Here is a 61,316-nt window from a genome sequence, read left to right as displayed (position 1 = left end):
ATTATCATATACAGGAGAGATATTGTGACCTGCCGGTGACTGCTGTTTCAATTCTTGTGGTGGATTTAGCGCTAATCCGGCGGATTAGCAGCTCGCCGGCGTTACGAGTTCATTAAGATCGGGAGCTGTACTTGAAGTGAATGAATTGGGAAAAGGGGAAATTGCAGCAGGCACCAATTCCCTAACTTCCTAAAGTTATAACGTTTATTGTATGATATAACCTCTTTTATCATTCATAACTTTCAACTATAAACTACAATTGAAGAGACACCCATCGAAGCTTGACTCAGCGTGGGAAGATCAGACAGCTGGAGATGCAGCCTCCTTCCTATATATTTCTATGAATATTCATGAGTTCCCACAATTAAGTTCCCTTTCGAATGGTCAGTTATTGTCCAGGAATTGATATGTCATCGTCATCTGGTTTAGTAGAGCATCCTCCCCCTAGGGAGTTGGGCTAATGATCAGCATAGCATTGCACGCAAGCACATTCCCATACAGCACACCTGAGTTCCAACTAACCACCCTCAACTTATTATTTAGAATCTATAGTACAACATCATCATCATGAACATCAAGGGTTGGACAGTCCAATTAGAACGAGGAATTGCAACCCCCGGGGTGATGATATCATGTCGAGCGTTTTATTGATCAAGTTACGCATCCGTAATACGAATCGAAATATATAATTGCTCTTTTCAAGTGTCTGTCATGTATCAAATGAGTCTCGTCTGGCATTTGCATCTTTGCCCTGACTGTTCCCACGTTTCGGGATGCGATCGGGAATGGGCAGAACTATGGGATCAGGATCGTTGGCCAGCAAATCGCACCAGACTTGCGGGATCTTGCTTAACATTATTAAGTAGCCTGCGTACTCGTGCAATGTCTTTCTTTCGAATTCCACTGATCCTCCGGCAGAGAAAGCTTGATCTAGCAGCAGCCTTTTGCCAGGCAGCACTTCTGGGATCCGTGATCTCTGATCTGTGATCTATGCTCTGTAATCTGCTTAAGCGGCACGCGATTAGGATTGGGTCCTCCGGACTTGGCTGGGCCCGACGCTCGCGGACTCGGGAGATCAGAGGCACTGGCCACTTGAGTCCATGAATCCAATTCCAAGCCAAGCCGATCAGAGCCCAGACGATCCGATCCGAGCTCAGGCGGAGGGCTCTCAAAAGGCAACCCTAAGCTGGCTTACCAGAGGGAGTAGTCTGAACTACTAAGATATGTCTATATATATATTACTATATCTCCTATTTCAATTCAACTTTAGCCGGTTTATTGTTAATTTAGATCTACGTTTTCGAGTTTTAATTGAATTGAATTTTATTTATAGTTTAGGCATATTTTAATCTTTATACATAAAGTTAAGATAGCTGAAGCTCACATACCCTTGCAGCTTGAAATTGTCCAACGAGTCGAATCCTAAATTGATTACAACTAAGCCCAAAATCCATTAATTTCAATGCGGAAAACTTCTCTGTGCTAGTTTTTATTAGGTTCATAAATCTGCATACTCAATTTAAATTTAAAAATTATTTTACAATTTTTTAAATTTTTTTTGATAATTCTAACGATGTAACCGCTTATAAAATTTTGAAAAAATTGACTAAAAATTTTGTTTTGGTAAGACATGGCTAGATAGACTCGGCAGATCACACTGATCAAGTATATATGTATATGGTTTATAGGGTCGGAAATGACTGCTTCACTATATTTGGAACTTATAACTAAAATTATAATACCCTGCAAGGGTATAAAAATAAATGTTATAAATAATTTTAGACTTTGCAAAAAAAGTTGTATATTGATATATTAGTATATTTTTATATATAGCTTTTTAGAATTTATTAACAGCTTTTTGAACGTAATAATTAATGAATTTATTACAGTACTAAGCTGAGATTAATACCTGTCTGCGAATAAGTTGTTAAATTAAAAGCAAAATCATTTGAGATTTTTTTATTATTTGATTATGAATACAATAGTTTAACTATACACAATGTGAATCAATTTATGCAAATACATAAATATTTAGAAAGTGTAACGAACAATATATAAACTTTATAATATTATTTGATAAGAAAATTATGTAAAAGCAAATAAAACAACATAATTTGTAAAATGTATAAAATACTTTAAAACTTGCTGAAATATAAGAATATTCTAAATATATAAGTAATAATTTTGTAAAATATAAGGTGAATTTAGTTAGGAAAAAAACATTTTTATGAAAAATAAGGAAATAAGGAAAACATTCAGCGTTCTTTAAAAATAAATTAATTTTTAACGGACATATATTTCCATAATGAGAAAATGTTCAATGCAGAGCTAAATATTAGTAATTATTATTATAGGTAGTTACAGAATTAGGGAAGTTGGTATTAAGTTAAAATAAGTTAAGTCAAAATTTATAAATATTTTTAATTGGAAGAAAATTAATAGGCAACCTAAAAACTATATAAGGATTATGTATCATAATTTGTATCTTCTAAGGAATAGCTTTAGTTTAGTTTCAGAACGAAACGATTGATTCTTTTAAATAAATGATTGGGTTGCTTCAATAAGTGAATAAAATCATATTTTTATGTGTTACAACTATGTTTATTCAATCAATTAATATTTGTTTTATATTTATTATTAAAGAGTCCCTTTGTTCTTCATATGATTGCATCATAAAAACCTAATTATTGAATGAAAAACAATCAATAGTGCGCATTCAACCCCTGCTCGCTCGCTGCCTCGTCAATCGCCACTCGAAAAGGACTCTGGCAGGATAACTAGGAGCGAACCCACAGGTACTTCACACAAATCACAAAGCGGCAATAATGGCAGCGCCATAAAGGACCGGCCATGAAGGATGGTATATGGATAAGGATGTCCCCGCCGCTGTGTCTTCATTAACAACTGTCGCAGGACTCTCGCCTGGAGAACCAGAGAGCCATAGAAGAGAGGGTAGCTAGGGCAATAGAGAGAGAGAGAGAGAGAGAGAGCAGGTAGCGAGTCCTGCGGAAAAAGGCCATAAAACCCAGGGAGTTGAGAATGAGCGGCGGCTGCTGCATCCTTGCTCAATGAATTTTTCGCAATGGCAGCCCGCCAGGATCGAAGGATTCTCCCGAGAGCAACCCAGCAGGCAGAGAGTTAGCAACCCCTGGGCCCAAAAATTCGACCAATGAACGAGGACTTCCTCTACCTAAGGGTGATCGACTGCTCGATGAATGGATTCGCTTGCAAGGACTATTAAAACCCGCCGGTGTTGAGAGCAGACAACACAAACCGTCGTGATCTCAGCGAGTCCACATCGGAGCAATCAAGGATATATCCATATCAAATATTTCAAAGACCAAACAATATTCGCAAGAATCTCATACGAGTGCCTAGTGCCAAGTGCCAACAAAAAGTGCAAATCAAATCGAAAGGAAAAACCTCGTGTTAATCCCCAAAAGTATAAAAAAAAATCGCCAAAATTACGCCCCACATCGGTATGCAGTCGTCGGAGGGTTCGCCAGACATGATGGATCAGAAATACAACAGCGTGCGCCTGTCGCCAGCGGCATCGAGTAAGTATACCTAAAAAATAAATAATATAATAAAAAATAATAAAAGAAATTTAAATAAAAAAGCCTTGGAATGTTGTCGGAATCCTCAAAAGTCTTTATTTTGTTTTATAAAAAATACAAACTAAATAAATCTTATTACAAATCAAAACCAAGCTTTTAAAAATCTATAAAATTCTACCCATATTTTTAAAACTCTTACTAATAATTATATTTATTATTTTTACCATTTTAGGTCGCATCCTTTACCATGTTCCCTGCAAGGTATGCCGGGATCACAGTTCCGGCAAGCATTACGGCATTTATGCCTGCGACGGCTGTGCCGGTTTCTTCAAGAGAAGCATTCGCCGCTCGAGGCAATATGTTTGCAAATCCCAAAAGCAGGGACTCTGTGTGGTGGACAAAACCCATCGGAATCAGTGCCGTGCCTGCCGTCTGAGGAAGTGCTTCGAAGTGGGCATGAACAAGGATGCGGTGCAGCATGAACGGGGTCCCAGGAACTCCACACTCCGACGCCACATGGCCATGTACAAGGACGCAATGATGGGTGCCGGCGAAATGCCGCAGATTCCCGCTGAAATCCTGATGAACACGGCTGCTTTGACCGGATTCCCGGGAGTGCCCATGCCCATGCCCGGCCTGCCTCAGCGTCCTCATCATCCTGCCATGAGCGGTGCCTTCCAGCCTCCTCCTTCTGCTGCTGCTGCAGCTGCCGCCGCTGCTGCTGTGTTGGATTTATCCGTGCCCCGAGTGCCACATCATCCGGGTCACCATCAGGGTCATCATGGTTTCTTTTCACCCACGGCGGCATACATGAATGCCTTGGCCACCAGGGCACTGCCACCAACGCCTCCTCTAATGGCCGCGGAGCACATCAAGGAGACGGCCGCCGAGCATTTGTTTAAGAATGTAAACTGGATCAAGAGTGTGCGCGCCTTCACGGAACTGCCCATGCCCGATCAGCTTCTGCTGCTGGAGGAGTCCTGGAAGGAGTTCTTTATCCTGGCCATGGCCCAGTACCTCATGCCCATGAACTTTGCCCAGCTGCTGTTCGTTTACGAGTCGGAGAACGCCAATCGTGAGATTATGGGCATGGTGACACGCGAAGTGCATGCTTTCCAGGATGTGCTCAATCAGTTGTGCCACCTCAATATCGACAGCACGGAATACGAGTGCTTGAGGGCCATTTCCCTGTTCCGTAAGTCGCCGCCGGCGGCTAGCTCCACGGAGGATCTGGCCAACAGCTCAATCCTTACGGGCAGCGGTAGTCCCAACTCCTCGGCCTCGGCGGAATCGAAGGGTCTGCTGGAGTCCTCGAAGGTGGCGGCCATGCACAACGATGCCCGCAGTGCCCTGCACAACTACATCCAGAGGACGCATCCTGCACAGCCCATGCGATTCCAAACCCTGCTGGGTGTTGTCCAGCTGATGCACAAGATCTCCAGCTTCACCATCGAGGAGCTGTTCTTCCGGAAGACCATTGGCGATATAACCATTGTGCGCCTCATCTCGGACATGTACAGCCAGCGCAAGATCTGAGGAGAGTCCTTTGTATCCTGATCAGATACGATCCGCACTCGAAGTGCCTTCCTAGTGCTGGGAACTGTGATAATCTCGGAAGAAGCGCTTTGCACCACTTTCCAGGACATCTCCAGGAGTCGAGCCTTAAAAAACAAAACACAAACATAAGCCACACTCACCTCATTACCTTACCCTAAAAAATTGGATTTGCATTCGCAAAAGTTTCAACTTTGCCTGTTAGAGACATGAAACGTAGCCTAGTTTCTTGTACAGTTATAAACAATTTAGTTTTAAGTACACATCATTAGCTATAAGTTGTGAAAAATTTATATTTTCAAAATAAACCTAAAGGTTTTCAAAATGAATTTATACTGGTATTTACTTGGGTTTAATGGGAAAACTAATTTATTTTTAGATGGTGGAAAATGAACTTGAAGATCTCGATTTTGAATTTTAGAACTTTTCATATTTTCAGATGCTTAGAAAACATTTACATTTTACGTAAATTAAATTTCCCTTAAAGATTTTATATATTTAACTTACAAAAATACAGCTTAAAGATTTTGAAATTTTCTTTACTTGATTTGTACTTGAATATTTATTATGTTGTAATTGTAAAACCCAAGAAAGAATCTTTTCATACAAAAAATTAATGCTTTAAAAATAACAAAACCCTTTCTTGATTCTTTACCCAGCCTCTAATTTATTTAGAATTACGTCTTCCATTCGGAAAGTGTTATGCCAAACATGGAATCATGAGATTACACACAGAATTATCATACTTTTTTATGGCCATTTCGTGGTGCTTTTTATTATATCTTTGGAGACGTCAAAAGCAACCGCATTGCGCCAACCCAGTTAATCGAATATAAATAATGCAAATACAAGAACAAAAGACCAAGGATACGAGAAGGACCGTGAACAAAAAAATTAGCATAGTTTTTCCGCCTGAGCAAACCAAAGTCGGGATTAATTTGGGAACCTTGACGGCTCTGGATATATGTAAGGTTTGCAATGGCCGCCGTTGTCGCTGGCTCTCTGCGAAAAGTTAAAAAGCAAAAATTCACTTTTGTGACTTTGGATCGAGGTGGATTGCTGGAGCGGATCGGAATCATCGGAGCTGCTATCCCCGGAGGACAATGGCCATGAATCCTTTCACAATAGCCAGCGCAGCCGGACGAAAATGAAAATGAAAATGAGTTTTTCGCCCGGCGAAGGCTGAACAAACAAAACTCAAGGAGAAGAGCACAAATACACACAGAACAGAACCGAACAGTTGCCAAATTGTTCAAATTGCGTTGGCCAAAGCAAACACAGAGATGAGTATATATTCCACTGACACACATCCGATACAGAGTGAAGGAAACCTACCCTAAGTTTTCTCCAAACTCCGAGTCCTGAGTCCGATCCAACCACGGCAGAGCACATCCTGCGGGGATTGAGATTGGGAATTAAGCATGCTTCGTTGGTGCTGCCATTTCGACTTTGGCAAGGACCTCTGGGTGCCGTGTCCTGGATGCTGTTGAACCCGGGGTAACAACAGTTCCTCTTCTATACTCTACGATATTTCCATTTCGCTCCCTCCGCGCCGTTGAGCCCTTTTAAGTCCTAATGGCCCTTTATTATCTGCCTTTAGACTTTTAATAGACTCAGGCACCAGGAACAGCAGAAACAGCAGCATCACCAGCAGTCCTTTTTCCATGTGTGTTGGCCTAATCCTCATCATTCTGTCATCAGTGACGTTTTTCTGCACATTGTTCTTCCGGCATTGTTTGGGTCTTAATTTGCAGTTTTCCCCTGGTATTTTTTTTTTGCACTCTCTTCGAGCAAAGGATTTTCACATTTTTTTCACTTTTTGATTTCTATAATGTCCCCCTTCTGACGAGAGGCTATGTCTTTATCCTAGCGTTATCTTGGACATCGACTTTGGTGGGTACTTGGTACATTGGCAATCTTCTTACAAACTGGTTTTAAAGTTTGACACAAAATAAAGCTTTTTTAGGGTTTTTTATATAAGTTTTTTGTGAAGCTAATACTTTTTTAAACATTTGTCATAAACAAGGGATTAAAGAATCTTAAAGTTATGTTTTATATAAAGAAGAGATCAAGCCATAAAACTTCACCAGTTTGAATATAATTATAATAGTTTTATTTTAGATCTTAAATATTATTAAATTGCATATTTAATACACTTTAATACCCTAAGTAGCTTATTTATTTTCAGGAATATTTTTAATTAAATTAATTTAATTTTGAAATTTAAAATTCATAACAAGACTATGTACTTTGACTTACTTCTCTGCCTTTTCCATATTAATCTGAGCTTCTCTCCTGGGTAAGTACTTTGATCTCATTCTTAAAATGTGTCCAAAGAATCCTGGATTTTAGCTAGGACTAAAACTTAAACCAGAAGACTCCTAGTGGGACTAACTTGTGCCCCAGATGAACTTCATTAAATCTGGGAGCTTTATTCTCTCGAGAAAGGGTCTAAAAAGGGCGCGGTCCTGAAGCGAATCTCAAGTGGCTAGATTTCTGGGGAAAATCGGGATTCGGGTTGGGAACAAGTGAGGGAAGCTGGCGGATTTCGGGTGACGCATTTAATTCATAGATTTTCACCGATTAAGTAATCCGCAGAAGGGCTCAATGAATCGGCCGATTAGCGCTGTTCGCGTAAGCGGGTACGTCCCAGGATTCGTTTAGGACAGGTGTGCCAACAGGTTAGAGGGTTTCCATGTCTTTCGCAAGCTTAGCCCACAGGACACCCATGGCTTACTCTCTCCCTCTCTCAATCTCTCTGTGCCGCTCTGATCCTTATCCAGGCGCAATTACCTAGAGAAACAAAAATATGAGTATGCAAATAGATTTTAATGGGCAGGATTACCCTTTTGCTAAATGCCCAAATCGCAGGCCCGAGGATCTGCCTCTGCCGCTGTTGTTTTCAAATGTAATGAGAATGTCTCTAAGCCAAAATATTAAACATCCGTTTGAGCCCGTTCGCCCAGAGCTAGCATATTTTGCCAAATCCGGCTTCCGATTGTCCCCGATTGTTGTACCTGGAGTCAGGACGACGATCCAGCGGTCTAGCGATCCAGCGATCCTGCGATGGTCCTGCGGCCAGCAAAAGTCAAAGCGGCAGCCCCGGCGGCGGCGATGTTTTTGTAAATTGAGTAGCTCGATTTATCGCCAGATCAATTTTTGACCAGTGTATATATGTATATATCTGCCGCCCAGATAAGCAGGATGCCTGCCTTATAATTGTTCCTGTGTGGCTTATACACCGGCATGTAAGCCAGGACCAAGACCAGAACCTGGTCTGAGCTTTGCTTAGTGCCCCTAAGTTCCGCTTAACTTACTTTAGTGGGCAAATGGCAAATTTTTCGTCAGAAAATTCCACGGAATTCATTGTATTTGCATACACACCAACGGCGGCATTGTCTTTGACGCTTAGCCGCATAATTTGAGAATAGAGGAATATATAGTTATATATATCCATGTATTTAAGCAAACAATATTGTATACTTATAGCCCATTGTGTATGGTTGAGACTTTATGTCTCGGTGGTAAAAAGGGGAAAAGGATAATATAGCAATTTGTAAATTGAGGGAAACAGGAATAACTTTAATTTCAGCCATAATTATAGATCTTTAATATTAATGACCTTCTGATTTCTCAAAATTCCTTTCTGTTTGAACATCTTCTCTCAAAAGGAATTAATGTAACACCCTGATTTGATTTTTATTGTTTGGGTGAAGCTTTATGGGAACTATTATAAAAAAACGTGCGATTCCTAAACCTCATTAAGGGACACTTGAGACTAAGCAGCTGCCAGAGGAGTCTCATGGCTTTCTTAGGCGATCAGGATCGATCAGAATCATTACTACTATCCAAAGCGATTAGGGCGAGGACATCGCGTTGCAGGATCAGCGAAGCGTGGTCCTCGTACCATTATGTCTCTCCTTTTTTTAAAGGCCCCTAAGTACTTGATGCCCCGAGTCTAAGTCCCTGCAAATCTGTGCACATCCTTTTGATTGTTGCCATCGGAGGACGGGACAATAGGCAAGGAACGGCGATGAGTGGACCTCCTGGAGGTGAGAAAAATATTAAGGGCAAATCCGCTGAGCCGTCGAGTCGCCGAACAATGTCCTTCAAGGATCTCGAGAGCAACTTGCGTTTAACCTCAAGAAAGTTGCGATTGCCCGCATTATTCGCCGGATCGAGGGATTGAGTGATCCCTTTGTCCCAGAGAGTTCACTGGAAAGTGCGCGCTGGCATCGAATATATTGACAGCCTAGCAAGTGTTATACGATCTGCGACAGTTTTCCAGGACTCAGGCTCAAGGACTTGCAATCAAAAGCTGGACCACCGGGATGGCAGCTTCTTGTGAGTTCTCTTAGTTAACAATAAAAAATATACAATTAAAATAGGGGTCGTTGTCTGAGAAAGATTCCTTGTTCTGAGGAGCATTTTCTTTGGCGGTTTTATTAATTTAATGTGTCTTTGTAACCTTTAAACTTTAAACTTATTTTAGAAATGTATAAAAAATAGAGCTAGTCGCCTGAGAAAGTTTCCTTGATTGGAGGGAGGATCTCCTTTGCAGCGGGAAACGTTCTCATCCTGCCAAGTCGGAAGTGGTGGAAGCTGCATCTGCGGATTTTCGCCTCCGGGCGGAATCATTGCGCAGTCTGCTAATTGAATTTGTTGCCTTTATATTTGATGTTTTCTTTTTTTTATAATTTTGTCTTTAGCATAACAAAGCGTACCGCTGGATGGCCTCAGGGCCCTAGCAAACCGATTGCGTAGATAGTTTCTGGTCACCGGGGTTGGACTGGGATCTTCCTGGGAAAATGGCGGCCAACTGGCCAACTTTAAAGGCGTTGCATATCATTTAATTAAGCTGTCACACGAAGTCTCCCGCACAGAGAAAAATTATTAAGACTTAAATAGAAATAATAAATTAACAAAACACACAAAATTTGTGGTGATTTATCAATTTTTAACATCACATATTTAATATATAAAATGTCTTATATTAATTGAGGTTTTTTACATTAACTAACATTAAGTTAACTATTAAAATATAATAAATATTAAACCATAATTAAATTTCTTGCAAGTTCTAGATGTCCATTAATAAATAGCTTTATTTCTTTGTGTGCACTCTCCACCACTTTGGTTGGAAAAGTTCAAAACTTTTCAACTTCCGGTCAAAAAAGCAGGTGGCCAAATGCCGGACATCAGGTGCATCCCTGAATGAAGCCATTATTAAGGGGTCACGCGATGGACATTTTCATATCCTGGGAACACTCTGCTTTTCAACTTCGAAGTTGACCCGCAGCGGTGAAAAGTGAAATGTGAAAAGCGAAAAGCCGTCGCGTCATCATCGGTGATGGGAGGCCATATGTCATCGTAATAAGGATCGATCAACCCTGAACTTGCTACTTAACTAACGGTAGCAGCAGGAATGCACCAAAAATAAGGATATATATTAATTTAGTAATATAAACCTTAAATATAATAATTAACCTAAAACAATTGAAAGGATAAGTATATTTCATACTTATATAAAATTAAGAGTTCGACGTAAAGTATGAATAACATTTTAAGAAATATATATAGGCTTTCAAAAAATAGATAAATCTTCTCATGTTTAGTATAAATGATTAATGTTTGTTCAGGAAATCTATTAAATATGTTATATGCATCACAACAAGACTGTTACAAATTTCAAGAGCTTGTTTTCTGGTTTATAAAAAACTCATTTCCCAGTGCAACGCAGGGCATTGCAACCCTGCACTGGCATTCCGCAACAGTTCGATGAGAGCTCGGCAAATATATTTAAGGAACAGGACGAGGGGCCTGCTGCAAAGGACTCGCCACTTGAGAAATGTAACAAATCGACTTTGACAAAAGCTCACGACCTCAAAATCCCGACCTCAAAAACTCGACCTGGGAAATTGCGAATTCAGAAATCGAAACTGTCGCTTTCGGTTCGCGTTTTGGGTTTGATTTGAATCTGGGTTGCACTTGGAAACTGCCTGAAGTGGCCACTTAACACTCGAAATAGGGAACGGGCTTGCAGCTACACCTCATTACTTATTACTCCCAGGATATGCGCGCAGGATATGAGCGCAGGATGTGGAGCGCCCTAAAACAAAAGGGGTAGTTAGCAAATTCAATTCTCCAGACCGAAACTGTTGCAGTTCGAATCGTGGCTGTATTGGCAAACCAATTTTCGAGGGCTTTTGTTTCGCTGAACGACGCGAGTAAGCCACAAAGGATCAACAATGCTCGAGAATTATTTTGTAGAGCCAGCAAGCGAGGCACTCCAGTTATTTTTTTTCTATATTTTTTGTGGAGTGTTGGAATCGCCGGGCGATTGTATATTCATTTTCCACCAAGCCAACTACTTGGTCAAACAAAAAATTTCGTTACAAATAAAGGAAAGAGGCTAGCTGGGAGGACCGAAACTTTGAATACCCTAGGGAGGATAATTCATTAAAAAACGTAATTAAATTGTGCAGCTTTCCCAGGATGCAAATAAATATAACGAGTCCTATTAAAAATAAGGTCAATTTAAAAATAGGTTTATAAAAAAGAGTACAGAATTAGTTCCAAAAGAAATATTGAAATGATCCATAGACAAACCCTTATATATTTTATGAACATAAGTTCACATAAAATGCCATAAAAATCGCCCCAAAAAAGCTTGTTATAACCACTAATTGAAATTTTTGGACAAAAACAAACCAATCAGATATATTTATTGCTTGAATTTGTCAGACTTTTTTTTTTGACAATATTATCAAGACCACCGATAAGGGTTAGGCCCTTAAGTACGAAGGCGACAATGATTGAGTGGCCGCCGAAATATTGAACACTTTTTGTCGCCAGCTGTCAACAGCAACAAAATCAACTTCAATTTCGCTTTCAATCTACTGATTTTTTCGCTTTTTATCGAAGCCATTTTGTCCAATAAAAGGGATTTAGCCACTAATCCGAAAATGGGACAACTATGTCCCGGTATCTGCGGCTGCCTAACGAGTCTGCCGCCCAATTGGTGTCGATAAAAAAAGAAAAAAATATAATATAAAGAACCCGGGTAAAAAAAAATCTCAAATGAGACACAAAACGAAGGGCGCGTGATTTCTGACATCGCAATTGACAATGTCGGGGTAAAGGACTAAAAAGGACGACCAGCTGCTGCTGCGAGGGAGATGCCGCAACGCTCTACCAATTTGCTCTGCCGCAGCAGATTAGAGGCGCGAACCAGCAGCGATGGCACATCGTCACAACTTAAGCGCTTACATGGGAACTAATTTCTGAAGGACCCTCGAACACTTCATAAAGAACTATATTATATATATTTGCATCGCTCTGCGGCAAACGACAACCCGCTGCGGGGATTAGCACTAACGCAAACATGGCGACAGTCAAGCCCAAAAAATAAATATCTGACGGATATGTCGGCCTGCCACTGACTCGCAGTGGCTTGTCAGCTTCACTGGGGACAGTGGTTAGAGTAGGTTTTTTTAATATTTAAATATTTAAACAAATAATTAAAGGTTTCTAAATAGAGGTAGACATAAAGAAACCTTTTTAAATTCAATAAGTAGAGAGAGTAAAATATAACTAATTATTATTAATAAAGAAATCCACTGACATTCACTGATCCCCATTTTTACTATCGTCTAAAAAAGAAAATATAATACAACAACTTTTAATAAATATTTATTAACTATTTTTTAATACATAAAAATGCTATAAATTTATTAAATTTTAAAGGAGAAATGTTTTTTAAATGTGAATTTATTCTATTATCCTTTGTTTCGACCTACTGTGCTTGGGGTGAATGGTATTTGAGGCCTAGAATTCCGCACGTGCTGCTTTGGACTGAGCAGCTTAACAAAAAAATGTCCTTTACTGGACTATGTTTACCGTTCGGATCACACTTGAGGAGCGCTGACAAAACGGTTAAGTAAAGCCCACGTAGCGAAAGCGCCGGTCCATGACATATTCCCGAGGTCCTATATGGAAAAAGGAGAAAAGGACACACGCGGGCGAGGACTGGCAATTATAATGTGACAATGTCACGTGAACGCGGCTGCATCCTGATGTCCTACATCACAAGGGTCGGTCATATCCATTTTGCCATACAAATATAATGAAGAGCAAGGATACGTTTGTTATATATATTTTCCAAAATAAATTCTATAAAATGGATTCGAACAAGATCTAATCTAATCTAATACATATTGATATTTTTGTATGAACACTATTTTGATAGATCAAAGTTTAAAAATCTCACAACTAAGCCAAAAAATCATTAATTTTGATTAAGAAAGCTCTCCCATGCTAGTTTTTGTTAGGTTTATAAATCTGCATACTCCATACAAAATTTAAGAACATGAGAATTTTTGACAATTTTAACGATGTAACTCCTTATAAAATTTTGAAAAAATTGAAAATTTTGTTTTTCTCCCTAAGATGTCTAGTTCGATTCGGCTGTTGATACTGATCAAGAATTATATAATTTATAGGGTCGGAAATGACTTCTTCACAGTGTTACAAGCTTCTAACTGAAATTATAATAATAGCGGAATCCCCAGCTCACAAAAACTGTATAGAAGTAAAACGAAAAAACCAAATTTATATGATAGTTTTTTCCGAGTCCTGTGAACAGCAGGAGAAATTTGGAGGGTGTCGAAGGACTCACTACTGCCGGATCAACTTTTTGTGCGTTGGCTCGTTCAATTTTAATGAGAGTCTCAGCCGGGATGAGCAATGAACTACCGCCGCGGAGTGCAACTGTTTCAACTGGTTGTGAGACTAGTTCTCCTAGGGGTGGTTCCTACCCCTCGTCCAAGGACCTGGTCCTACTCCCTCTCTCCCCGAACTCGAACTCATTTGCACCCCGCGATTTGTTTTGCTGCTATGTAAATTGTCACATTATTGTCATAATTCTCCGGCCCTGGGAAATGGAAAAGCCATCAGCGGGAAAACGCCTATGACATAATTTGTGCTTTGTTGTGGTTAATTGTCATACTCACATTTACGGGGCGTGAGATTAACGAGGACCTGGGGGAGGTCGGAACAGGAATGGAGGATAATGCTCTGAAGTGGTGCAGGACACTCTGTAGCTACCGGTCGATTTAGCCCACAAACTTTGGCTTAAAACTTGTGAAAATTGAAAGGGGATTTGGTTTAAACATAGAAAATTAACAGGTTTATATATTCACTAAGTATTAAATAAGTAGACTTTAAGTAAAACAGGGCTTTAGAGTAAGATTAAGAAAATTTTAACTATATATATACTATTGATAATTAATAATAATTATAATTACTCTTATTAAATTAGTTTAGTAATATAGTAATTTATAGTCAGAAGCTTAAAAAGCAGTGAAGGATTAATGTTCGACCCTATTAATAATATATATTATTGATCACCATTAACAGCAGAGTCTATTTATTGTAGCTATGTTCGAAAGAAAAATAATTTTTCAAATTTTTTTCAAAATTCAAAATTTCAAAATTTTATAAGGGACTTCGTTAAAATTGTCAAAATTTGACGAAAAATTGAATATTTTATATTAAAAAACCTAGTATGTAGATTTGTTAATCCTTTAAAAACTAGCACATAAATGTATTCATAATTGAAATTAGCTCAGTTACGACATCTGAAAAACTTTGATATATCCACAAATTTAGCATATAAAAAATATAAATTTAAGTTACGTATGTAGTATTCATGTACTTTAGGTTTGTTGGTAAACAAAGGCTAAGAAGCTAATGAATGGACAAAGTCATATATATTTTGTTTTGTAATTAAAATATTAATTAATAAAGATTAAAACATTTGTGAAAAAGGAAGCACATCATAAAAATTGCCAAAAATTGGTTATGTTTAATTGCACATTCTAACTTCTAATATGGCTAAATGCAATTTATACAAACTTCGGTTTTGTGAAGTTTGCTTCATTTCTTTTTTTAATAATTTATATTCTTAAAATATCGGATACTTTTCCTTTTATATAATTATAAAATGAAACCCCTTATTATAGGAACAGACTTCCATTACAGAAAGAATAATAAATGGGAAAACATAAGAAATGTATCTAAAGCAAAAAAGAGTACTCAGTTCAAACTCTCATCAAAAGATAATCCCCTGAAACGCAATGAATTTCCAGATATTGTAGATAGAAAAAACATATAACTTTCCCAAGAAAATAATCAGAGTTTTACAAGTAGCAAGGAGCACCTTTCACAACATTCGCCACTATCGATGACGAACATCTTGAGGAACCGTCCGAGCCAATTAACTCGACGCCAATGATCCGTGAAATCGCGCAACGCAGAAGCCGCTGCCGAAGGATTCGGATCCAAATCCAAATCCCAATGCCGCTCCAGATCCCGAGCCAGGAGAACACCGATCATCTGGGCCGATTCTTCGCCTTGGTCTGTGCTCGTCAGCCAGAATAATTGAAACCAATTAGCTTGGTAAAAACCTTTTAATTGTGCGCTCAATGCCCGGGCATAGGTAAATATTTTCATAGGCCGTCAGGACAATGCAAGGATGTGAGAACATGGCAATGACCAAAATAATCCTAGGCACAGCATATCCTTGCTCCTTGTAATGCATTTTACCAGCGAAAACGGTGAATAGAAATTGCCAAATAATTGCCAAGAAAAGAAGCCATGGACAAAGGCAGCGGCAAAGAAAAGGAATCAAGACAAAAAATCAACCGCATGCATTGTCCGTTGAAGAAAGAAACTGAAATCCTGGTCTTCTCCGTGGTCCTGTCTTCTTTTTTTATTTTCATTTTTGGCAACTGTTCCAATGTTCAACTGTCGATGGCTGTCAAAACTCGTGTGGGTTGTATTTATGTATTATTGCAGCACAGGAAATATTAACGGAATACTCTGATCTCGTCTCCATTCCTGTTGATTTATTTACTTTTTGATTTTCAGCATCTTGGCAGCAGTTAATTGGCCTGTTGTTGTGTCAGTCAGGCTAAGGATCAGCCTTAAAAATAAACAAATTAACTGAAAAATTACTGAGGACTTACCTACAGACTCCGAATTGCGACAGTTTAATGTAATCAGGAAATGATTAGTTATGGGAATTCCCCTTCGAACAGGCCTAGATTTTTTTGTTAGAGCTAATTAAAATCCCAAATTCCGCAGCTATAATTACCAAAATATTTGAAATGCTATGGGTTTCCAAATTTGTTGCTAATTCTACTTTAAATGAAACGAATGAGCTGAAGTTTTGTGATTGGCATATCATTACCGCATGCCGATTTCAGTTTCAAGCTGGGCAGTGTACACTTGGCAAAAGGTTTTTAGTTAAAGACATTTAAAGCTGAAGAAATAAAAGTTTTTGATGGGAAATCATATATAAATCAATAAAAATTATCCACAACTTTAAGATATTTAAAACTAACACGACTGAACCAAAAAGTGATCTTTAAACAAGATCATCTTTACAAAATTATAGAAAACCCAGTCAAAACTATTTATAAATATTTAATGTCCGTCATCGTTTCGTTTGAATTAACAATCACTTCTGTTTTTCCCTAGTGTTCAACTTGATATTGTTTTGAAACTAAGCCATCAAAAGTGGTAACAAAAAGTGCGGCAAGAGCAACAAACGGTAGGCTAATTAAGCACTTTGAGCCGCCGCCGCAGACGTGGCCAACATCTAATCACCTGTGAAAAAAAAACAAGGAGAAACACTCGAGTTGGTTTGGAGTTGAGTGGAGGCGAGGTCTAAATATCAAATCGATTACAAGTGAGCCCGTCAAGTGGACGTATTTCTTATTTATTTTGTACAGATATTTCCGTCGATAATAATATAATGCCATGTCATGAGAGCGGAACTTGGGACTCGGCTTGGATTTTGGTTAGCTGTTTACTCGATATTTGTTATTTGAGACCGTAGTGTTTGTGTTTATTGGCTGTCAAATTCTTGCACTTTGACGTCTGACATTGTCGCACAATTAACCGGAATTCAGTTTATTCGGAACTCGGAATTCAATGCCCATTCGCAGGGGGATTGTTCAGATTTGTCCGGTGCAATTAATCGTTCACTTGTTTGCATGTCACACCGAAATCCGATCCATAACTGGAACTATAACTGAAACTGCGGCGACATTGAAAACGCAATTATGCATGGAAATCAAAATTGGTTAATAGCATTTTGTCAGCGCTGGTAATTAATGTGTAATGTGCGTTAAATCATGAATCATTTTCGCCAATGAATAGATGTCAACATGGCTTTAATTGTCTCATTTGTGAGTGACCTTCTTGCCTTGAATGATTAGATCACGTAGACTTAAGCAATTAAAAATAAACCTCTTGATGATATTTAAATTATTGCAGATTTTTCTTGGTCTTCGGATAAGTGTTGCTGTTACTCCTGCTGGTAGTAGACAAGTTCTCGTGATCTTGGACACTCTCCCTACAATCAGCAAATTTGAGTCCGAATCTCTTGGGTTCAATGCACTGATATTCCTTCGAGAAGGTCAACAATTTGGGTGGCTGCTAAACAACTTTCGAAAACTGAAAAAACTGCAAATGCAACCACTAACTGGACAGTGGCATGCCACACAGTCCAAGGACAAGGGCAGATAATTCGCACAAAAAATTACTGGAAGATTTAAATAATTGCCTACAATGTTTGCAGTTCTAGAAGATGTTTAAAAATGGTTTAGATAAATAATTATTTGATTTAAAAATACAATGTAAGGTAATTCTTTTTATTTATATTATTATTAGCAATAAATGTATCCCTATCCCTAGAAAGAAAGAGATATAAAAAGGTTGAATGAAAATAAGTAAGGAAGCTTATTTTGGGTACCCAAAATTTCTATACCCTTGCAGTGAAAATAGATCATAACTAAGCCAAAAATGAATTAATTTACAACCGGAAAGCTTTTCTATACTAAGTATTATTAGGTTAACAAATCTGCATACCTAATTTAAAATTAAAAAAAATTTAAATTTTTATCATTTTCCGATAAGTTTAATGGTGTAACCCCTTATAAAATTTTGAAAAAATTTTCAATTTTTTTTTTTAAGACAATGCTAGATAGATTCTCCATTTGTTGCTGATCAAGAATATATATGATTTATAGGGTCGGAAATTATAAATTAGAATACCCTCCAAGGCTATATAAATGATTAGTAAAGTCGATTCATGGGCTTTATATTTAATTTATCTTTTGAATAATCTTAAGACGAACCTAATAAATCTCTTTTTAGTTAATAAATCCTTCCCTCAGTGCACAATTTTCCACTCCCATATCCACCTTAACCGACGCCTGACGTCACTCTGCATTCGATTTGCATATTCGCAAACACAAATACACTCGCACCATGTCCCCCAATGCGGAAGTTTGCGAATGCAGTGCGAAAACCGCTACGCATGCGCGAAAAACAAGTTTTTCCTTCCTCCTTATCCCGCTCCCCCCAAAAGTCACCACGCACACGCACACGGAGGCAGCGGCCCCAATGACCTTGATATTGCCCCCAGGGCAAGTGTGTGAGTGTGTGCGTGTGCGTGTGGGGAAACTGGAAACTGGTCCAGTGGCACCATAAACCACGTTGGTTATGCGATCCGATTCAATCCGACAAGCGATTTCTGGGCAAGGCTAAGCCGGCGGAAAAGTCAAACGACAGTGAGTGTAAGCGAGACCTTGGCCAAGGAAAATGCCAGGGAAATGAACCAGGGAAATGCGATGTAAAATTTCAGCAGATGCGCAATTAGTGGGCACTTACACGGCAGTTAGGAGTTCATCTCAGGTTTCATGTTCATTGGAAAGCCAGATACTGAATCGGATTTGGATCGGTGGGATTTATGCACAGGGAAAAATAAATCCTTAAAGTGGAAATTATAGTTTTAAAATTTAATTTTTAAAAATAGAGAAATCTGCATTCGTTTTCTAGTTTAAAACCTTTTAATGTGAACTGAGGTTTTCATTGGAAATAGAATTATAAATCCAAAAAATAACATCAGAAATGTATACCTTTGTATCATATACTTCGTTTATGCTATTTTTATTAAGGTAAATATATGTTTTAAAGTATTATTAAAGTATTCCTAGTTGTAAGTTATCTATAAAAGTGTAATATATTTCCCTCAGTGCCTCGTTGCCTTCTCTGACTGACTTTTGACGAGTCTGCCGGGTCAGCTATGTGTATCTAGATGGATGAGCTATCAAATCACCATCTCAGACTCTGCATTTTGCTATCCTTTCCACCGGGAATAATGGATCGTATTTCCCAACAAGTTTAGCGAGTTTCAGTTTTGACTTCTACTGGCAATAGAAATGGCTGTGAATGTGGAAATGGAAATGGAGATGGCGATGTAGATGATAATGTGGCGATAAGCATTTAGCATTAAATTTTTGTTAACCTTCCGCGCGGCGAAGTTGACTCGGATTCTCGATTTCAGAGAATGCTCGACTGCATCTTGAATTACAAATAATCGCAATTGTCTGTGAGCCTTATTATTCGACAGTGGTGGTAGTTTCGTGACCTGGGTCTCTTTGGAATCTGACTCAGAGCGGCAACGGCAGCAGCTGAAATAATTGAGAGACAACGCGGAATTATGGCTGTTCCTGTTGGCTCTGGAAATGGCCTGCTTTGCATTGATCATCCCCACCCATCCGCCTCAGAAACTAACCCTCATTATCTGCTCGCCGATTGCGATTAACTCGGCCAAAGTGAAAGCCCGACAAATAGAAGGCTGACTGAATGGGCCTAGGGCCATCCTGCTTGCACAGGGGGATGCGGGGCGATCAAAATAGAAATAACAACAAAATCAACCTCCTGAAAGGACTCCCTCCACAGGACATACTATTCCTGGGTGGCGGTATCGTCGCATCAGGCAAACGCCTCGAAATCGAAATGGAAATCAAAAAGGCAGCAGCCAGAGAGGCCACACGAAAGAAGGAAACTTATAGAGTACAGTGAAGACTGGAAAAATGGAAATTGGTGAAGGGATCAATTTAAGAAAGATTGTAGAAGAAAGCGTAAGATTTGAATAAAATTTAGAATATTTCTGACAGCCATTTTCTGTAAAACATTCACTATCACACTTTCTTTCAGCAAATAAAGACTTCAAGTACCTTAAACTTTAAAATACTTTTATCGGTTCCAAATAATTATAGTTATATAGAAATACTTTCTGCACTTTTATTTGAAAATATATGTAAATTAAGAGCACTTAGTAATTTTCCCACATATTGTATTTTATACCTCAAAAATTAGTTTATAAATTTATTTTAAATTCAAAGATAGGATGGAAGTTGAAGAACAATAAAACAAATTTCATATTATTTATACCACATTTAGTGTTTTCATTCTTATTTTAAATTCTTTTCTGGTAAAAAATATATATTAAAATCATAAAGCAGAGGCAAGGCTTCCTCTTGATTGAGTCCTCACTGTAGATGGTGAGTTTCAACCCTCCTTTTCAACACCCTCAAGCTAATCCTGCCATGCTCAACTTCACCTTGGGTCCTTGCTGCTTTTGCTTCCCTGCAGCAGTACACTCATATAGCTGTACATATATATATATATATCTGGCTATAGCTGATGTTCTTGTTGTTGTTTGTCAACTGATTTAATTTCCTCCTCCCTTATCCTTCGTCCTGCGTGCTGAGTTCCCAGCTCCTTGCACGCTTCCCGCTGCGAGAGGGCGTTCTCTGTTTTTGGCCACACAAACAAACCGACGGATGATGATGGCTATTATGCTGATGATGATGATGATGCTGTTCGTGATGGCGACTTGCAAAAGGGCAAATAGCGGTGTTAATGAGAGTGTTGCTACTCGAGAACATCGACCACATGCGGCTCTTTTGAGCCGAAGAGTGTGCCGTGTGGAAATCGCTCATTAATATATGAAAAACCGATTTGCATACTTAAATGGTTGGTGTGGAGGCTAGAAAAATAAAGGAAACAAATTAGTTAAGTTCTAATACTTAACAATGTTTAATTTATTTGCAAAAGAAGTAACATTATCATGCACGTGACACCATCTTTGGCATGCAGATCCGTTTCAGATCATAAATTAAGCACAAAGTTCTCTGTAAACATTATGACATAAAAAGGGGGAAACCGAAGGGGGCTCGGGCCGTGTAGCATGTGGGTGGCAGCCAACTGTTGGCCATAAACAAGCCCAAAACAATGCCAGACATTTCAAACACAATAAATAATTGAAGCCAGCGCGGAGTCAACAAGTCAAACACATTGCTGCAACAGGCCAGGGCAACTCCGGTGATTGTTGCCAAGCGCTTTTGGCCACACCACACAAAGTCCGATCTAGATATAAATCAACTTGCCCATGCACATGCCGAATGCAAATGCAAAATCCAAGAGCCAAGAGCCGAGACCCAAAACAGAAACTGTTTGTTTAGCAAACTGCCAAGAAAAAACTTAACAACGCTCATTTGGTGAATTTCCCAAGCCCTCGTTGATCAGAGGGCGGTCCAGTTATCCATCAAAATCGACAGTTTTCCAAAAGGCTCATCACACTGGAAAAATATTAGGAAATTAAGCAATACAAACACAGTTTTCCATGGGTCTGAAAAACTAAAACATATATATATAATTAATAACTAGGTAGTTACTTGTTAAGTAAATTGTTAATAATGAAATCATTTCCATTTATAATGTAATGCCTTTCGTGCTGCTATTATTTATAAAACTAATTTAAAAGTATACAAGACAGGTATTTAAATTATTATTTCAATGACTAAGTATTAATATTTAAACTCTAATTTTTAAAACGTGCCAAGCGCATTGTGTTTCTTTTTGAATTTATTTCTAAATCACAGATTTTCCCTACCAAATTGTGTCAATTAATTGTAAATATTTACCAACACATTATCGGTACGCCTTTAAATATATTAAAAACACCAAAGACCACTATGTTTTCCCTTAACATTGTTATATTTTTTTTTCAACAAGCAAATTAAACGATTGCCATAAAAATTGCATCATTCGGCTGAGAGGCGCGCAGCAGAACCAATTGATAATTCCAGGTTTTCGCCACAGAGATGAGGAGCTGGAAAACTTTTAAGATAATTAAAAAATAGTTTCGTCTTGGGCTTGGGTGCATTATGCATACATATCTATATATACAGATATATTGTACGAATATAGAGTCCATGTAGAAAGCAAAAGTTGGCGCTCCAAGCGAAAGAGATCGAAACTGGTAAAACGACTTGGTACCAATACCGATGCCTGGTCTAAAGTTGACTTATTGGAGCACTTAGCTCGATTCTTGTTATTGTTACCGCTGTTACCACTGTTACTGCTGTTACCGCGTTAATGGTACGAGTAACCAACACAGTTACACGGCTCGAGTGCCTAGGCGGAGCCGATCGGCGGCCCAAGGTTCCCGCTTCGACTATAAAAAGCTTGGGCGGCGCCGTTGCGGAAGGCAGTTAACTCCACAAATCCGTTGCCGTCGGTCCTCGATCCGCTCCCCAGTTAACCCACTGACCAGTAGTCGTCCATCTTGTGAGCGTAAAGGCGCGTGTGAATCCCCCGCTTCGATCTAAACGAGAGAGAGAGAGAAAGAGAATTAAATCAAGTGCAGTTTACGCTTAACAAGGACATTCCAAATTTATTGCAGCAAAAATGTTCAGATTTGTGAGTTGTGTTCTAGAAGCAAGAAAAATATTTTTAAATATTAATTCGGAAAGAGATTTGGCAATTTATTGATAAAAGAATTAATTAGTTATTTCGTGTGCTGATTAAATGGTGTTGTATTCAACTTTTAATGCATTTTGTCTTAAAAAATATTAGTAAACATTTTATAAAATTATTTACTATGATTTCCCAGTTCCAAAAGAAATGTAAAATATATTTCCTAATGTAATTTATTTAAATTATAAATTAAACTATCAAAAACAGCAGTTTTCTTTGCTCAAAATGATTATTTTGAAATTCCATGTATTATCTGAAAACTAAATAGGATATGTATTGGCTGCCTAGAATTTTTATTGTTGTGTGTGGCTCTTAGAATTATTTTCCATTCGATTTCCTTATAAAGAAATAACAAACTGGGAATTTATTTCCAGCTTGCACTTACCACCTTGGTGGCATTAGCCTCCAGCCAGCATTATCACCAGGACCCCAAGACGGCGGCCATTATCAGTGAGCAGCGTTACCTCTCCGGAGATGGCAAGTTTGGAGCTGCCTACGAGCAGGAGGATGGCATTAACTTCAAGGAGGAGACGGATGCCGATGGTACACGTCATGGTAGCTACAGCTATGTGGATCCCTCGGGCCAGAGGCGCACCATCTCGTACACGGCGGGCAAGAATGGGTAGGTGGAACTGATCCTTATATATTGGCTTAAATTTTAACATTAATTGGTTACTCCCCTTTCCAGCTTCCAAGCCTCCGGTGATCACCTGCCTCAGGCACCTCCTGCCCCACCACAGCCCGTGCCCACGGCTGGCTACCAGCCACAACAGCAGTATCAGCCGCAGCAGTACCAGGCTCCGGCTCCCCAGGCTCAGCCCGCTTTCCGCAGCAATGATTATGGCGATGATGGCTCCTACGATCCCCGGTACAATGATCCCTCGTTCGGACAGAACCAGCAGACCTACCAGCAGCCCGCCCCGCAGCCACAGTACCGCCCAGCTCCCCAGCCCGCCTACAATCCCCAGCCCGTTGCCCCGCAGCCTCAGTACCAGCCGCAGTATCAGCAGCCCCAGCAGCAGCCGCAGCAGGCGTACTATCCCACGACCACGCCCAATCCTCATCGCTTCTCGCCACCTGGAAAGCTTTCCCTGAACCGCACGCCCGACGGCTTCACCTACTCCTTCAACAAGGTCTAGGATCGTCTAGGATTTTCCTTCCACTCAGACACGATACATCTTTTTCATTAGGGACCTTTCTTATCCTTCTTCTCCAATTTCCTTTCTTTCTACACACCAGAAAATATTGCCAGAAATTATGGGAAAATATTACAGATATCAAAGTAATGTGACTAAGATCAATTTGAGATTATTTTAGTATCAAATTGATATTTTTTCACATCATTTTAGATATATTTATTGGCTCAGTATTTTCTCTGTGTGTATAACTTGTGCTTGACTCCATCAAAACTCTTGTGTGATATGTTTAAGAGCAAATTGTAACTATATAACGTACTTCCTATATGCGTACTGTTTGTAATTTATAATCCTACACAGAGAAAATGATATGGCATCATCCCTGGCTTGGTGTTGCTAATTAAAAAAAAATTTTAAACATTATTTGTTTACTTTCAAAAATGTTGGTGGACGAAAGTTCATTCAAAAAATATCCTTCGGATGGATTTTGTAATATAATGCCGATTTCCCCCACTTTAATTATAATGCTTGACGAAGTGAAGCGAATAAACTTCGAAGATGTTGAATCAATTTTTAAATTTTAATTGATAAAATGTTTAAATCTGGGCCCTGGGACGTTTAAGCAATTTGTAAAATAGATGAACTTTGTAAGTAAGATCAATATACAATATTGAACACCAAGTTCGTGTCCTCAAGTCTTTTGATTTCTAAGAGGATTAAAATTTAATTCAACCAGACTTATCAGTCAATGCAATTTCCAGTTGCTTTGATTAATGATTAATTAATTTATAGCAGAATTTAAATTTCCCTCCGAGTCTTAATTTAATTTCTAACAGATTTATCTAAACACCTCGAAGCGGTGAACGCCCAGTTAGTGCTGCATCCCCACCCCGACTTCCCCGTGGAACTCCAACTGCAACATTACACAACCAACTTTCGTACATGCAAAACGGGTTCCAGCCTTAGTGTATTTTTTTTCCTTTAGTTTTTCATTTCTGGCTCGGTTTCTGTTACGATTCTATGCGACCAACAAGGAAAGACCTCAAACTGGTTTCGCCCATTTGACAGTAATCTTGGCCAATTGTGCAAAATTCCAATGAAAATGAAATCAACTTGGCGCCCGTCCCAGGCATGGATGTGGGTGTGAGCGGTATGTGTCTCTGTGTGTGTGTGTTTGTGTGTGTGTGTGTGTGTGTGTGTGTGTGTGGCCTGAGCCGGAAAACCATGTGTAATCGCAGTTCCAGGCGGGGGAGTGGTGCCGCAAATCAATTCCTAATGCCACTAGACCGCTAGTCGATTCGTCAGGCTCCAATTGGGGCGACTTAAGGCGGCTTAATTACATCCAAATATTTTGCTCAATTTTACGCCCCATCGAACCAAAACAATGCCAGCTCCCCCGCTCTCTTGGAATCTAAGTAGAATTCAATTATTATTCAATTGCAAGTTATTGCAAGTAATAATTATGTTAATCATAATTTATCATCATATCAATCTTATTTGTAGATAGTTTTTTAAATAAATAATATACATATTATAAAGTATGTTAATAATTTTAAGAGCAAAAATCGAAATATTAATCTCTTTTTTTAGGGTTTTTTAAATTATATATATATTTATTTTCCAATTTTGTCAAGCTAACTCATAATATATATTTTAATTATAAGTTTTTCAAGCATTGTTGTCTTTCAATAATGTTAGTTGATTAAGTATATCACAGTGTAAAAAATTAAGGGGAATTTCTTAAGGAATCTAATAAAACTGGGCCAATCCTATTTACAAATACTTCTTTGTACACTTTTGGATTAATTTCTGTCGTATAAATTAACAAAAATTATTCTTAAATAATAAGGGACATAATGGTAACCTTTTGTTAACAAATGAATAAATACCTTATATTATCTTATATTATATTATATTATTTATGATACAGATACATAAATTATCCCTTAACTTATATATACATATATCCCTTCAGGCACAGGTACAATATTTTCCTTCCCTGTACTTTCCACATCCACCGCCGGCTGGCATTCTTTTTTCACCGTCAGCAACAATAGCAACAATAACTATAACAATGGCTAACAATAATTGCTAACAATATTAGCAACACTTTTCAGAGCTCCACTTGGCTTTCAAGGTCAGTTTTGTTGTGGACTGAGCTCGGGTCCGGCTCAGCTTGGCTTTCTGCGCGGCTCTGGCTATGGCTTCTGTTGAAATTGCTCAGTCAATTAAGAAAATCAATTCGGTTTTGTTTCTCGCTTATTGTTTTTCTACCTTTATTTTTTATACAGAGTTTTTTTACTCTTTTCTCTTCACGTGCCCCTTTTTGCACCCACTTTTGCGGCAAATCGCAATCGATTCCATTTGGATCGAATGGTTGGGCTTGCTCAATGACGGATTTTCGTTTTGCGATCGGGTTTTGCGAAAGAGGTAAAAGTCTAAAAGTCTAGAATTTTTACCTGAACTCAAATCGGAACAGGTGTCACGGGTGTGTTTCTCAAAGTGCTCTTTGGGCGGCTATTTTTATTGGAATGATTAATGCAAGTTCGCACACAAAATATAATAAAGATCAAGCCGATCTGATATGGCTTTGAATGCTCTTAAAGGTTAACTTGGATATGTTATTTATTTAAAAAATATTTAAATACATTTTAAGAAACCTTGTCAATTTCCCTTATAATGATTTTAATTAATTCGTAAGAAATATATTGTTCTCAGAGATTAGGAGAGTTGCATTAAATGTTGTGTTTTTTGAATGCCAAGCGCTACCAGATTTAATGGCTCCTTTGACGTTTTGTGGGTGGGATTTTAAGAAATAAATTTGTATCTTTGATTGTACTGGTTATTGAATTTAAATTACTTTTGGTTTATTTATATTTTAGCGTTTTGCGACCAAGGTACGGATTCCCGGCAGCAGGGGTGCAACTTTTTTTATTAGCTGAGACAGAAACCACCTCAGGTAGATGGTGTAAAATGTTTGCTTAGTTCATATATTCACTGCTAGAGGTCGCCATTAATTGTATTAAATAGTATTCATTTATATTATTGTATTTTGTTTTTTATTTATTTTTTATTCCTTTATTTTGTGCAACCATTGACAATAATATTTCGATTCTTTTAACGCCAACCACCCCTTTTATGGATTGTGCCATTGGGGTAAATTTTCACCGGTCCCATGAATGCCCGTTGAACATGTTTAACCTCCAGCTGATAATTCAAATATATGCGTTAAATTAATATTTTATATATCAATATATATGGCTTACCTCAATTCTCTGTTCCGGATGATTTCCCTTTACCAATTGCAGTCCTGCCCAGAAAAGGAGCATTAAAAATATGGAAAAGCCTTTCATTCCGAACATCTCACTTCGGGTTTCAAAATGGAAATGATTACCTGGTCTGCCCTTTGATTATTCTTAGTGCTCGGTAAATGTTGACTTATAAGCTATATATATATACAAGTGCAATAAGAAAACCCCGCTGACTTTTAATTTATTCTTTAAACTTGAAAAGTATTTAAATATACACATACCCATAAGTATCAAAGCTTAGTGTGCCTATTGAAAATGTAAAGACTTGAATATAATAAAAAACTATTAATAAAATATGTAATTAAGTGGTTTCCACAATAATTACAAAAGCTTGAATATTTTAATTTTTAAGTCCACTCAGTTTCGGGCTTGCCTTTCTGATGTCCATCTAAGATCTCAATTAGTTCTTTTCTTTACTTGAGCTGTTTTATTGTTAATTACCTTAAAAACGATCTAAGATGATTAAATACTCTTTACTTTTATTCAAATTTACTTGATTTATTAACATTTGGCAAAGCAAATCCCATAGTCTTGACCCAGCAATCAGTTGAGATCCTGCCACAAGTAGCATTAAAAATATATAAAGGCTTATCGTTTTGACTACTTCAAATAAGCTGGAATATGAAATTAAATAAGATTGAAGGCTGCTCTTTAAATAGTTTGCTCATTGGATTATTTAAGAAGTGAATTGAACTTTATACAAGATAAGAAAGTACCATTTCAGTTGTCGTTATTCCAGAAGCTTAAAGAGTAATTTATTATATCCATTGGGATGACGCATCTTCCACTAAACTTTGCCAAATTTGTAACGCCGATTTTGATCTTATGATCCCCGGTCTTGGCCTTGGTTTTGGTTTTCCTATGTGATCTTTTAGGATATTTCCTTTGAAAGTATAATTGACCTAAAAATATTTAAAATATGTTTGCAGTTTTGAGAACAAGAGAACATGCAACTTCTAATAATCTATAAACTTGCCTTTGGATAACTAGAAATCAATTGAAGGCCTGTCCAAAAGAGGATTACAACAAATATATGAAGATATTTCATTCTGACCACTTCACTTAAGCTGTACTATGAAACTGATTGTAAGAGCCTGATTTTTATATATTTTGCTCTTCGAGATTAATGTTTGCTTTAATCAATGGAGCTTTAAATAACATTGATAAGAAAGTCGCCAGCTTTGTTTTTGTTCTTGTAAACTGTAGAGTAATCAATTATACAAATACTCAGGATTACATGTCTTTCATGACTTAGTGCCAAGCAAAAATCGTAAAGAAAATTGAGTTAATTACCGAATAAATAGTTTTAAGTTTTTTGTTTCTTTATGTATCACTGTAAAAGAATATATATATATATAGTATATATATATTTCTCATGTCTCATTTTGTTTCAGTAAGAACAAAATGAAGACACTGCTATTTACATGTATAGTATCTTTTGAGACTGAGTAAATATACCAAAAATATAATCATTGATAAGAAAGTCTCATTTTTGTTTAATTGCCCTCCGCTTGCAGAATATGTTCTTGCGATAAGAGAGGATTACTGAGACATCATTATATTTTCGGACTCACTAAAATTATTATGATAAAAATTAACTTTGAAGCTTCAAAATCAAGCTTCAAAATCTAACAAATTAGGTTTTTAAAATAATAGTAAACCCAAACACACATGTCGAAGGCTTTGCTGTCGTTTCAAGAAACTTACAATACTGCCAATAAGTTTCCCACATTTTCCTGATTTCCTGATATATTTGAAAGACACACACTCAACACACACTATATATTACCATTATGCTCCACCATCTCCCTACTCCCAGCCAGTCTGCTGATATTCCTGGTGTGCGTTCCGGCTTTAACTTTGTCAACTGCCGGCGGTGAGTTAATATAGTCTTCTTTGAAACCATTAGCTAAATTCTTCATTCCTCTCCAGAAATGCAGAGTTGCTGGCCCAGGGATACCAGCCACCGAAGGCTGTCCGTACTGGCACATCCATTGTGGGCCTAATCTACCGCGATGGCGTTATCCTGGGCGCCGATACCAGAGCCACTGAAGGACCCATTGTCTCCGATAAGAACTGCTCCAAGATCCACTATCTGCAGAACCACATTTAGTGAGTGTCTTAATCACTCTCCTTTTCCTAATCTATATATTCCCTTCGACTTTGACTCACAAAAGCTGCTGTGGCGCTGGCACTGCTGCCGATACTGAAATGATGACCGTGATGACCTCCGCGGAGCTGGACATGCACAGCCTGAACACTGGACGGTCGGTGGTGCCGGTGGTCTGTGCCAGCATGCTCCTCCGACGCACCCTTTTCCGTTACCAGGGTCACATCGGTGCCGCCTTATTGCTGGGCGGCGTGGATAGATCGGGGCCACAGATCTACTGCATCTATCCATGCGGTTCCAATGACAAAATACCCTACGTTGCCATGGGCTCTGGCACTCTGGCGGCCATGTCCGTGCTGGAGCACGGCTGGCGTCCGGATTTGGACTATGAGGAGGGCAAGCAGCTAGTGCGAGAGGCCATCTCGGCTGGAGTCTTTAACGATCTGGGTTCTGGATCAAACATCGATCTGTGCGTGATCACTGCCAAGGGGGCCAATTACCTACGCACGGATACGGTGGCCAGCGAAAAGGGTGGACGAGTGGGCAAGTATGCCATCAAGCCCAACTCCACGCTGATCACCTCAATCTCCGTGAACAGTCTCCTGGTCACCGAGGAGAAGATCTACTCTCCGTCCCAAATGATAGATGCCCAGCAATCGGGACCCAGTGGGTTACAGGTCCAGCTCGATGAGGAGGAGGGTCTGCCACAGCCAGGAGGATCCCAGAATCGGTAAAAGGCTAGCCCTTAAAATGAAAATTAACTGTTAGCCATCTCGTATAAAAGCTATTTAAAAGGATATTATCCACTCTCTAAATGGATCAAAAATACTCTGTTAAAGTAAATAGTATTTTATTATTTACATCTCTACTGTACAACACGACCTACGCTACGTACTCCTAGGTGATGCTTAAATTAGTGGATTGGCAGGGACAAAGGACTGAGGACCTCGTCCTGCTCACACATTGATGACCAGGGCCGTGGATCGATACTTTCGCTTGGGCTTGAGCAGGGGCTTGGATTTTGGTGGCCGGTGGAGCTCTACACTCGGTGGGCGCCGTCGGGAACGAGATCCTTTGGGTGGAGGTGGATGATCTACGTACTTGCTACGTAGCGGTCCAGGGCCTGAAAAATTGGGGGGAAAAGCCTCAAAGTCCTCAATCTCAAGGTCAGGGCGTGACTCCTGCTCGTGCTCCTGGGCCTGTGCCTTGAGGAACTTCTGCAGCTTGGGGTTGTTCAGCAGCTGCACCTTGATGGCCTCGTCCAGGAGCTTTTGCTGATCCTCCAAGTAGGCCTCGATCTGCTTTTTGGAGGCCACATTTTTGTAGCGTTCGTGGTTCTTTGGTCGCGGCACTGGAACCACCTCGTAGTCGTCGTGATCCGTCTCATAGACACTATATGAATTACTGCTGGAGGCTGCAGTGGTCTTTGGCGGAGGCACCATATGGAAGGGATCAACTTCCGCATCATACTGCACGGGATTCCATTTCGAGCGCTTCGGCGGAGGTCCCACATCCTCTCCGGATGCGGATCCAATGTGAACATCTGAGCCATAGCCAGTGGCCTTGTAGGGAATGGCTGTCACATATTTGGGCTGCTTTGGGTATCCGGATACTGGGCTACTCGCCTTCTTGGGCACAGTAATGGGATGTTGGACGCGTATCTGAGTGCCAATGGAATATTCCCGGCTGTCCTGGACAGAGGACTCTGCAGAGTACTCAGCGGAATTGTAACGCTCTCCAGAGTAGTCATCCTCCTCTTGCTGCAAAGGGGAATTACATAAAAATAATTAAGTTTCTTCCAGAACAAGTATTTTATATATGTTATAATATACGGACAATTAACTTTAAAGAAGTGAAAGAAAACGAATTATTATTATACCATTGCAAGGATAATATAATTATAATCTGAAGCTTGTATTGATGTGAAGGAATCATTTCCGACCCTATTAATCACATATATTCTTGATCAGAATCGACAGCCGAGTCGATCAAACTATTTCCGGTCGAAATATAATTTTTTTAAATTTTTTCAAAATTTGAAATTTTTATAAGGGGTTACATCGTTAAAATTGTCAAAATTTGACAAAAATTTGAATTTTCTATATTGTAAAACTAAGTATGTAGATTTGTTAACCCTTTAAAAACTAGAACAGAAAAGCATTCCGAATTGAAATAAATGTTATTTTGGCTTAGTTATGAGTTTTTTAAGATTTGGCTTGTCCAAAAATTTGTCATATAAAAATAACGATTTAATAAAGATTTCCGATTCAATCCTATAATTCATATAAATTTCAGGTTCCCGAAGTTAGTTTATATTCTTGTTGTTTTTTTATATTTTAACACTTCATCATTTTACATATTAGTTTGCGAATTTATTTATTAATTTCAACTCGTTGAATATATCAACAAAAAATCAATATAGGGCTCTGTATTGTATTTTATTTTACTCAATAATGTTTAAGAAGTGATCATTTACGTATATTATTTTAAAGCACTTCACACAGCTCTCAATTGTACTTTTATATTCATATTTTCAACACTAAAAAAAACACTTTAAATTTAAAAAATACTTTTCTATTAGCTTTACCGATTGATATTTTATATTTTAGTATCTTTTATTTTGCTATAACTCACCGATCCGTAGGGCCTGTAGTGGCTCTTCTTGGGATACTTTTTGCTGACAGGACGATGTTTACTCTCGTTCGTTTGAAGATCGGATCGCAGGTAACCGGCGGGTCCCAGCCTCACGGGTCCTGGCAGGGAACTCGACGACGGTCCCGATCCGTGTCCGTGTCCGCCGCCCGGAGCCAAGGCACTAAAGTAACTCCTCCGGTAGTAGGATCTCGGTGGTCTCAGCCCAGAGGAGACTGTGACCAGAAGCATGGCGGCGGCCCAGAACTGAGAACCAGAGGTTATAATCCAGATTATGTATGAATTCAGGTGTGTAAATCCAAGTGTCAAGAGCAGCTTACATTGCAGCAGAGTCGCATATTGTGTGGGTCGTTCGGGTTTTCCTAAGCTCCTATTTAACTCACTCTTCAGTCACATCAACCACCAGCGTGGCCCCAACGAAACTGAAAGTTCGGCCAACGGACGCAACAGTTTTATGCCAGCTTCCTCGAGCCAGAGACAGTGCCAGAGCCAGCCGCAACATGTTTTGCAATCGCCAAAGTAATCGCAATTGAAACCTGCCAGGTGAGCCAGTATCCACCGCTGCCAGTACCCACCAGATCCGAATCTCCGTTTCACGCATGGATTTGCCACTGAGACTCGAAGCTGGAGGAAACTGCAAATGAAACTAAAACTGAAACTGAGGCATCATTTGCATTTCCAGTAGGAAATAGAGCGCATGCGCCGAGGTATTGGGGGTCTTGAATAAAATGTTTCTTTATGGCCGTAATTACGCATAACGATGGCCATTTGCTACTCTCATGCTGTAAATGGGCTGCGGGGATTTTGCTTTTGTGACTTAATAAGAAAGTAAGCAAATTGAATACACAAAAAAGGTGTAATTATAGTTAGTGGAAATATGCGAAAATGTATAGTTTTTATAGATGGTGTGAGCTTGATTACTCTTATTGTAATTGATGTACATATTAAATTTAATTGAATAAAATATCACTAATAATTTAAGGTGCTTTGTACTCAACCCTTGACAAAATATTTTTCTACCCAAATGATTTAGCAAAATACAAGTGAGGAAGTGCCTGTGATTTCTTCAGGAAAATTTATTGGCGATTGAACCTCAACAATTAAATAAATACAAACTTAATAAAATAAAAACCTTTCACAGAATTTTTAACAGGAAATTTTACTGCGATCAGGCGGTCTCCCTTGGCAGGTTAAACATAAATGTTCAACTTAAATTATTGTACCAAAAACGATCAGATATTAACAACCTCATAACCAGTTCCCTCCCAAGGAAAAGACCAAGTTAAATGTTGTTGATAAAGAATTGTTTAATTACCATTTTAAATAATAATCAAAGGAGTCAGAGCATAAAGCAAAAATTACAAATTTTATTATAATGTACCCCTCATTTTCCCACTATTTAATTTCTTCTCCATTTCACCCATTGTTTTCAGCCTCTGGCGAGTCATCCACCCACTCTTGAGGGTCAGAAGAGACGCCTTATCGAATCGTTTGAATCGAAAACGATCTGCAAACGAGTTTCCACGGCGCATTAGCCATTCCGATCAGTTACCCAATAAACGCTCGCCGCTTTAGGCCCGAAGTTCAGGTTCAGCGGGGGCCACTAGCGAGCCAGGAAATGTTAGCCAGCTGGCTTTGCTTTTTTATTGGCCTTTTTTGCCGGCACGCTTGGACTACTTTCTATGTGGCCAGGATGCGCGATCGTAATGCGGAAGATGTATACCAAACGGAGGCAGTTTGTCTTGTCTGTGGAAGCTGGGGAAGTGGAAATAGAAATGGCAATGGATGTGGATGTGGATGTGGATGTCGATTTGGACAGGGGAACAGGGAGTTGCATAACATTTCACCACGCTTCATTTGCACAATTATTTTGTACTCTTATCCTGTCCGCATGTGTCTGGCTTTTCAGTTTTCTTTTTTCTCTATTTTGTAGCTTGTTTTCTTTTTTTGCTGTTCCCATGGCAGATGGAGATTGAGCTGGCAATTAAAGCGATGCTTTAATTAAATTCCCGACTAAATTGAAGCCTTGGAAGTGTATGATTGCTGGACAAGCGGACAATGGGTGGACAATGGCCCCCACTCCCACTTTCCACAGCCCCAAGGTCAAGCTCAAGTTCAACACGCGTGACAATTGCGGCAAAGTGGCCGTTGCAATTGTTGCAACTTTACTTAATTTCCCGCTTCCTTGAGAGCGAATCGAGTTGCACTTGCTCTTGGACTTCAACATCAACTACAACAACTTGAGTTTCCGCTGGGTTTTGACAATGCCACCGAACGGATTTCGCTTTTTTCGGCCAACTAACTTGCTGAAAGTTTTTGTGAAAGGAGTTGCGGCTGGGGCAGGGACCTGCAAATGGGGTTGGGAATTTTTTGGGCATGGCCAGGTGAGCTGCCCAGAGCAATGACTTGATTGCCCAGGTACTCCACCTGAGACCAGCTTCCAAATTGGCGGGAATTCAAATGATCCCATAAAACAAAGCGGCACGAAAGGGTGCCGTAAATAACATAGATTCGATTCGGTTTAATAAAGGGGCCATTGGCCGATTTGAATTCAGATTAAATCGGACACCAATTTAATAATATCTTCAAATTGAATACTATTGAGGATCTAATGATTTTTGGTTCAATGAATGCTTGCACCTGCAGCTATTTGAAGTAAGTGTCCATGGCTTTCTAAAAAAAGGAAAACATAAACAAAGGCAGTATTAATTTATTATTGAAAGGAAGGTTAAGTCTTAATAATCATGTGATATGATTTTATTACACCTTTTTTAAATATATACATAAGGTTGTTTTTCTCTTTTTTATTTATACTTATATCTTCATACTTGCTTACCTTGTTAGTACTCTGTTTCAATGTTCATCAACCCAATATAAAGATTAAAATTAAATAATACAAATAATAAGTAAATCAATGCATAAATACACATCCCTCCAATTTAAACTTAATTTGGTTATATGTAAAAATCAGTTTATTAGCATATCTCTATTATAATAATTATAGATTATTCTGCGTTGGCTTAAAATGCTAAATTAATACATGTTCGGGTTGCACAACAACAGCAAAGGCAGCCAGACGGCTCACAAATTAGTCAAGATCAAGGTTTGTTTATGTGCATATATATATAGGTAGTGCTTATATATATTCAACGAATGCCGACTCATTCGTTTTCATTCGTGGGTGAAGTCAAAGTTGGGCAGATGATCGTAAAAATAAAAGCCAACAAAGTTGGCTCTGGTTGCCTCCGTCGCCGCGCCTTCAGAGGTTGCTGTGTTTTTGTGCTTTTTTTTTAATGCTGCTGCAGTCGCAGCTGTTGCTTTCAATTAACTTTTGCAGGTTTTCTGGTGTCAACTTAACTGCACAGAGAAAAATATATAATAACACTAAAAGAAAATTATACTTAGGGAAGCCGAATTTTGTAATTGAACTATAGGATCGTATAGGAAATCCATCATAACTAAGCTTCAGATATTTGCATTCTTTGAATAATTATTTATCAATATTTTAATATGAAAATTTTTTCCGATAAATCAAAGTTTAAAAAACTCATAACTCAGTCAAAAAAGCATTAATTTTAATTCATAAAAGCGCTCCTATGCTCGTTTTTATTAGGCTTATTAGTCCGCATACTCAATTTAAATTTATTAAAAATAGCCATTTTTTGTAAAATTTTGAACATTTTAATGATGTAACCCCTTAGAAAACTTTGAAAAAAATTTCAAAATGTTGTTTCCTTTTTAAGATACCTAGTTCGAGTCGGGTTTTAATGCTGGTTAAGAATATATATGGTTTATAGGGTCGGAAATGACTCTTTCACATATTTACAAGCTTCTGACTAAAATTAAATTACCCTTGAAAGGGTAAAGGGTGAAAAATTATGTTTTGTAATGTAATTATGCTATGATTTTATATTATTAGGATGTATTTTGAAGAATTAAATCCTACTACTTTTCGGAATTAAAGAGTGTATTATTTATCAAGTGTTTTCCTGATTTAAAAGTATTTGTTTGTAATTTGTACATGGAATAACTGAATTTACAATAAGCTATAATATTATTTTAAGCATATTTGCTTGCAAGATTTTTGTTGCCTTGGACTTGGCTAAGGTCTTAATATCATTTCGATTGAGTTGAAATTCGATTCAAATAAACTTGATTAGACTAACTTTAAGTTAAATAAATGTAATATTTCGATTTTCAAGACTTTTTTTATAGAATTCTGAATACCAAGGCTTTTATTCAGCGAGGCTTGACCTATTTTCCTATACTTGTACAAAACTGTGCATTTTACTACTATTTTCTTGTCATATTTCTCCCTGTGCAGTTGCAGCTGATTAAAAACGCAATTCAAAGGCAGAATGGATGGAGACTCAATCTGGGAGACCCACGCTGATCCGCTGCCCGGCGGAACTGCGCTGCGCTGACTGTGCTGCCGGCGTACCGCCCACCATGAGAGCGTCGCCGCTGAAGCAGAGGCTGCTGCGCAGGTGCTTGCGGGGATCGGTAGTGGGAGGAGCGGCGGGAACCTCATCCAGCATGTGTGTTGCTGCCGCCGGGCTCTCTATTAATTTTGGCAAGATTTTCCTACCGCTGGCCTGGTGGTAGTTATTATTGTTATTTAATGGCTTGGCCCGACTAGTTTCCATAAATGAACGCGACTGCTGCTGCTGACGCTGATTTAGCTGCTGGAACTGTTGATCTGGCTGCTGATGGCGACTTCCGGTGGGCATATTTGGCTGCTGACGAGGGCGACTTTCGTAGTGGGGTTCCGGAATCAGATCTATCTGCGGATCCTCATAGTAGGCATACTCCGCTGCCTCCTCGTTGTAGGTCACATGCTTCTTGGGCAGACCAGGACTTCGTGTCAACTGCAATCGCCGCACACGATTGTCCAGAAATTCCATAGGGTCCTGATCCTGCATTGAAGATTGCTTCAGTATCTTCTTGGGCATGGGCAGTGGTCGTGGTCTGGGTCGCCACTCGGGACTATCGTTGAGGGGCTTCTTGGTCACCTTCGGTTCCAGTTCCACACTGAAACTGCGCACATTCCGTTTGACCTGCAGCTTGGGACTGTTCTTGGAATTGAGTTCCACCTCACGTTTGTCGTTCAAGTCCATCTGAGGTCTCCGTACATTATTCTGAGTGGCATTATCGGCCTCGTTCACATAGTCGTAGAACTGAATCTTGGAGCTGTAGGCCTCCTGGCGACGACTGGCAGTGGCATCCACCATTGATTTGTCCTCCGTTCGTTCCTCCTGCGGCTTCACTTCGGTGAGCTTTGGAGTCAACTCCCGACGCATACCCCTTCGAAGTCCAGGAGCGGGATTTGACTGCAGATTGTCGTAGAACTGAATGGAGGAGCTGGCAAACTCCTTGTGGAACATCCGTCGCGTATCCACTTCGGTGGGAGAGGTACCTTGCACCGAGGAGAGTCGCTCCAAGGGCCTCTCCACAGCCAACTGCTGGCTGTTCCTCCTCTTCACACGGTTCTCCACCGCCGAATCCGCTCGAGAGTCATCCGGCCAGAAGAAGTGCGACTCCTGACGATTGCACACCTTCACAGCCTGACGCTCCACCATTTTGGGCGGCAGACCCGTATAGAACTTGCCGTTCAGCATGATTTGGTGCTGGTCAACGCGACCGAACGACGACTGATCCGAAAACCGACTGACACACAAAGAATCCAGCGGAGGCCGAGAGCCAAACCGCCGGAGATGTTGGCGGCACCGTGAGCGCTGTCATTTGTCGTAGGCGTCGAGTTCGCCTTTGAGTTCGCAGTCGAGTTTGAGTTTGCTCAGGTGATCAGCGATCTGCGGGGCCCAGACTAATTTGCGATTCTTGCGAAAAAAATAACAACTTGAGAATGAGATGCTGTGAATTTTCCAACTAAGAGATACTCTAATGGGTAAACGAAAGTAGGTTGAAAGTTGGAAGAACTAAAGGTTTCCTAATTATTTATACAACTTTCGAAGAGATACTTTACCAAATTAGGATTTCAAGGAAAATTTACACTCATTCATGTTAATTTCCCACTAAATCCTTCTTTAAAATTATAAATAATTATTATTTATATATCACATTAGTTGCAAATATCTTCGAAAATTGTCTATACCCCTTTGCAAACTCTTCGAATGACTTTTATTATTAGCAAAACGAACGCAAACAGCATTCGAGGCAGAAATTTATTTGCTGCCAGTGCAACGTCGACGCCGGCAGCGACTGCGACTGCGCTGCGACAGAGACGAGTTTCCATCTAAGGTCAAATCGCGGAATTTTTCACTTTTGGAACGAAAAGCTGCTTTTCGTGAGCTCAGCGATTGACCAAATGTTTTGGTTTTTCTGCTTCGCTTTTGGCCAGTCTTATTTTTTGTTTGGCCCAAAAGCTAGAATGCCGCCAAAGTTGGCCAGTTGAGAATAATAAACGACAACAGATGCCAATTATGAGGAGCTTTAATGGCTTCAATTCGTAACTTGGCCAGAAGTGAGTGTAGTGGCACTTGAGTGATGCTCAGTATGGGCCACATTGCGTATACGTAATATTGCAAGATTTACACCAGAGAACATTAAAAAGCCACAAATATGCAGGAAAAAATAATATATACATCTTTTTAAATGCTTTTAATATATTTATAAATCATTTTATAACTCATAATAATAATGAATAAATCAACGAGTAAAGAAAATGAATAAATTAATTGGCAACTCACAATTTTATGACTATCAATATAATTTAATGCTTTTTGAATATTTTGTTGGTATTAACATAAAATAATAAAATACAAATAAATAAACTAGCAGCTTTTAACAAATATAATATAATAAGATATTTAACAACAAAAATAAACATTACACAATAAACTTTAAGAATAATACTTTCAACAGAAAATAAATTATCAATGAACACCACATATTCCGATCGAAAAAGTTACAAAATTTTTATTTAATTAAATTAAATTTATTTTCGCTTGATCTTTACATGGTTTGCCATTGGAATCGATTGGGGAGATGTGTTGGGAGCTTTGCTGATGGACACTACTACTGCTACTTGTTTGGTTTTCATTTTCATTTTAATTTTCATTATATTTTCAATATCGTTTTCTTTCGACTCTTCCTCCTCGGTCCGAGCTTAGTAGAAGACGTAATTGGAGTACGTAAATAGCTTAATGTACAAACAATGCCATAGAAACACATACAAATATACACGCGGTCTGAGTAGGGGGTTACTTGTTGCGGGGTCTGATCTGGAGCTGCATCGAAATGATATATCTATATATCTCAGTGTGGCTGTTGTGGCTGCCTTACGGTAGAGGGATAGTACACGGAACTACAATCTGCTGGGGATATGTTAGGTTGCTTAGACTAGATTTGATTCGACTGACACTGGGGCTGATCTATGCGTATAATCTGACATTTACAAATTCCTTTGCCGGGTAGTAGTGCTGGGGCGATGCTCACGAGTGAGTAAACTAGAAAAGTTATAAAATTCATTGAGGAAAATGAACATGTTAACATGTTCACTCTACTGAATTTACTATTCTTCACTTGTCTATTGGTTCACTCAGTCAGTGAGTACTCCCTAACCCACACTACTGGGTAGTGCGTTTAAACATATACTTGGATTCGCTCTTGGCTGCTTAAGACTCTATTTACAATTTGTATTTATAGTATAGCTGGGAGCAGTTAGCCGTTCTCCCTGACTTGGCTTACTGTTGCTGCTGCTGCTGCTGCGGCTGTTGTTGCTGCTGCTGCTGCTGCGGAGGCAGGAGTTGCATGGGCGACATCACTATAATGTTGGTGGCTCCACTGGCGGCCTGGCCGTAGTCCAGTGGCTTCTGCATCGCATCCACGTCAAGATCGGGGGCCCGGGTGATCACACAGTACTGGTTGCCATTATACGTAACGATGGGCATCCCTGCGTGTTGCATGTTGCCGGCATGCTCGCTCAGCTGGGCCTGCATGTAGGTGGCAGCCGTTGGGGAGTTGGCTATGATGTGCGACACCGGCACCGCCACCTGGATACGCGGGGAGAGGGGAGACACGAGGGAAGGGTGACAGAATACAGAATACGGAATACGGTAGAGCTACAAGGGTCATGGTGTTCAATGTTGCTGTTGACTGTTTGCTGTTGGTGTTGCTGTTCTGTTCTGTTGATGTACTGGTGGTTAATAGGTAGTTACTTCTTGGCCCGGCTGCTGTTGGTTGCTGTGGTTGTTGGTGTGGTTGCTACTACTATTGTTATTGTACATAGGCGCACTGGTCTGTTGCTGTTGCTGTTGCTGCTGTAGATTTTGCAGGTGCTTTCTGGCTGCCTTCTTCCCATGGGCCACGTGTTGCTGCTGCTGCTGTTGTTGTTGCTGTTGTTGCTGCTGCTGCTGCTGCTGCTGTTGCTGTTGCTGCTGTTGCTGCTGCTGCTGTTGCTGCTGCTGCTGTTGCTGATGGCTGGCATTGAGTATCATCTGGTTTTGTATGATTATCTTCTGCTTGCGTGCTTGGGCCTCCATTTGTATCTGGTTCTGGTTGGCGTCCATCTGGTAGCTACGATTACTGTTGCCGGTCTTAGCAATGACTCCTGCCGCCGCTGCCGCTGCCACTGCTGCTGGTTTTGTTGACTCTACGACTACCCGTTCCGGCTGTCAATACTAGATCATGAAATAAATCAAGAGAACAAGAATTAAATCCACTCCATGGCACTGCAAATATATCTGCCTGGTTCCGTGCTGCCAGGAGGCTCTACCGACATCTTCTCACCTCCAGATGACTCTTGGCATGGATGGACCACTCGTCCCGACTCGAGAACATCCGGCCACACAGCTCACAGGTCCAGGAGAGCTGCTGTTGATGGTGCGGTATGATAATCCCTGGAATCGCCGCCGGCGCCCCTTGAGCGGACTGCACAATGATGTTCTGGGCGGCCACCTGGACGGCCTGCTGCTGGAGCTGCAGCTCCAGGCTCTGCTTGTTGTCCTCCGGCGGAGGATCCGGTTGCTCCTTCTTCTTCACCATGTTGTTCAGTCGCTTTCCCAGCGGAGCGATGTTCGTGGGTGTCACGTGCTTGAATTTATTCATGTGGATCACCAGCTTGTCTCTGCGGGCAAACGCCTTATTGCACACCTGCAATATCGAATGGAATCGAAGGGATTTGGTTAGAGATTGGGACACAACCGAAGATGGCCAAGGGCCACCAGGGGCTCGAGGGCAGCTTATACTTCACAAATATAGGGCTTCTCGCCGGTGTGGATTCGCATGTGGATGGTCAGCTTGTCCTTGCGGGCGAGTCCTTTGCCGCACACCGTGCACTCGAAGGCCTTGTTTGTGGCTGGAAAATATAAAACATAAGATTACTTATATAATATATATATAGATATAATATAAAAAAAAAACTACTTACACTTCGAGGGATTGGTTTTGCGCACCCCCGAGGAGGCCTGCTGCACCTGTTGCAGCGCCTTCAGCCGGCTGGCGGGATGCATCGAGCCTCCCTCGACGTACGGCTCTGTGAAGGGAATGAGGTTCGGCTTGGGTATATTGTAGGTGAGCTGCTCGGCCGCCGACCAGGTGCCAAGGCTCTGTAGCACCCGGACGCCGCCCTCGAAGCCCATGCCGTCGTCGGGAACGGTGAAGGTGCTCTCACCGGCCGCCGCCGCTGCCGCTGCGCTCGAGGAACTGATCTGCGGCACCTTGATTGTGGCCGCGTAGTGCTGCTGCTGCTGTTGTTGCTGTTGCTGTTGCTGCTGCTGCTGCTGTTGCTGCTGCTGCTGCTGTTGCTGCTGCTGCATGTTGCCATTGTTTTGTTGGTTATTATTGTTATTGGCCGTGGTGGGGGAGCCCTGTTGCTGGGAGGACTGCTGCTGTTTGAACTGTATGGCCGCCTGGGCCATCTGCTGTTGCACGGCCATATGGGCCTCGAGATATGCGTTCTTCTGGGCCACCGTCATCTTGTCCATGTTAACGGCGCCGCTCTGGGAAAGAGAAATTGGGGGAAAGGGTGAAATCAGAGGGAATTAAATGGAATGAAACAGAGCTTAGTCAGTATTCAGGGGAAGTAGTACCCCCTAGAGACACAGAGTTTTAAATCTTATGGATTATAACACCTATGTATGGTTCAATGGTCTAAATTCTTTCTTTGATTTGATATTGGTTTTAAAATATATGTCTACTATATCATGGTATTCTCTTTCGAAAGAGAGTTCTGTTTTATTAATATCCTACTTACATAATATAGTTCCATAGTTGCACTTGAAATTCACTATAGTTGGGTTTTCATTGCACCGCACAGTTCTAAGCGAAAAAATCTTTATGATATAGTAGCACAATATATAAGATAACTCACAGTTCTAAATGGATATTAACGAACTTTCTACTTCATTTTTCAAGTATTTGCCGTTTCAAACTTAATTAAACTATTAAACAGTTTCCAAAGATCACAATTCATTATTTGTTTGTTTATTACATTTCCATTAATTTTTATCACTAGTTAGGATTTATATATTACCATGATCTTTCCATTAATTATCAACACTATTTAGGGTATTATATATTCGCAAGATCTTTATCAGTGCAAGGGTATTTAAGTCACCGTTTTCTCCTCTTCGCTGCCTGTGCCATTCCCATTGTGTTCCCGGAACCCAAGCAATGCCACCCCTAACAAACGACCGCTGGAACTGTAAACTGTGGGGGAGTGTATTGTGCCGTGTGTGTGTTGTGCGTGTGTTGTGCGAGTGTTGCGAAATTTCGTCGACGCCAGCGTCAACGCTGGCTGAGGCAGCGACATCCACCCCCCTGGCGGAAAAGCACTCGACTCTCGGACTCGACTCAGTGCGGCCTGCCCTTGCGCAAAAATTTGTGACTTGAGCTTTTGGCCGCTGTCGAAGTCGAAGCCGAAGCCATCCCCCTTTTTTCTGGGTGTAGGGTTGCCACCCCCCTTGTGGTTGTGTGTGTATGCCGGCCGCTTCTTCCTCTTCCGCTTCTTTGGGCTTCCACTTCCTCATGCCTACCTCCTACCGCCTCTCGCCTCTAGGCTTTTCTGGACTTGAGGTTTGGGGCTTTTCCGTGTCTGCCCGGATTTATTTTTAAGCGCGCTATATTTAACGCACAATTTGGGCTTTCCTACACTATTTTTGGTCAGCACTTTTGGGTGTACACTTTTCACACACGATTACTTTTCACTTTTTTAGCCACTTTTTTGCACTGGCTCTTTTTTGGCACTTCCTTCAACAACCACCACCCCCCCTTTGGCTTTTTTTTCCTTATATCGCTTGGCCATTGACATTTGCTTTCGGCCTTTTCACTGCCATTTGGTGGGCTTTAACCGTGTTTTTCCCGAGTCTTTTTCAACGTTTTTCTTGGCGCTGCCGCTTACCACACTTGAAAATCAATACGAAATGGCCGCTGACTGCTGACTCCGCTCCGCTTTTCCGATTTTCCGCTTTTCCTCGACGCGAATTCGGTGGAAATGCTGAGCCGCCAAGGATTCGCCGTCGTCTACTTCCCAGCGCCTATTGTTTGTGTATGTATTGCGAAACCGATTCAATTCTCTTTCAGTTCTGTTCAGTTTTGACTGCGACGTCGACCGCGACTGCGACTGCGACGCCTGCTGCGCAGTCGCTGGCGAAAGCTTTGGCGTCTATTATTTTGAGTAATTATTTGTTATTTTCAGAAGAACCCCTTATCCAGGACGCAGGACACGAGCGGTGGCCACGAAATCACCGGACAGATACCGACTGCCCTGCCTGGACGAAGTTAATAATAAAAAAACAACAAAAAATGCGGAAGAAAAGCCGCAGAAATTGGCACGGGGAAACGGGTGGAAAGCGGCCCGTAGAAAGCGTTGCATAGCGCACGGCGTCCGTAGAGCTTTTCCTCTGGCCATCATCGCTCCCACTACCGCCGTTCCTGGGGGTGGTTGCTGGGAGCAATGGAACGGTCTGGCATTGAAACACGCACCCGCAACAACAACTTTTCGCAATCTCAATTGCTGAGGTGGCGGCTCATAGAGTCACAGTGGGTTGGGGATCTATTAAATGTAGTGATAGATAAATAGATAGATGATATACATGTACATAGATAGATCGATAGATAGATAAATAGATGGATAGATAGGTAGAAAGATAGATAGATAAATAGATAGAAATAGATAGATGGATGGATATATAATTAGATAGATAGATAGATTGATAGATTGATAGATTGATAGATTGTAGATTGATAGATTGATAGATTGATAGATGTAGATTGATAGATTGATAGATTGATAGATTGATAGATTGATAGATTGATAGATTGATAGATTGATAGATTGATAGATTGATAGATTGATAGATTGATAGATTGATAGATTGATAGATTGATAGATTGATAGATTGATAGATTGATAGATTGATAGATTGATAGATTGATAGATTGATAGATTGATAGATTGATAGATTGATAGATTGATAGATTGATAGATTGATAGATTGATAGATTGATAGATTGATAGATTGATAGATTGATAGATTGATAGATTGATAGATTGATAGATTGATAGATTGATAGATTGATGATAGATATATTGATAGACAGATGGTTAGATGGGCAGATAGATAGATAGATATGTAGATAGATAGAAATATAGATAGATAGATAGATAGATAGATAGATAGATAGATAGATAGATAGATAGATAGATAGATAGAAAGATAGATAGATAGATAGATTGATTGATGGATTGATGGATAAGTGGATAGGTAGATAGATATATAGAAAAGATAGATAGATTTATAGATAGTTAAAAGATAGATAGCTAAAAAGAAATTGTTTTGAATTATAAGCAATAATAAGGCATTATAAAAAAGGCTTAAAATATTTTATAGTGTGATAAGCGATATAAAATAAAAAATCAGATGTTAAACTATGTAGTTATTAATATAGTAAGAAGTAGGTATTTAAGTAGTGTTTAAATACTGAAAGCTTGTACGCATTCTTAAGTTCCTTGTTTTAATTTCTTTAATAACTATAATTTTATAACACTACAAATATTTAAAAGACTATATTTATTCATTTTCCCTATTCATGCCACTGTGCATAGCAAAGGTGTTTGTTAGCTTAGCCTAGTTCGGGACAATCACCTGCGTCAGGTGGGCGTACCCCATGTCCTGTAAGTCGGAACTACGTTTACTGAACTTCCGCTCTTTTTTACTAGCAGATATAAAGCCTATCCGGCTAATAAGCATACGGAACGTATACTTAATTTTTTTTTTTTTTTAAATTCAAAAATCAGCTAAGAGCACAAAACTATAAGAAATTCATTATTTTGTATAGGATTATCAGCATATTTTTGTAACATTTCAATAATATTTATTAATTTCTCTTATTTATATTATCCTTAAGTCTTAAAATATTCCTAAAACTCCCTAATCAAACAGCTTATACGAATTAAATTTGCAAATCCGTAGGAGTTCCATAATATACCCATAATTGGGTTAAATGCAACCACTTTGCATAGCTTAAAAGTGTGCCAAATGCAAGGTTTACTTTGGCCCACAAATTATATTTGGGGTTCCATTGTTTGTTCTATTTTTCTGCTTTTTTTATTGGACACTTGGAAGGGAGAGAAAAAAACTTGGCCTATGCTTTTGCAATAGGGCCAAAAGCTGTTGCTGCCGTGGCTGTTCGTCCTGTTGATGTCGCTGCACTTTCCGGGTGGAAACAAAAAAAATAAAAACTGCAGGGCAGTGCTGAACCTCCTCCTTCCTAATTCTGAGAGTGCGCATTCGAAGGTGTTGCTGTGGGTGGGGCGATGCAGTGGTTCGTGTTGCCGCTGGGATGCTGCAAAAATTGCGCGAATTCTGGGGCCATTTTTTCTATGCTTCAATAAACAAACAAACGCTGTGTGGCAACAGGTGCAAAGGTCAAATAAGCTTATTCGGCAGGAGCTTCTTCGGCAGCATGAGCCGCTTCGGCGGCCGGAGCCTCTTCGGCAGCAGGAGCCTCCTCTGCCGGCGGAGCCGCTTCTTGTGGAGCTGGCTCCGGTTCAGGAGCTGGAGGAGGAGATGGAACAGCTTCTGCAGCAGGTGCCGGTGGAGCTGCTTCTTCAGCAGGTGCTGGTGGTGGAGCAGGAGCCTCTTCACTAGAGCCTTCATCTTGTTTTGGCGGCGGTGGAGGTTCGTTGGCACTCTGGTCCGACTCCACATCCGAGGCACTAGGCCCGCCCTCTCCTTCACCCTCGAGGTCAAGGTGTCCCTCCCTGGACTCCTCTTCTTCGGGCTGAATCTCCTCGTACACAACAACCTCCCTCCAGAGGATCTCCTCGTCCACACAGATCTCTTCAGCGTCATGCGGCTCCACGCGCTTATTGAGATCAAGTTCCGAGATACCGGGCTCCGTCCTCTCAAATCCTCCGCAGGTGACACACGATGAGCTGGACAGCAGCATGGATGAATGTGGTGAAGTGGATGACAGAGGAGAGCTGGTGCTCTCGGTTTTCTTTGCGCGGGGTGGCACACCCGCTGCACTTGGCTTGGGGGCATAGGTCATGGTCGTTTGTTGCGACTTTTCCTGGATGCCCGTTTCCGGTCGCACTTGACACTGATTGGTTATCTGTGGCACCGTTGGATTGCTGCGCACCAAATAGTCGGACACGCGAACCTTCCAGTTATCCTGGCTGCAATCTTCGTTCTGGAGAATGTCGTAGATCTCCTCGAGTAGGGGTTTTAGCATCGGGCGAGTGCAGAAGTTTTTCCGATCGAACATTTCATGTGGCTCATGGATGTCTATTATAAAATTAAAATTAATTTTTCAGTAACAACCAAATATACTTTCCACTTACAATTTGGAAATATAAAGTTAATCTCGCGAGCCACGCAATTGCTATTTTTGGTAACATGAATATTTCGTTCCAGATCCGAGCACGAACCGCTACATATTTAATCTTTACTTACAAGAAGTCGAATGACAAACTCAGAATGAACTCACAAGTAACAAATCATGATATTCAGCAAATCCTGCACGGCATTCTCTTTGGTGACAATGAAGGCCTCCGAGATCCCTTTGGAGAGCAGAATCACCTCCAGCATGAAACCCTTCTCATCGGCATAGTCTGCATAAAACTCAGCAGCTAATTCCGGTGAAAAGGAAAGCTTGCGATTGCCTTGCAGCTGGAATCCCTCGGACAGCAGCTTAAGGAGCACTGGCCGCCGCTTGTGCATGTAATCCGGCTTGATGATGAGCAGTGTATTCTCAAACATTTTGGGTAAGAAGTATATAAACTTCAGGGAATATTCAATGAACTGCTGCTTTGTTTATGTTTCGATTTTCTTTATGATTTATATAAGATCAATGTTCGTATTTTACACAGTTTTCTTTGATATACTTAAACTACACACACTGCTTAACTGACTGACATACAAAGTTAGTGGTTTTTGATTTCTCTAATTTGTATATGGGTAGTACGATTTAGGGTTACTGCTTAGGGTTAGTTTTAGTTTCAGTTAAGTTTCACTTTTTTCAGCCCGGTTCGATCGAGTGCATTTATAAAATCAGTTTCATCACAAATTCTCCTAACAAATTTAGAGCCAAAACAGGGTACGGAAACAAAGGTAAGTAATGGTCGTTCATTTACAGTAAATCGTTAAAGAATGTATAAACAGATATATGTAAAGGTATATGCGATATATAAAGCGTGGGCCGCATTCTCCTCCTCCTTCTAATCCCTCTACTCCTCTTCTTTTGCACGCATCACAACAAATCACTCAATTGAATTACGATCTTAGGCTGTAAAATATATTAGAATTAAGATTTAAAGAGAGGCTTAGAGGCTTAAAGGGCTTTATTTTACCTGTAAGTCTAGCATATGCAAGCGAGGACTTCTCGCTGTCAAAGCATTTACCAATCTCAGCACACACATGCGCTTGATCTACATAGGATCGCTTGGCCAGATTCTTGATGCTGTTTCCATAAATGGAGATCATCTCAGAGCACTGTAAAACAGGATAAAGATTTCATTTATTTAAAGATATCTTAAATTAATGCTTGGTTTCAACTTACAATCTTGTAGTACTTGGCTGGCAAGTTCTCGCAGGCCGTCGATGTCATCTGCAACGCTGTGGCTTCCTTGTTCTCCTCATTTTCGCGCAGGAATGGCAATAGGACCTGGGTGACGCCGTGACAGACGCCGCATTCCACTACTTCGTCGGTGACTGCCAGGCTGAAGCAGAGCTGCAGCTTCTGGCAGACCTCCTTGGGCGGCACCTTGCTCACAAGGTCGATTACCGCGGAGGCGTAACCTTGAACAAAGCTGTCACACTGTTTGCGGATAGTGGCTGGCAGGTGGCTGCACACCGCCTCAAGTGCTTTCTTGATATCATCCTGCTCGGTCTTGTTCTTCAGATCGGCCTCCAGCTTGGTCATGATGAACTCGCACAGAACACAGGTTGGCGGCTCCGTGATCTTTGCCAGCTGGTCGTCTTTGCGAGGTAGTGCAACCACATCGTATTTCAAAGCCTCGTCCATTTCCACTGTCATATGAGAGCATGTTTAAATTCGAGTAAGGAGGAATGAACAGCTTGGATACTTACAGTCATCCTTGTCGCTGAACAGGCACAGTCCCAGCTCGGTGCAGATCAGCTTGGGATCCATCTCCTTGAGTAGCAAATCGGCAATGGTGTCGCCGTATTTCTCAACAATCTTGTGGCACTTGGCGGACACTGGCTTCCTCAACTTATCGCAGTCCTGATCAAGGATCTTCTTGATGCTCTCCCGTGTGGGATGCTTGCCCATCTTCTTCTCGACGGTCTTTACCAGCTCCTCACAGATTAGGCAATTAGGTGCGGCGCTGAAGCCTTCGTCAAAGGCGAGCTTTGGGGGCAGTTCGTCCGTAGTCTCGATCTCGTTAAAGTGGTCACCCTCCTCTTCGCTGCTAGAGGTGTCTTCGCCATCAACGTCATCCTCCAAACTAATGCCCATGTCGGCGAGCGTGTCCTTGGACTTGGGGCAGAGCTTTAGTTGAACGCAGATTTCCTGGGGCTTGAAGTCGGTTATCAGCATATCAATCAGCTCATTGGAATAAGTATTGACAAAGTCCATGCACTCGTCCTTCAGCTTGTTGTCAAAGTGGGCGCACAATCCATTCAGAACCTTCTTAATGTTCTCCTACAGGGTGGAACAATTTTAAACTAAGTACAAAGTAAATTGTCAAAAGAGATGCCAAACCCACCTTGGACTTGTTGTCACGGATCTTGGCCTGGGCCTGCTCCACGGCGAAGAGACACAACGGGCAGGTGGGCACATCCTGCTCATCGTTGACGGGCTTTGGCGACGGGTGGAACACCTCGACATCCTCGCTCTTGGGCAGATTACGCGGGCACATCTGCATAATGGGGCACACGCTGCGCGGGTTCAGTCCCTGGACGAGCAGGGCAATCACTGCATCGCCGTACATCTCCACAAAGTTGCGGCACTGACCGGCCACACCCTGAGGCAGCTTGCTGCAAATGTTTTCCACGGTTTGCTTGATCTGGTCATCGGTGGATGGGGTGGCCAACGTCTCCTGAATGAAGTGCAGCAGGTACTCGCAGATGGTGCATAGCTCGCCACCATTAACTAGCGCTCCGGTGTTTTGTGCACCCATAAGGTGGTCGATGGGCAGCTGCATGTCCTGGATCTGCTGCTGGGTGAACTTTGGCTCATTGGAACCCAGCTGCTTACGCTCGTGTTTCTCCAGCTTCTCAATGGTGATCTTCACCTGGGCGGGCTCAATGGCGGGCAGCAGGGGCATAATGGGAACATCCTTCTTTGCGGAAGCGGAGTTTCTCTGGCAAATACCAATCATGACACAGGCTCCGTTGGCGTCCAGCTTGTTGGTCAGCGTCTGGTAGATCACGTCGTAGTACTGGTCCACGATGCTGATGCACTCGTCCTTGAAGCCGCGCGACTGCTTGCAGAATCCTTCCAGAACCTGCTTGAACTCCGTCTCCGTGGTGTTGGCCACCAGGACATCGCGGAGGTGCTTAACTAGCTGTTCGCACAGTTCACAGGGAATATCATCACCGGCATCCAGAGCAACCAAAGCCTCTTGGGGCTGCTTGTCCTCCTCGTGCTGATGGTACTTGGAGGCACACACTCCCGACACATGGCAGACGGCATCGGTGTTCAAGTGCTTGCTGAGATGATCGTAAATATCGTTGAAATAGGTCAGCACGATGTTGGCACAGGCATCCGAGAAACTGGAGAGGGAGCCACACACATGGAGGAACTGCTCCACCATATCATCACGATTGTAGGACGCGAATTTGGAGTGCATCATGCGAGAGAGCAGATTGCAGTTGCCGCAAGACAGTTGATTCGGTTTCAGAGACACCTCAGTCTCTTCGGAGCTTTCGGCAACATCGTCCTCCTTCAGAGTACCATCGAGAGCCGCCTGGTATGCATTCTTCATCAATTCATCTATGCGGGCACTGTTGCAAAGTCCGGCCACAGAACAAACTTGCTAAAGGTTTGATAAAATGAGTTTTGGATAAAAATAGAAAGCATGATAGAGGTACTCACATCTGGGTTCATTTGGGAAGCCAAGGCCTCGACCAACTCTGGCAGGAAATCATCGGCCATCTTGATGCACTCCTTCTGCACCACCTTAATGGGGAGCAGCTTGCAGGAACCTTCAAAGACCTCCTTGAGCTCTTCCTCGGTCTCGTTGCTCTTCAGCTGGTCGCGGGCCTGCGTGACCATATCCTTGCATATCTGACAAATCGAGTCCGTATCTTCGGGCACCTCGCGAGTCTCCCACACGGTTTGGATACAATGGCGGGTAGCACGGCATTCCTTGGAATTGCTGGAAAAGAGAACGGAATATAAGGAATTAGTATTGAGTATATGAGTTCAGAAAATATTCATATGATATGCCAGAGAGTAGGGACACGAGCTGACAATGCAGAAACCCGGAGACTATGGATCAAATGACCCGCATTCATAATCGACTAACCAAGTCGAAACGGACCCAGTCAGCAGAGATTAGAGTCCACTAAGAGGCCGGAGAAACCACTGAGTACAGCGTGGTTGAATGCACCCGCAGCTCACATGATTATGCTGGATAAGGGTGCGCTGATTTGGGTAAATACATAATAATCATGAATCATTATATGAGTGAATTTATATACTCTTGACGGTTAATTTAGTTTTAGTCAGAAGCTTGTAACATTGTGAAGGAGTCATTTCCGACTCTATGAATCATATATATTCTTGATCAACATCAACAGCCGCTTCGTTCTAGCTGTCTCAGAAGAAGAAACATAATGTTCAAAATTTTTTAAATTTTATAAGGGGTTACATCGTTAAAATTGTCAAAAATTTACAAAAATTAAATTTTTTTGTTTTAATTTAATTTTGAGTATGCAGATTTGTTGACCTAACTTAAAAACATTGGAAAGGTTTCCAAATTAAAATTAGTGATTTTTTTGGCTTAGTTATGACTTTGTTAAAACTTTGATTTGTTATCAACTAATTAAAAAGTCGATAAATATGGATTCAAAGAATGCGAATATTTGACGCTTAGCTTTGACTTATGAATTTTTAAGGAACCTCCCTAATATATTTATTTTTTATTATTTATTCAATATTCAATCAATTTATATCAATTTGCTCCCCTATAAACGTTGCTTTTGCCGGCAAGGTGCTAATTTTTACAAACATCAGCGAATGAATGCCTGTCTGTTGGAAGCACTCTCAGTGAATTTCAAACAAAAGCGTCTAGAAAGCAAAGAAAACAGCAATGATAAGCACGGAAACAAACACATACATGTGTACATATGAATATCTGGACATATCCACATATAAATATCTGTATATATTATAAAGATGTCTGCGCACTCACTGATATTATTTTTAAAAATTTCACAGCAATGGCGACGTTTTCAAATTTTAAGGCTTGCAATTTTTTGCCGTTAATTGACAAACAAAGAAACAGTTAAGAGGCATTGGGAACGAAGCGGATTTTCCTTGGCGTTTAAAAATAAATCAATCAATAAACAAAGGAATTATGACCACCGATAAGAGCAGTGCGCCCGCTTAACAAAAGTTTTCAGTTGCCTATGGGTTTTATTTTGCAAATAAGTAATCGAACTGAAGATGAAATTAATCTCGGTTGGAAAATTCAACAAAGGAACATATTTTTCTTAATTATTATAGGATTTTTAAGCTGGTTCTTATTCACACAATCACATTTTTAAACAAGTATAAAGGGTATAAAAATGCACACTTTAAAATCCATTGAAATAAACAAATTTTAATTTAACATAATCCACTTTTGTGTATGGTTACAATATCAAGAAAAGTAAAGTCTGACTTTAAATGGTCCCCCTTTATGTGGGATTAGTCAGAATCTGATGATAGGGAATTTTTTGTGATGATAAATGCCTCGATTATGCGCGTCATTTGCGGTAAAAGAGAGGAAAAGCGAAAGGGAGGCCTGCCTCGGATTGCAGCGAGTGTAAAAAGATCTGGACTTTGGGATTACTCATCCAAATAAAACTCATGCTGTTCAAGCTTCCCCTTAAAACGCGATTAACTTTACTTGTCAGCTGTCGGCACATTTGGTCGGCATTCTGATAATTTAATTTTAACCGAAACTAAAAGCAACGGGGTTGCACCGAATAGGGAACGAGCTAAGAACAAGGGGGAATGCAAAAAAACATGCACAGGGAGAAAAAATTAATTACAAATTCTTTATCCGATATATGATTAAAACTATATTTCCAAACAAGTTTAAAACCTTCGAACTAAATGTAAGCAAAGCTGGTATATAATAGGATGCTATCTACTCAAGCTATGTACATAAATAGTATATAATATTAATAGTTGTGCAAATAAAGTGCAGACAAATATTTAGTATAGACAACTGTTCAGTATACTTTTCTCAAGCTTAAATTAGAATTTCTACTGTTTGAGATATGTAAATATGTAATAATATAATTGTAGTAGTTACAATCCAAGTTTGAAAATCATAAAACTGAAACGTATTGATATATGAACCTTGTTATCAGTTTAAAAATGGGAACAGAAGTAAATTTTTTCGCCCTGTGTAGCGGCAAAAAGAGGGCGCAATTGGAGCGTCACCTAGTCCTAAGTTTGCAATAACAGGGGTTATCGCTTGATAGAGCTTTAAAGACTACATACAGCCCGATTCGAGATAGTCTTATCGGCAGGGAAACACAACAACAACAGCGCAAAACAGTGAACAAGAGAAGGAAAATAAAAGAGACAAATGTGGGGTTAAAGGGGTTAACAGTTAATGTTTTCCGATCCCTCTTCCCCTCTATCTTCTAGAAATTTTCCTCGGACGTCCAATGACCAAGCGATTTTCTGGAGACTCACCTGAGATTGTCGCACCAATACGAGGGTCCCCAGGTGCATTTGCTGGATCCCACAAGGGGCGTGGCAGCGGCGAAGCAGCCTGCGGAGAATACGAAAACAAAGCGCAGAGATGAATACGGACGAATGACGAATGAAGAGTGACGAATGGGGTGCACAGTGCAAATACGCAATAAGCTGTGACTAAATAGTTTCCCCATTCCCTTTCGGCACTTACCGAAGGCACAGAAAAGTGCCAAAACGGCCAGGAGGCCAGCGCGTTGCATCTTCTCGGCTTTAACTTTTATCAATGCGGAAAGTAGACGGAGTTGCTTTCTAGTTTTAATCACGAGTTTATATCTGGACAGAGTTATGAATGCAAGTGCAAATATTGCAACGAATATAGTCGAGTTGTTGAGTAAATTTTTATTTGCAGTGTGACTGTGCTTGAATATTTGTTTTTGGCTGCTTTTGCCTATGCACATGGTACTACTAAATTGGTATTCTCACAGTGGTACACTACGTCTCAAAGTACTTAGTTTTTGCATATTTGCGAAAATATTACGCTTTTGTTTACTTGAGTCAGATACGTTTTGCGAATTTAATTAATTAATTTCACTACATAATTTTATTGTGTGTTTGAACCAGTGTTGCCACTTGATGCGGAAATAAAAATTGAAATTGGCGTTGCCATATTGCCAAAAAAGGTAAGAAACGCGCCAACTTGAGGTTTTAAATAAAAACCTGAATGCCTATGTTTGTCTTCTATTTGTATATTTATTTTATAACAATAATATTAGTAATAAACCCTTGTACCCTTTCATTATACCCTTGCAGGGTATTATAATTTTGATTTGAAATTGTTATTATTAAAAAGTTTACATAAACCTGGGCGACCTATAAGAATTAAAGGTTCAACATGTTTTGTTTAGTGATTATTGAATAAGGTTCATGATTTTAGGATTTTTTCTTTCTTAGCTCCCTGGAGGTTATATATTATGTGGCTAAAATTCAACAATATATATATTTAGTTGTTAATGAATAAAATATTCGTAAGTTCGTTGAAAAACTAATTGCTATAAAAACAAAGTAGAGCTCATACACCCATACCCATAACCATTTAACAAATCACTCAATCACCGGCCAAACGAAACCTTCATGAAATGCCTCCGCAAATGCCTCAAAACGTATTTATAATCGATTGCAATCCGCAGATTTAATTACATATTCGCAGCGGCAAAACTATGACAATAACCATCAGCGACGTTCTTGAACTTTAGCGCGGTTATTAAAACGCCCCTAAAAGCTCGCCGGCCCCATCGCTTAACCCCCTTTGTCCGGCCACCTCTGATTGAGTCGCTCAGAAGCTGAACAAAATTCTATTGTAATAGCGGGTTAATTGATGTGAGCCTGCCCAGATGTAATGTTTGGGAAATGCATCATCCCTCGCGGTAATAATTGCCGGCAAACACATTTCTCAGGCAATGCGATGTCTATCGGTTTGTAATTCCAGTGCGTATCAAGCCCAGTGTGAGAAACATCTTAAAGATACATTCGAAAAGAATGCCAGATACATTCTCGAGGGGGCCTGACAATGAGCCAGTGGACGTGGCTGCGATTGAAAGTCGAGGCCATCTGGTGGCCGCAACACGGTGGCTGATAGTCTGCTGTTTGCCAAACGAAATGCCATATGCAAGGCCCGATCCGTCCAATATGGCTATGGATATATCTGTGTCAAAACCAACGATTCGGCTGGCCAGGGGCTTCTGAGCTTAGAAGGAAACCTGAAACTGGTCGCGTTGACCCTGGATTTTAGCTAACTGCCTGGCCTGCATTTCGGCTCTTTGACAGAGATTAACCCGCTGCAGGTCGATAAAGATGTGTTACAGTAACTAAAGATTTAAAAATATTAAAACTGGATAATTAAAGAGACAATGAAAAAGTTTGCTCTGTATTTAGAATACTATATTTTATAAGACCTTTATTTCCTTTTAATAATAACTTTTTACTTAAATATCTAATTATACCATTGTCACCTTATAACTGTCTTTATAATATAGTATTATTATTCAATACCTTTTTGATTTATATTTATTTTTTTGTTAATTTGTAACTTAACATTTTGAATACACTGGATTTTAGAGGGTTAACTGCGGCTAGACAATGCACTTGACCATTGGCAGATATTTAGCCAATTATGTAGACCCCCAAGAACAACCAAGTTCAACAGTGAAGGGTAAACGCCAACTCACTTAAATTTAATGGACAAGAATAACTAAATTACATACTTTAGCCTTAGTATATATTTATCTCCTTAACATATGGTAATTTCTTAATGGAGCTATATTTTCTCTTCTATTGGGTGAATACATGAATATTAATATATTTTAAAGTTTACACATGTTTAAAAATCCAACTTAAGAACCTTCAAGACCGATTGTGAAAGGGAAACTTTCGGTAGTTCAGTAGTTCACACGGTCACAGGTGAGATCGAGAGGCAAAGGGCCAAGCAAAGACTGTTGCGTGACCCGCGGAGAGATTGTAATGAGAGTTAGCAAACTCGACGAGTAATTGCCGCGATTGCGGCGACAGGCCGAAAGTGCGTCACATCTGGCCGCGTCTAATGGCTAATTGTTTTACGGCCACTCCAGTTGTCCGGCTGACCTCTTGTGCAATTTCCCTTCCCATGAAATCGACTGCAATTCCATTTACTCACCTGGCCAGTACAGCTAAATCTGAGGTAGAAACATCGAAGCTCGCTATGCGGAAATGAACTTGACCTTATCGAGGGACCCAGAGACCGCTAGCTCTCTGGCCCAAGCCCAAAGCCAAGTCAAAGCCAAAGCCAAATGCGAGCTAATCAATTCGGCGGCAACAACGATCGCCGTGGAAAATACAAGTTGCTGGCCATAATTTGTGAGTCAAATGCTGACTCTGCTGGCTAATGGCAATAAACGAACGGAACAACGCCAGCAGCTAGCAACAATAACAAAAGCCAGGCGAAACAGTTGAAGCTATAGTTAAAATCTACAACGCTTTTATTGCGGACTTTTGGCGAAGGCTTCGGCTTCTCGACTTCTTCTTCCGCACGTATTCCATCGCATTTAATTATCCCAGCATCCAGATCAAGTTCAAGTGTGCATAGAAGTAACTCAGCTAAGAAGCATCGATCTGAAGCCCAGAGACATCGAAGATGCTAGCTTTGACCCATTGAACTGCTTTGTGGGGAAGCCGAGCAGCAGTGGTTCATCGAAGATCAAACAAGTTTGCCACACTTATTTCTGTACGACATCCATTGGAGCCAAGAACTCGGAAAGTTAAATGCTGGAAGCTCGTTAACATTCGCGTAATATTGAATATTTAGTTTACATATTTAAAAACGATAGCAGAAAGTAACTCCGAATTATCCTATATTACTTTCTAAATATTGCACAACCCCATTAAAACCCATTAAACGTCAATTGTTCAAATAGTTAATTACAGAAAATATTTGAAATAATAATGATATACATATATGGATCATTAGACCCTAATCTATTATTTTCGAAATATATAAATTTGGACTTCGTATGCATATATAACATTTTGAAGTCAATCGCTTCATGTGTATCTTGTTAAAATGGTTTCACCCAGAGTTCGTTTATTTCAACTCCTAAGTTTTCTGTATTTACTCAACGTGGTATGGAATTATATCCTCTAAAAATGTGTCAATTGAAATTAATATTGCAGTGGGAGTGGAATTTACAAGAGTAAGGAGAAAGTCCTTGGATCGGAGTTATAAATACCATTCTCTTAAAGTGAATCTATAAAAAAAGTTCGCTGACAACATAAATACATATATTTTGTCTAATATATTAAAAGGATATTAATATATTCTGTCTAGTAGAAGTAAAATATACATACGTTCAATAATTTAATTAAAAATGTTTTCCCAATTATGTTGTTTCGGTCAGCTTGTTATTATCCCATATTAAATGTTTATTGGCTTAATTAATATTCTTACAGAGTGTATCCAAGGTGGAGTTAACCAACATCAAATGCACTTCGCTGGACAAGGACTTCGCCGACTTTGAGTATTGTTTCTTGAAATCCGTGAATAGAAGCTACAAATACTTTTCTATAAAGACGAAGCTTTTCAAGATACCCATCACAAAAGTTAAAGTGTGTACTAGCTTTACAAAAAGTTTTTTTTTATTAATCCTATCTCTCCAGGTTAATTTCGAAATGTTACAGCGATTTAATGGCTATAAACCCTGGCTGTACAACGTTACTGTAGACGCCTGCCGATTTTTGAAGAACCCTAAGTCGAACCCCTTCCTAGAATTCATTTATGGCTTTTTTATCAATTATTCTAATATGAATCATACCTGCCCTTTTGATGTACGTAGATAGGTACATAGAGCTCATTTCAAATATATCTAGAAATAATATTTCGTACCGTATTTTTGCAGCACGATTTAATAGTCGAGAAAGTCCCTACCAGTTTAATGGATTACCGTTTAACACAAGTTTTGCCAGTACCTACCGGCGGTTACCTTGTCAAATCGAACTGGATGGCTTATGGTATTAATCGGGCAAAGATGAATTTATATTTTACACTCTCTTAAAAATTAAACTGATTTTACTAGCGTACCTACTAAGGTTTCAATAAATGTTTCTGCATTGGTCTCTAAATAAAAAATGAGTACGGACTTTAAAACAAAAATTGGTAAAAGATGTATTTTACTTTTTTTATTTTAGATGGTATAGAAAATATACTCAAATATATACCAAAAGGCCCCATCGATCGAATTTTGAAATAACACTCATTGGACCGCAGTTCGACATTCATTACGGCACTTATTTCCTCCCCTTAATGCATTGTCTAATTAAGTCATTAAGTTAGACTAAAAAATAATAATTGCTTGAATTATTTATGTAGTCTACCAGATGAAAAAATATAAAATCAAATTGACATCAAATGTTGTAAGTCTCTCAAAAATGTTTCGCCGAAGCAGTCGTTTCATTCAGCTGATTGTTTGCCTGAACTTGATAAACAATGTAAAAATTGTGTCCTTTGTCCAGTGCACCAAGTTGATTTAATAATCTTTCAGATTGTATCTAAGGTGGAGTTTACCAACATACCAGTGTACCATACCCTGGACACGGATTTTGCAAATTTTGAGTATTGCTTTTTGAAATCTGTGAATCGCCATTATAAGTACCTATCCCTAAAGGTTAAACTTAGTGAAGGGAATATTAACAAAGTTAAAGTGTGTATTTTGTGAATATTACCAAATGTATAGTTTTAATCAAGAAGTCGTCGTTTTCAGGTTAATATTGAGTTGCAGAAACGATATAGTGTCTATAGGAACTTTCTCTACAATGTCACTGTGGACGCCTGTCGATTTCTGAAAAATCCACAATCGAACCCAGTCGGAATTTACTTGTATGGATTCTTCAGGGATTATTCCAATATGAACCACACTTGCCCCTTTAATGTAAGTGGATATGATTACAAATTGGAGTTATTAATTATCTTCCATATATATCCAGCACGATCTTATAGTTGATAAACTGCCCGTCAATTTTACCAACCGACATATAACAGAAGTATTGCCCTTCCCCACAGGTGATTACCTTTTTCGATCGAACTGGATAGCTTATGATATTAACCGAGCTCGAGTCGATGTATATTTTACACTTTCTTAATTATGTTCTTCTCTTTTTCGTATTTCTTTAAACATTAATGAAGAATTATATTGTCTCTCTGTGTATTAATTTCTAAAATAAATCGATGTCAAACGTAAGTACTTTTTGGTTGATCAGTCATGAGATTATTGAGAATAACTCCATTTAATACAAAAATATAATGAATCGAATATAATTAGTTTATAATATTAATGCTGGAATTTCGAGACTAAGCTATTTGTAATTGGTTTAATTAAGTCAAAGTCATAAAGTATAAAACTCTATTGACAACGGTAACTTCTATTTACTCTCATGGCCACTTAATAACAAATAATAACAACAAATAGTATTAGAATTTAGTAATACTTGTTTTCAAAAAGTAAAAATTAATTCATTTTTATCTGTTAAAAACCATTTTTAAATTTGTTTAAATGAAATTAAATATTCAATCGTAAATCATTATTAAAATGAATATTTATCAAACTTGTCCTTTAACTAACTAGATGGCTCACTATAATAATCGTGAAAATGTGTTGTTTCTTTAGACTCTTGTAAATATAGATATAATTTATTTAACGCGTTTTGCTAAATTCAGACTCCACAAATTATTATTGATTTCAATACCTAAATTTCGAATAACTTGATCACATGTTAGCAGAACTAAGAGCTACGTTTGTTTTTATATTATGAGATGCATTATTAATGTCGGGACGGCGCGAACGCCATTCCCGGCTACCAAAAATTACACGCACGAGTTATTCACATTAGGAATAATCGCAGAGGTCAACTCAGCCGAGGTGCAATGGCCGAGCCTCACTCCGGAGGAACCGCCTTCGTGATCACGGTTAACCTCTACGCCAGGTAAGTATGCTTTTCGCTGCTCGGACCGAGGGTCTCCATGAGCCTGATGCCAGAACTAGTTGGGAATTATAAGAGTGAAAGCAGGAGAAATTTTCTCACTCTCACATAAAACAACAAACACCCCTTGCTGTAATGTGATTGTATGTGTGTCGTTTAAGGGTGACTTTTCTTTTTACTTGCCTTGAGACAGAAATACAAATAATAGAAATATTATATTATAATTCGAGTTAAAATTATAGTATATTTTAAATATATTTAATTGAGGGATATTTTAAATATTATATTTATTTTCCTCTTTATATATATAATAGTCATATATACATATATATATAATATTTATTTAATATTTAGATATATATTTTTGTGTACTGAGTTCATCTATAATTATAATGTGAGTACTTAAAAATTATAATTGCATTAATTAGTGCATAAATCGATTTTTATTTCGTATAAATTTAAAGAGTACAAACATTTATATATATAAATCATTTCTGTAGCAATGATTGTTTTCCAAAATTGTACCTTTTGTGAAGTGTATTCAAAGTAAAATGATAATATTTTCCCAAACCACAACCTCTTTGCTTGCTCCGTTAAAAACTTGGCTGAGCAGGAAGATGAATGAAGACCGGCCTCATAATGCCCTTGATCTTGAAAACTCTAAAGATAGAGGATGGCCCTCCACATACAGTCATTCAAGAAACTCGACGCTTATTAGCACCGACATGCGAGATGCTCACCGATCGGATTTGGACTTGGATATGCTGCAAATCAGTCATTGATCAGCTGCACGTAGGCACATTAACATACGAAAAACAAACAAAATATTTCAATAAAATGCCAAACGGAAAACCAAAACAAGACAAAGAGCCCCCCTACCTACCTACCTACATATATGTTACCTGGCCAAGGGGGAAGCCCCTGAGCAACTATGAATTTCTTGAGTTTTAAAGTACGATATTCTTCAAGTTCTGCTCTAATCTGTTGTGGAATTGCAGACAGACAGAAATAAGCAGAATTGGATGATAAAATGGTCAAATGAAAACAGAAGTGGTTGCCAGCAGTGACTCGGCATTTTGGCAATCCGCTTTTCCCCCGCGAAGCTGTTAATTCTTCTTTAATTAAAGAACGAGTCGCTGGCGACGGTTTCTTCCACTTCCTAGACTTTATTTTCAGACTTTGAGTGTCGTAATCGCTCGTTTCCCTAACCAGAAATACATATGTATGTAGGTGCCTGTAATGAGCCATGGATTAGGTATCGAATATTTTTATAAAAAGAGTTACCATCTATATGGTCCCTGACCTTTTGACCAAACTCTTTCTCTAGGTTGTTATTGTGATATTTGAAGATGGAGTCTGGAGTCCGGTTTTATAATTTATGTCATTCCCATTCTTTCTCTGGGATTATGTCACAAAACTCTGGAGTGCCGGGAAGGTGATATTAAAATCTGTCTCTAGTTATGCATTGGTT

General features: G+C 39.8%; 9 protein-coding genes, 2 long non-coding RNA genes and 1 other non-coding gene across 13 annotated transcripts; 5 read left to right on the top strand and 7 right to left on the bottom strand.

The window, feature by feature from the left end:
- Nucleotides 1-3,481: 3,481 nt before the first annotated feature.
- tll (nuclear receptor subfamily 2 group E member tailless) lies at nt 3,482-5,093 on the top strand. Its single transcript, XM_020956129.2, has 2 exons — nt 3,482-3,557; nt 3,790-5,093. The coding sequence occupies exons 1-2, from the start codon at nt 3,482-3,484 to the stop codon at nt 5,091-5,093; spliced, it is 1,380 nt and encodes a 459-aa protein (XP_020811788.1).
- A 17,426-nt stretch (nt 5,094-22,519) lies between these two features.
- Nucleotides 22,520-24,349, top strand: Cpr100A (Cuticular protein 100A). Of its 2 annotated transcripts, none has more exons than XM_020955936.2 (3): nt 22,520-22,733; nt 23,165-23,412; nt 23,479-24,349. In XM_020955936.2, exons 1-3 carry the CDS (start codon nt 22,722-22,724, stop codon nt 23,927-23,929), a joined length of 711 nt encoding a protein of 236 aa, XP_020811595.1. In that variant the 5' UTR covers nt 22,520-22,721; the 3' UTR covers nt 23,930-24,349. The 2 variants fall into 2 exon arrangements, with proteins under 2 accessions (XP_020811595.1, XP_020811594.1); XM_020955935.2 differs by lacking the exon at nt 22,520-22,733 and adding an exon at nt 22,995-23,091.
- Nucleotides 24,350-26,976: 2,627 nt separating this feature from the next.
- Nucleotides 26,977-28,139, bottom strand: LOC147642578 (uncharacterized). Its single transcript, XR_015273395.1, has 2 exons — nt 27,193-28,139; nt 26,977-27,133 (listed from the first exon to the last, which is right to left on the bottom strand). It is a non-coding gene; the product is annotated as an uncharacterized LOC147642578 (long non-coding RNA).
- A 725-nt stretch (nt 28,140-28,864) lies between these two features.
- Nucleotides 28,865-30,190, top strand: Prosbeta2R1 (Proteasome beta2 subunit-related 1). The gene is made up of 3 exons (XM_020955957.2): nt 28,865-29,113; nt 29,170-29,349; nt 29,415-30,190. Exons 1-3 carry the CDS (start codon nt 29,031-29,033, stop codon nt 30,079-30,081), a joined length of 930 nt encoding a protein of 309 aa, XP_020811616.2. The 5' UTR covers nt 28,865-29,030; the 3' UTR covers nt 30,082-30,190.
- Nucleotides 30,177-32,281, bottom strand: LOC110186955 (uncharacterized). Its single transcript, XM_020956290.2, has 2 exons — nt 31,982-32,281; nt 30,177-31,107 (listed from the first exon to the last, which is right to left on the bottom strand). The coding sequence occupies exons 1-2, from the start codon at nt 32,228-32,230 to the stop codon at nt 30,304-30,306; spliced, it is 1,053 nt and encodes a 350-aa protein (XP_020811949.2). The 5' UTR covers nt 32,231-32,281; the 3' UTR covers nt 30,177-30,303.
- Nucleotides 32,282-34,953: 2,672 nt separating this feature from the next.
- LOC110186533 (uncharacterized) lies at nt 34,954-38,863 on the bottom strand. The gene has a single exon (XM_020955734.2). It carries the CDS (start codon nt 37,615-37,617, stop codon nt 36,370-36,372), a length of 1,248 nt encoding a protein of 415 aa, XP_020811393.2. The 5' UTR covers nt 37,618-38,863; the 3' UTR covers nt 34,954-36,369.
- A 69-nt stretch (nt 38,864-38,932) lies between these two features.
- LOC110186420 (uncharacterized) lies at nt 38,933-43,835 on the bottom strand. Its single transcript, XM_020955596.2, is given in 7 exon segments — nt 38,933-40,011; nt 40,177-40,638; nt 40,748-41,110; nt 41,206-41,315; nt 41,388-41,958; nt 42,213-42,277; nt 42,330-43,835. Coding segments are annotated over 6 exon segments (1,830 nt in total). The 5' UTR covers nt 42,228-42,277; nt 42,330-43,835; the 3' UTR covers nt 38,933-39,702.
- A 1,453-nt stretch (nt 43,836-45,288) lies between these two features.
- LOC110186370 (uncharacterized) lies at nt 45,289-47,223 on the bottom strand. Its single transcript, XM_020955521.2, has 3 exons — nt 46,952-47,223; nt 46,806-46,894; nt 45,289-46,749 (listed from the first exon to the last, which is right to left on the bottom strand). The coding sequence occupies exons 1-3, from the start codon at nt 47,221-47,223 to the stop codon at nt 45,899-45,901; spliced, it is 1,212 nt and encodes a 403-aa protein (XP_020811180.2). The 3' UTR covers nt 45,289-45,898.
- A 49-nt stretch (nt 47,224-47,272) lies between these two features.
- On the bottom strand, nt 47,273-53,954 carry Sap-r (prosaposin). The gene is made up of 8 exons (XM_020955520.2): nt 53,556-53,954; nt 53,342-53,420; nt 50,522-50,804; nt 49,191-50,462; nt 48,553-49,126; nt 48,023-48,492; nt 47,814-47,955; nt 47,273-47,749 (listed from the first exon to the last, which is right to left on the bottom strand). Exons 1-8 carry the CDS (start codon nt 53,800-53,802, stop codon nt 47,745-47,747), a joined length of 3,072 nt encoding a protein of 1,023 aa, XP_020811179.2. The 5' UTR covers nt 53,803-53,954; the 3' UTR covers nt 47,273-47,744.
- On the top strand, nt 53,565-57,697 carry LOC110186869 (uncharacterized). Its single transcript, XR_015273393.1, has 3 exons — nt 53,565-54,024; nt 57,323-57,478; nt 57,530-57,697. It is a non-coding gene; the product is annotated as an uncharacterized LOC110186869 (long non-coding RNA).
- A 600-nt stretch (nt 57,698-58,297) lies between these two features.
- LOC110186287 (uncharacterized) lies at nt 58,298-59,106 on the top strand. The gene is made up of 4 exons (XM_086840611.1): nt 58,298-58,357; nt 58,411-58,569; nt 58,630-58,797; nt 58,853-59,106. The coding sequence occupies exons 1-4, from the start codon at nt 58,298-58,300 to the stop codon at nt 59,006-59,008; spliced, it is 543 nt and encodes a 180-aa protein (XP_086696737.1). The 3' UTR covers nt 59,009-59,106.
- A 585-nt stretch (nt 59,107-59,691) lies between these two features.
- On the bottom strand, nt 59,692-59,856 carry LOC147642577 (U1 spliceosomal RNA). Its single transcript, XR_015273483.1, has one exon. It is a non-coding gene; the product is annotated as a U1 spliceosomal RNA (small nuclear RNA).
- Between the last annotated feature and the right edge of the window lie 1,460 nt (nt 59,857-61,316).

This window comes from Drosophila serrata, unplaced genomic scaffold, assembly GCF_035046125.1.
Source record: "Drosophila serrata isolate PLE 108 unplaced genomic scaffold, ASM3504612v1 contig_382, whole genome shotgun sequence".
NCBI classification, from domain to species: domain Eukaryota; kingdom Metazoa; phylum Arthropoda; class Insecta; order Diptera; family Drosophilidae; genus Drosophila; species Drosophila serrata.
The sequence above is the reverse complement of the archived record's forward strand: the minus strand, read 5'-3'. Positions and strand labels throughout refer to the sequence as shown.

What these genes read in the sequence shown, in the direction of transcription:
- tll (XM_020956129.2), top strand. Translation starts at nt 3,482, where the DNA reads ATGCAGTCGTCGGAGGGTTCGCCAGACATGATGGATCAGAAATACAAC. An exon ending in CCTGTCGCCAGCGGCATCGA is followed by an intron (nt 3,558 to 3,789) that starts GTAAGTATACCT and finishes TTACCATTTTAG; the next exon opens with GTCGCATCCTTTACCATGTT.
- Cpr100A (XM_020955935.2), top strand. Translation starts at nt 23,062, where the DNA reads ATGTATTGGCTGCCTAGAATTTTTATTGTT. An exon ending in TGCCTAGAATTTTTATTGTT is followed by an intron (nt 23,092 to 23,164) that starts GTGTGTGGCTCT and finishes ATTTATTTCCAG; the next exon opens with CTTGCACTTACCACCTTGGT. An exon ending in TACACGGCGGGCAAGAATGG is followed by an intron (nt 23,413 to 23,478) that starts GTAGGTGGAACT and finishes TCCCCTTTCCAG; the next exon opens with CTTCCAAGCCTCCGGTGATC.
- Prosbeta2R1 (XM_020955957.2), top strand. Translation starts at nt 29,031, where the DNA reads ATGCTCCACCATCTCCCTACTCCCAGCCAGTCTGCTGATATTCCTGGT. An exon ending in AACTTTGTCAACTGCCGGCG is followed by an intron (nt 29,114 to 29,169) that starts GTGAGTTAATAT and finishes ATTCCTCTCCAG; the next exon opens with AAATGCAGAGTTGCTGGCCC. An exon ending in TATCTGCAGAACCACATTTA is followed by an intron (nt 29,350 to 29,414) that starts GTGAGTGTCTTA and finishes GACTCACAAAAG; the next exon opens with CTGCTGTGGCGCTGGCACTG.
- LOC110186955 (XM_020956290.2), bottom strand. Translation starts at nt 32,230, where the DNA reads ATGCTTCTGGTCACAGTCTCCTCTGGGCTGAGACCACCGAGATCCTAC. An exon ending in ACTACAGGCCCTACGGATCG is followed by an intron (nt 31,108 to 31,981) that starts GTGAGTTATAGC and finishes TCCCCTTTGCAG; the next exon opens with CAAGAGGAGGATGACTACTC.
- LOC110186533 (XM_020955734.2), bottom strand. Translation starts at nt 37,617, where the DNA reads ATGCTGAACGGCAAGTTCTATACGGGTCTGCCGCCCAAAATGGTGGAG.
- LOC110186370 (XM_020955521.2), bottom strand. Translation starts at nt 47,223, where the DNA reads ATGTTTGAGAATACACTGCTCATCATCAAGCCGGATTACATGCACAAG. An exon ending in AATATCATGATTTGTTACTT is followed by an intron (nt 46,895 to 46,951) that starts GTGAGTTCATTC and finishes TTAAATATGTAG; the next exon opens with CGGTTCGTGCTCGGATCTGG. An exon ending in TAACTTTATATTTCCAAATT is followed by an intron (nt 46,750 to 46,805) that starts GTAAGTGGAAAG and finishes ATTTTATAATAG; the next exon opens with ACATCCATGAGCCACATGAA.
- Sap-r (XM_020955520.2), bottom strand. Translation starts at nt 53,802, where the DNA reads ATGTGCATAGGCAAAAGCAGCCAAAAACAAATATTCAAGCACAGTCAC. An exon ending in GGCACTTTTCTGTGCCTTCG is followed by an intron (nt 53,421 to 53,555) that starts GTAAGTGCCGAA and finishes TATTCTCCGCAG; the next exon opens with GCTGCTTCGCCGCTGCCACG. An exon ending in CTTCCCAAATGAACCCAGAT is followed by an intron (nt 50,463 to 50,521) that starts GTGAGTACCTCT and finishes TCAAACCTTTAG; the next exon opens with CAAGTTTGTTCTGTGGCCGG.
- LOC110186287 (XM_086840611.1), top strand. Translation starts at nt 58,298, where the DNA reads ATGTTTCGCCGAAGCAGTCGTTTCATTCAGCTGATTGTTTGCCTGAAC. An exon ending in GCCTGAACTTGATAAACAAT is followed by an intron (nt 58,358 to 58,410) that starts GTAAAAATTGTG and finishes ATAATCTTTCAG; the next exon opens with ATTGTATCTAAGGTGGAGTT. An exon ending in GGAATATTAACAAAGTTAAA is followed by an intron (nt 58,570 to 58,629) that starts GTGTGTATTTTG and finishes CGTCGTTTTCAG; the next exon opens with GTTAATATTGAGTTGCAGAA.